This window comes from Perognathus longimembris, chromosome 18 (assembly GCF_023159225.1).
Source record: "Perognathus longimembris pacificus isolate PPM17 chromosome 18, ASM2315922v1, whole genome shotgun sequence".
In the NCBI taxonomy this organism is placed as follows: domain Eukaryota; kingdom Metazoa; phylum Chordata; class Mammalia; order Rodentia; family Heteromyidae; genus Perognathus; species Perognathus longimembris.
The window spans coordinates 31,779,532-31,840,479 of record NC_063178.1 but is presented as its reverse complement, the minus strand read 5'-3'; the positions used below and the strand labels follow the sequence as shown (position 1 = coordinate 31,840,479).

The 60,948-nt window shown below is 40.5% G+C and overlaps 4 pseudogenes; 2 read left to right on the top strand and 2 right to left on the bottom strand.

Annotated features, from left to right (window-relative positions):
• Positions 1-228: 228 nt before the first annotated feature.
• On the top strand, positions 229-1,495 carry LOC125367178 (annotated as a pseudogene).
• A 13,756-nt stretch (positions 1,496-15,251) lies between these two features.
• LOC125366909 lies at positions 15,252-26,626 on the top strand (annotated as a pseudogene).
• Positions 26,627-30,745: 4,119 nt separating this feature from the next.
• Positions 30,746-46,038, bottom strand: LOC125366908 (annotated as a pseudogene).
• A 10,341-nt stretch (positions 46,039-56,379) lies between these two features.
• LOC125367116 lies at positions 56,380-59,644 on the bottom strand (annotated as a pseudogene).
• Positions 59,645-60,948: the final 1,304 nt, after the last annotated feature.

Here is a 60,948-nt window from a genome sequence, read left to right as displayed (position 1 = left end):
ACAGGCATCATCACCCCAGCTCGCCCCGCCCACCCAAGAGTGCTTAACCACTCTTGGCAATGTGCGGAGACCGGCATTGATTCCCTTGGCTTGGCGCACAACTCACCGAAGTTCTCAGCAGCAGTTCCAGGTTCCAAGAGGCCGCCTAAGCAGGGTAGATACTTCCCTTCTTCCCTCGGCATATTTTTCTTTTTTTTAATTTGGAAGTTGGACTGAAAGCGTTCTGAAATGGCGAACCATACTGTGAAGGATGCTCATAGCATCCATGGCACCAACCCTCAGTATCTGGTGGAGAAGATCATTCGGACATGAATCTACGCATCTAAGTACTGGAAAGAAGAGTGCTTTGGGCTTACAGCTGAACTTGTAGTGGATAAAGCCATGGAGTTGAGGTTTGTCGGTGGCGTCTATAGTGGAAACATAAAACCAACTCCCTTTCTGTGTTTAACCTTGAAGATGCTTCAGATTCAACCTGAGAAGGATATCATTATTGAATTTATTAAAAATGAAGATTTCAAGTATGTTCGTATGTTGGGGGCACTTTACATGAGGCTGATAGGTACAGCAATTGATTGCTACAAGTATTTGGAGCTTTTGTACAATGACTATCAAAAAATCAAGAGCCAGAACCGAAATGGAGAATTTGAACTAATGCATGTAGATGAGTTCATTGATGAACTACTGCACAGTGAGAGAGTCTGTGATATTCTTCCTCGGCTACAGAAACGCTATGTGCTTGAGGAGGCTGAGCAGCTGGAACCTCGAGAGTGTTCTAGAAGACATGGATGATGTGCAATCCAGTGAAGAGGAGGAAGAAGAGGATGAGAAGCTGGAAAGAGTGCCATCCCCTGATCACCATCGGAGAAGTTACCGAGACCTAGACAAGCCCCAGCGAGCTCCTACACTGTGCTACAGGAGGAGCAGGAGTTGGTCACCCAGAAGGCGGAATTCATCACCCAAAAGAAGAAGTCCCTCTCCTCCCCGAGAAAGAGTCCAAGACGTCACCAAAGCAGGTCCCGAGATTGTAGGCACAGATCTTGCTCCAAATCTCCAGGTCATCACCATAGTCACAGACATAGGAGCCACTCAAAGTCTCCAGAAAGGTCCAAGAAGAGCCATAAGAAGAGCAGGAGAGGGAATGAGTAATAGACTCAGTTTGGTTTTAATCCAATGGGCTCCTGTGGATATGAGTTGATCTGTGAAAATGGAAAGATCAAGATCTACTCTCCAGGCAGCTATGAGAATTTTAGTTTTCTCTTACCAAGTTTTTGGTTTTTGTCATTTTCTTAAATGTAAGAGGTGCTGAGTTTTATTATCTCTTTTTCAACAGTAATCAGTCTTTGAGGGATGTTTCCTTAAGGTCAGTCTTTGACCAATCCAACTAGGACTATATTCAAGCTTGGGATAATAGGAAGGATTTGGAAATTGGAGGTATGAATGAGAAGTAACGGATGTGGCCAACCAGTGCTCCTTTCCCTGTTTGCTATTAAACTATTTGCCATTTTGCAGTAACAAAAACTGGAATGTGCTCTCAGTTAAACCCAAAATTGGGAATCACTACCAGCTTTACTGCTGTACACCTGCTTGCTTTCATGTACATTGCTGTCTGCATGTGGTTTTTGTCTTTTCAGCCCTGCTAAAACTCACATTTCTCCACAATCCTGATGGTGGGGATCAGACACTGTGCAGCTAAATAAAGACTCCTAGTCTGATTGTTAGTAACTTTGTCATGGGCTCAAGTTCCACCTGGTGGCTGGCATACTGCACCTGAAGAGCCAGACTTTGAAGTCAGGGCCCACTTTACCATGCCAACCCCACTTTACCACGTGAACCTGAGATAAGCAGGCCCTGTGGTCAAACCCAGGACAAGCTTATTAGGGCCCAGCCAGTAAAGAACTCTAACTGCTGGGAATGCTTAAGTCTAACTGCCTCCAGAATGCCTCGAGCCCTGTGCCAATCAGATTTGTACCTGTGTCCTAATCTTGCTTGCTTGAACACCTGATGGCTGTAACTGTTTTTTGCTGTAACTGTTTTTTGCCTTTATAAGCCCAGTGCAATCACAGCTCGGGGCTTCCTCCTAACCTCCGCTGTGTCGGTGGGTAGGACAAGGCCCGAGTTGCAGCTTGCCTGAATAAAGACTTGCCTTGCTTTTGCATTTTGGAACGTCTGAATTTCGGTGGCCTTCTTGGTGGTCTTCTTGTGAGTTGGCATAACACATCTTCCCCTGTTCAGTTTCAGCCACGATTTCCTGGAAACTCAAACTGATCAGAAGAAGCATGATCTCAGAAGAAGCATGGAGGCCACATAGTACTTTGCTCCAGAGAAGCATTTCCACTGAGTCTTCAGCTACCCTGCTAGAAGGTGAACAAGGCTGAGAGTGGGTGAGCAGAGCTTGCAACAGTTTCCTGGAAACATATAAAAACTGATATAAAAAGCAACTGATTAAATTCTCCCTTATAAAAATCTGGTGTCTCCCTCTGTGGGACATGCCTGGACATGTTACTTCAGAAAGTGGAAGTCAACTAGCTGGCCCCGCCTGTTTCTCAGTCCTAGGGCCATGTGTGTCTAAGATGGTGCCTGACAGTGAACCCAGAGGCGGTTCAGAGGTGGTTCTGTGGGCTGTGACAAAAAGTCTGGCCACCTCTAGGATTGTTCCCCGGCTCTTCCGCCCTTATGAACAGCTCATGCCGCCCCTTACAGTCCCTAGATAGGTGCACACACACCCTTCCCCTTCCTGCTGGTCTCTAATCTGATTAGCTCCTGTGCCTTATAAGTTACACCTGCTCCCCTCAATAAATGAGATCTTGCACTAACTTGGCTCCCAGACGAGTTCGATTGTCCTCCAATGAGGGAGGACTGGGTGCAGGCAGTCTGTTGGCTCTTTCCTTTCTTGGCTCATCTGGTCAGGGCGTGCCTTCCCCATCTCTCCCGCAGGTCAGGGGAGTGCAGGGGGCTAATAACCCCAACATCCTTCCACTGGGACATCCTAATAGATGTCATACAAAACCCTTGATGGTAATAGTATACCAATTTTAAGCTCATTAGATCACTGTGCCTGCTTCCTGAGTTTCCTGCTGTCCAGAGAGACAAGGTGCCTTCACCCACTTCTAACCAGGTTTCAGTAGAATCCAGTTCCCTCTGCCCAGGAAAGTGAAGTCCTATAACACAGCTGAACTCCCTTAACTCTTGCTCTGTGAAAATCAATCCCCAAACAGACCACTTTGTACTAACACTCTGCTTCCAAGCAAGCCAAGATTACCAAGTCTGAACACTCAGAATTGGTGGCACCGAGCATCTCAGTGCTGGAGGTAAAGAGTGGTGATAACTCCTAGGTAGTGACATGCAGCAGCACCGTGATACCATGGTACCACTGAAGAGGAAACACTTGGGCAATGGGATACACATTCATATAATACATGAACATCCATATCCAATGGTAATCATGTTTTGTCGAGTACTTGCTATGGAAATTAGTGCTGACGTGCAGGAAAGTTTGAGTGCCAATGGACTCAAGACAACCACATTTGCCAGAAGGTCTACAAGCTAGCCTTAAGTACTAACAAGTCTTAAAGCTAAAGGGTTTTAGATTCTGGATTTCAAACATAGCAGAGCTACAATAAAAAGGCCAAATACAGTGTGAGCAGGTCTCCATGATAAAGTCAGGGACCAAATAAGGAAGGATTAATAGTCAGACAAAGTCAGAGGTAGTCTGTGCAGATGAACATACAACTCTTTTCACTAAAAGCACCTAGAAATAGCAAAAGCAAGCTCCTACCTTCTACAAATGGAGAGTCATTGCTTATTGTTTGAGGGAATGCTAAACGCTTGAGGTAGAAAATTAAGATGCTTGTCATCAACATCTTTCCTCTTTGTACTGAGGTTAAATGTCTAGGGTCCATTCCCAGTGCAGCTTGAAGAGGAAAATAGAACACCAGATTCAAAAGGCTCATTTAAGAAAAATGTCGGGCTGGGGATATGGCCTAGTGGCAAGAGTGCCTGCTTCGTATACATGAGGCCCTGGGTTCGATTCCCCAGCACCACATATATAGAAAATGGCCAGAAGGGGCGCTGTGGCTCAGGTGGCAGAGTGCTAGCCATGAGCTGGAAGAAGCCAGGGACAGTGCTCATGCCCTGAGTCCAAGGCCCAGGACTGGCCAAAAAAAAAAAAAGAAAAAAAAGAAAAATGTCATGTGACCTAACATAACTAGGGAAGGACACTTTGATGTTGAATCCCATGGTTAAGGATTTCATATTCTGGAAAAGACTCCTGGAAATGGTACACACTCTTTGAAGCTTGGCTTGCATTACATTTTCTTTAGTGAAGCATGCTCAAGTGAGTAAGGAACACTAGTGAAGCACCAGTTACAATCTCAGCATTGGCCATCCCTCTGTAGGCCAAGAATGACATTAGGAGATGCTATTGAGCCAGGCTTCCTGGTGTCCATAGCAATGAGAGATTAAGATGCCTAGGACAACTTCTAGAGGCTCGGTGAATGTTATTATCATAAGACAGTAAAACTCATGGAGCCACCAGCGTGTCTTAACCACAGGGGGCCTCTGATGGCTCATGAGCCAGTTATCTTCCTAGGGAGCTGCTAACTGTATTGGTTGACTTCTAGACTAGGGCATGTACAAAATCAAGAATGGGGAGAATGGAGACAGCACATTGATAAAAAAAAATTCTCATGTGACTTCTATATCTACACCAGATCTCAGAACGTGTAAGATCCTGTTGCTCCAAGAATCTAAACTTGGTTGAATTCTTAGGGATACTACTCACTATACACCTGGAGACAAACTCTTTATACTCCTAAGCTTCCAGGATGTCAGTGGTCATTTATTACACAAACTCATATGAAGAGACTATTAGTCCCACAGGATAAGGGGCATAAAGTCACAGTTCAAAGCTGTCATTTCAGGAGATCCAAAAGGCAGAGGTGTGATAATACCAAGAATTATCTGAACCCCGAGTTTTAAAATAATTACTGAAGACCATTGCTCTCTATGTGGTATCTCCAAAATGTAGCTGCTTTTATAGGAATCTTTAGTACCAAATACTACACATGTGCTCTGAAGAGTCAGAACATATGTTCTTTTCCATCCTCCATTATAAAATACAAAGAGTTTATATCTCCATGGAAGAGACAGTGCATCATCCCAGGTTTGCCAACGTTAAACTCTTGTTCGGGTGTTGTTTGGACTATAGAGGTTGTGGATTGCTTTCATACACCATGGAACAATACCAATCTAATTGTTTCTTACTAGTGATTCCACATTAATTGGATCTGGTGAAAAAAGTGGGGGAAGAACAGCAAGTTCTTTGGCTGTCCTAGAAAAATATCTACATGCCAATTGTAACAGGGACACCTAAATTTTCTCACACTTGCTTTATCCCAATTAACTCAATTTTATGGGACAAGCGTTGTTTTCAGTTACACTGACTTTTTAGAGGACGATTTTCCCTTTCATTATCCAAACCACCCTTCTCTATATTTCCCCACGTGAGGGAACACTGTCTTTTACATCTCATTTTGTAGGGTTATCACACTCTACAAACAGGACTAAAGGGAACTTTTCAGTACAACAAAGAACTGCTCTGGAGACTAATGCCACTACATAGGGAAGAAGTCCCAAGTCATGCCCCAGCATAGACATCTAGAAACTTCTAAAGCTGGACTTTTGTTTAAAAGTCTGTCCTGTTGAAGGATGTACTTCAAGATAGTAGCGTGCATTATTTTCCTCATTTTGTACAGCAAGATAGACTTTTCTAAAACCCTGTTCTTGTTACTCATAAATCGAGTCCAGGAGACTAAAACCCCATTAGCAAGATGGAGAGGAGAAAACCTAAGCATGCAGTGCTCTCATATGAGAATTTCTGGGTTGTAGTCTCTCACGGCAATGGGGACATCTCCAAGGCAGAAAGCAAAGTTCTGCATCTTGCTTCGCTCCTCCCCTACTATGGAAAAAGGAATATGAAATATGGTGTGGTATGTTCATTTGATGTAGACAAGACAGCTAACCCTTGAAAAAAATCATTGCTCCAGCACATCTAGGTTATGTGGAAGGCCTTCTGTATTAATGAGTCTCCTCTTAACCAAAGAAAAATAGAGCTGCAGAATACTCAGGCTGTGATATGAGACATTTCACCATAAGTCTGTGTAATTCAAGAAAATTAGTGATGTCCTGAGCCATACACAGGAGACATTAACAAGTGATGAGCAAGTCATGCTCTTTGCCTAGTTTGTGAGCTGTATGTCTGATAGACTCAGTGCCTCACTTTGGATCGCAAGTGGATATGACTAGAACTGGCCCTGAAGTGAGGGACAGAGTCGTGAAAAAAGGGTGAGCTCAGCAGTATCATTCAAAATGGACACAGTATATCCAGGATGGAGAATAAGGTAGTTCAGAGAGCAAATATAAGCAGGTGAGGGCAGATATCACCTGCCTTCTCCCATTATCACTTCATTCCTATCACCAGAGAAACACTTTTCACATTTAACCAACGAGAGAAAACAGCTCATTATCTAATTCAGAGGTTTCAGCTTAGAGACACTGTTGTGACATTACAGTCCAACAGAGAACAACCCAGAATACTGACTGCTAAGAGAAGTTAGGAAACTCTGTCCTAATGTCTAGTTGATTTTGGAAGAGATGACTCAAGTCACTTGAAAATTTGTAGGTAATTATGCCTGACAGGAAGGAGATTGATGCTTAGATGCAGAGAGATCTCTCAAGAGTCATGGGGGAGCTATATTAAGACATTACAAAAATTGGTCTGTATGCCAGGACTCAGGACACCCAAGAGCAACAGATTCTTGTCCATCTAAAGTCCAAATCTTTGGATACATAATGATTCAGATGGCTGTCAGGGTGGCACGAATGAGAGGCTACACGAACTTTCTCACCCAGACCTGTCCATCTGCCTAGTCTACATGCACCAAAATTTGTATCTTGATAATGAACTTGATTATCATTCCTTAAGATAATTTGACCAGGCGTTTTGGGGACAAGTTCAATAGCAGATTCTTGTTTACCCTGGAAGGAAGAGCTATTTGTCTGCATTAGGGATTTGTGCAGAGTACTGCCTTGGTACTCTTGCCAATAAGTTCAGCTAAAGAGCATCTTTTTAAGTTGTCTGTCTTAGACTAAGAAATCCATTTGATTGTGACGCATCAGATGGTGTTTGACTAAGGGAGCTGCTGTTCCTACCAGATTACCAGAAATAGGTAAACAAGTTGGCTAGATGCTATAATTCTCTTAAAATATACCAATGAACCAACCTTGGTAGTCCTGTGATATTGGCACAGTCCTTTAGAAAAAGGTACACATGGCTGTCATGGTGTCCAGGCCTCAAATGGTCATTGTAGAAACTGTAGATTTCATTTGTCTTCCTGGATGACCCAAAGTTCTAGTTCCTTGAAGGGGAAGAATGTCTCTACTAGGATCTGACCTTACAGTGGGAACTGCAGGCAAAGGAAGATTGGCAGGAATAACTCTTTACTATATTAGGCTTGCCACTGTATCATGGCAATACGTCAGAAAAAACACATGAAACACTTGGGGTGGGTCCTCATATTGGACAACTGGGTAGATGATCCTCATTACCTAATCAGTCAACTTTAGCACTGTGAGAAACCTGTAGCATATGCCATTGGGTTACCTCTATAGGCAAGTAACCTAGACCAACAGAACTTCTGACAGAAGATAAATGGAAAGGTAGAATAGGTTGAAAATGAGTATTAACTATCACAAGATTAAATTTCATCAGCAGGCAATGTTTATGTGTACCATTCACCCCTCTTGTGGCATGTTTTGGTTTTCCCATTTCCATGTTCTAGACTCAAGCATGTGACAGGTCATTTCAGTCTCAAACTACAGTTGTCTAGTGATACTAAGTAAGTTGAAGTCCATGGACCTTCACAACCCCATTTCCAATTTTTTAGAAAAATGAATGTCAGTCAGCTTCCTAGGTCTGTTCCCTAGGTCTATTAGGTTACAAAATGTAATACTGAAATAGAATTAAATGAAAAACAAAGCATAGGTTTTTGACGTGATGTTTAATCATTTTCACGTCAAAAGTGGAAGCATTGGTACCACCATAATGGTTTAGCAATGGGATTCTGATGACTTTAGATTTTTACTGTGCATGTATAGGGTGCTGCTTAAGTCTTTCTTTATACAACACTTTCTCTTACTTGCTTTTCCTTCAGATTGGTCTGAAGTAGAATCATCGTTGGTTCAGAGCATGTAGCACACCACCTACTGATATTTGTTTTTTTGTTTTTTTGTTTTTTTTTTGCCAGTCCTGGGCCTTGGACTCAGGGCATGAACACTGTCCCTGACTTCTTTTTGCTCAAGGCTAGCACTCTGCCACTTGAGCCACAATGCCACTTCTGGCCATTTTCTATATATGTGGTGCTGGGGAATTGAACCCAGGGCTTCATGTATACCAGACAGTCTTGCCACTAGGCCATATTCCCAGCCCAACCTACTGATATTTGGGTTTGGATCATGGAAGAGTTTCTCTGCTCTCATCAGTACAAATCTAGTTAAGAGACAAAACCATCATGAGCCAAGACTTGACTTTCCAATGTTTCCTGCAGAAGCATTAAAGCCTCTTGGTTCATATTAGAAACCTAATAGATTAAATGAGCCAAGGACAAATTCAACTTTGAGTAGAAAAACTTAACATTCTTCTATCTTTGCATCCTTATTTAGAATCTCTGAAGTCTGATTTTAATCAGCCTTCTGATACAATCACAGTCTCAAATTTACTGAACGGAATGCCCGAATCTCACCCATTAGCCCATTTTAAGCAAATAGTGCCTGCTCTAGAAAGGAATCAAGTCAAATAGGGTGCCAGAAATTCTCAAGAAGATAATGCTGATGCAGTCACCAGAACTAAGTTATCTAGGCACAGAAATAGTATCACTGACTTTTCCCACAATTAGGCACTTTAAGATGAGAAATGATACATGAAAACTTGAGATACTCCCTTCAAGCCGTATCTTTTGGTTTCCCTCTTGTAACCATGAACTAAAACCATGAACTAAAAGCAATAAAAGTCTAGACATTCTCCAAGTATGAGTCTTCAAGCACAGAACTTCATGCTTTAGAAGGTGATGCCATTATGACCATGGAGTACCAGTGTGGTTTATGAGTCTTAGCATGTTTCTCCAGTCAACACCATGTGACCACTGGGATAAAAGTTGATGGCATTTAGTTTTATTCTCTTCTGCAGAAATTTTGGTCTTCTCCTTTACCAGGGTCAAGAGACAGTCCCTTCCAACTGGAAGCTATCTTCCTGCCAAATGTTTTCTTTCTGTAAGGTCTACCTTGCTGGGAACAAGATTAATGTGACCCAGTGCTAGCCAATGTTGGCGATTTGACTCCTGTCCACACATGGCTATTAGATTGATCACGAGTGCCATTTCAAGTTCAGTTAATCTTGACATCATTTGACTTCCTGCTTGAGAGGCTGTTTAGCCCTGTGGTTCTTGCTTTCCAACTCTTTACTCAAGAAATTGACACGTCCGTAAGTCATTGTTTCCAAGTTAACCAAGAAGGTTTAAGAATATTGGGCTAGAAATTGTTTTAGATGTAGCAAGCTATAAGTGTCCAGGGGGGATTTCCCCAAAAGTCATTCTCTATAAAAAATGGAGATGTTAGGCAATGAAAGCATGGATTTATTCAAAAGTATCCATTCAGGAAATGCTGTTGGTATCTCGTAGACCCTTCCCATTGTTCCTGGAATATTTTTATCAAGTTTGTCTCATCCTAGACAGTGAATTCCAGCTGTTGTGAGAAAAGGTCTAAGATTGAAACAATACCTCAGTCCAATAGGTGAACCTATGAAGATCACCTTTTTAATCTTATTTAGAAGTATGTAAGATGATGTTATGAGGACTTAACTCATTTCTGAGTTAAGTCCCATTCTCATCTTAGATGAAAAGTTGAATGTTTTATTATTTTCTTCTGACCTAACTTCTTGGGCTAGATCTTCCAACAAACACTGTCCTTTAAGGCATTACCTTCAAGTGTTTGGATAAACCAAAACTAAGCCCAAATCAGAATTCAATAAAATGGAGTTTAATAAACAGCTTTAGTTAATCGGCTTCTACGTGTTGAGACTGAAATCAGATGCCCAGGTAAAAATGATATAATCCACAACATTCCTATCCTTAGAACTATTTGACCTCAATTCTGACTTATAAGCCCTTCAATTTACCTTAACATTTTCACCTCAGGTTCAAAACTAGCCAGGCTTCCTTCATGTAGGGTTTCCAGAAATGGAGGAAAATGTTCTACAATATTCAGACCATGATCAGTAAAGGAGACTCCCTACCTTGAAGGACAGAGTGGCAGTATTCTACCTATATCTTCTCAGATCCATCTGTCATTTCAACGTGACTCAGATTTCCATACATATCATATTCCATTAGCCTGAAAACCAGTTAACCCCAGCCCATGGAAACTTCAAAATAAATTTCAGTAAAGTCCATTGACCACACAGCTACCCCTTTCTCTTAACTTCAGTTATCTCTGGCCTCAAGAAATTGGTTGCCTTATCTGGTTGTAGGCTTTAGATTTTTTTTCCTGTGGATTGATTTAAGCTGTTAGCTTATCTGCAGAAAAAAATCAGTTCAAGCTGCTTAGTTAAGTGTCCAGAGATACCTGGATACCAATATAAGGAAGCAACTATTGTTTATTCAAGAGACTCCCAAGTCCACTGGGAGCTAACATCAACCCCAGATATCAATCAGTACATGGAAGTATTCAGGAGATCTGGATAGGAAGGAACCAACTCAAAGCACTTACTATTTAGCTATGGATGTCAAAGGAGAATTCTGGGTGTGATGGCCAACATTTGTTCACTCGAGCCATGTGTCTGCTCACTATTAATAGCTCAGTTGTTCAGCCTGGGCCATCGAATCAATCAAGTAGCATTCTGCCTGTGGGAGAAATGTCCTACTAATAGTTGCCTTGTTCCCAGGCATGCTAGAAAACTTGCTCATTCTTTTTGGCTGACCTCATTAATGGCAAGTTCATGAAGTCATTCTCTCACCCACCCTACCCAGGCCTAACAGTCCCATCATTCATAAACCACCTGTTGCAAACAGATGAAAGCATTTGTTAATATATGATACTTTTAAATGGGCTTTGGCCAATGAAATCAGAAACACCCAAATCATCCCCTGGGAATTCTACTTATAGGATTTCTATGCTGGGCTATTATTCCAAATTCACACAAAATGACAAAGCCATAAAGAATTTAAGTACTAATTTAGATACATAGAACTTACAAGTCAATTAGCTGGAGAAGTTAGATTGTAAGGCTTTGACTCAGGACATCTGAACTTGGGATTTTTAGTTGAGGCCTTAACTGCTATGGGGATATAGCATGGAGAGCCACAATTCATAGAAAGGAATAGGTCACAAGTAAGTTCATGGAGTGCTAAACAAAGCTACGCAATGAAGGATGTGGCTGAAGCCTAGAGGGAAGCAGATACTGAAGCTGACAAGGAGTGATTACCTGATACCTTGTGGTATCTTGGCCTGGTAATGGAGTCCTTCTGCTACCCAACAGCAAGCAAAAGCTTTCTTAAGCAGACCTCAGACCTGCATTAACCATTCCACCCCAAGCCCACTTCTGCTGGTTCTGAGAGCTATTCCATTTAGATGACAGCATTGCAGTCAGCCTAGGCTGGAATAATTTTTCAAAAATGCATTCAGTTATGCCAATTCTAGTGCAATAGTCTTATTAATTTCATTTTGTTGCTATCAAGTACATGCACACCCCCAGCACCACCACAGAATGCTGCTGTGTTGTAAGTCAATAGAAGATGGCATGGTTTTGACAGTGGAGCCAGTCTTGTCATAAAAATACACACTTCACAGGTTTGCCTTCATTTTCAACCCCATTCCATCTGGGAGAGATTAAAAGACCAGACAGTGTCTTATGTACCACAACCTCAAGGAATTACCATTCCAAGCTCAAAGGACATGTTGAATTCCAAGCGAAATAGCCTTAATATGCATTTCACTAAGCCTAACCTTGGAAGCACCTCTTACTTTGCATAAACTAGCCCTTCACTACAGAGCTTAAAACATTTCCTCATGAATCTTACAGCCACCCTGGTGAGAAGCTGGTCATTACTCTTGACCACATGCATATCTATAGGCTCTTTACATCAATCCTGAAAAGTTATTCCAACACTGCCACTGTGTTTGTGCCCAAAAGCTAGTGTTTGAGACCTTTCCAAAATGAATATTGAGCATGTGCCCAAGACTAAGAATTCCTTCAACTTTAGAAGATACCCAAACAGCTTGGTTGGTTGCTATCTAGTAATGGCCCCAACTTAATCTTTTGCTCAGTTGATTAGGGCTGCTTCTCTTATGGTAGTTTATATACAACGGAGCTTTCTGCATCAGAAGGTCACAGTCCTCCAGTGGGTCTTAAAAGTCCAAGGCAGCCATGGGGCTGCTCCTGTGTGCTTCTGGCAGGGATAGGGCATAGGGCAGGGATTTTCACGATTTTCTGTTCTTATGTGCATAAACTGAGCTTTTTCAGTTTCCATGACTCTCAGCTTGTTCACATTTGTTGTAGATCACTTGGGGAAAACTGTATGCTCCTGCAGAACTCTATGCTAGGGCCCCAAATTTCTACTTGGCTAGAGAAAGCTGGGGCAATTATTGTTTGGCTGCCATCTTTCTTCTTCCTCTAATATGGTTGATCATATGAACATAATATTCAAGGCAAGTATGCAATGAGCATAGAATTTCATATATACATCAAAAAAGAGGAATATTCAACCTCATTGTCACATGACAATTTATTTCCTTCCTTTGCAAATAGTGAATGATGCTTCATTGGGTATAGGTACTACATTTTGTTTAGGCTCTAATCCACTAATGGCATCTTTAAAATTTTAAAGGACATCAAGTAACCTATAATAGAAAATAGCCCTTCAAATATTTCTCCGTTTTATTTTTCTAAATCTTTTGTAATAAACTTTCCTATTATATTTTTGGGCAGATGTTTAATCTAGTATCAGAATTCCTCAAAACAAGCCCAGAAAGTGCCCTCTTTATCAGTAAGATAATATACAAACAGACATAGAAATATAAGTGGTTTGCTGCTGTAAGTAGCAGCAATGGGTCAAATTCACAAGCATTAACTCTTGGTTACAGTGATTTTTATACCATGTCCACCAGATTCCAAGTTTCTATACATTCCAAGACACCCCAGAACTCTAAAAATACCACAAAACCTCCTTGAAACCTACTTAACATGGAATAAGTAGGCATTACTACCACCTGAGTGCAAGTTAATACTACAGGCCATAGTTACTACTCAATGTCCACATAAATTTCAATAGGTGCAGTAGATTATGCTCCATACTTAGTTGCCTGGAATCTTGAGGTTTTGCTAAGATAGGCTTTTGACAGTAAGAAGCTAAAAAGCAGATCTCATTCCTCTAAGATTTTTGTCTTAGGGCTCTAAGGCTGGTAAACTAAAATCAAGAGTCACAAATTGAAGCAAATACTTAGACACTTAAAATCGGTCTGCATTCATCAAGTTAACAGAGTTTTCTTGCAACAGACATGTCATAAGTACCGGCAGCAGGCTACTAGAACTCATATAGCATTGAATACAACAATCATTTATCAATGACCTGTTTGTACAAGGAGCTGTTAGGCATGTGGAAAAGTTAAAAGTTAAAGCAAGTCATCTTAAGACTGGTCCAGGAAGGATGACAAGGCTGATGCTCCTATTCTGGTGGCAGCTAATATATAAGCATCCATTCCAGATTAACATTCTCATGTGCTTCCCCTAGGTAATGCTTCATGCAACCACAACATCTGTTCTCTACTTGCATATGTAGTTCCATAGATTTCTTTTCCTAACGTATGCCAAACCAGAAAATGGAAGACACGCAGAATGGAAGATATGCAACAGGGACAGTTCACTTGACCCACTGATCAAGTGTACTGATTTAGTAGGCCAGAAACTACACATGAAACAACTTGTATGAGTTCACACAATTACAGGCGATTTCAAACTTGTTTCATTGGTGTTGACAGTACATACATAGCTCATCCCATTACAATCATTATGGTTTGTCTGTGAAGTTTCTCTGGTTGATCTCTCAGATGAACTAAAGATGCATAAAAAGGACCTGTAATGTCCAACAATGCTCCCCCACCCTCTGACAGGAACCTATGTCCATTTCCTTGGGTGACCGCACAGCTGCAGAAGGGAATATAGACTTGTAGAGAGCCTTGACTACCGCTGTTTTTCAAGGGGATCTCAAGCTAGTAATCCCCTTGATAGAATGATGAACAAAAGGTTGTTTGTACCAAGTAATGAGGGCCCTCCTGGTGGCTCAACATTTATCTATGAAACCACTGTGGTCATTTTCCTAGTCCCCAAGTACCTGATCAGGATAAAAGTACACTTTGAGAACTTTCAAATAAAAGTCAACATGGTAGGAATACCAAGCAGAATCCCCTTAGCATTTTCGTCTTTCCTTCCAGAGCCAAGAATACATCTGATGGTATTCACATGGAATAGAGAAAATGGCCCAGGTGCCTAGTCTCTGACTTACTAGTGTGTCTCCTTCAAAAAATGAGATGAAATTTCTTCATGTGCTATAACAAACTTAAGCCAACCAGAAGTCATAGAGGCCCCTCCAACTATGGTGTCTTTTTAGTACTCAGCAGCCAAGTTAGGTACTTGGAAACTATTGGCCAGGAGAATACATTCCTCAGTCCTCATCAGGGAGACTTTAACCCATTAACCTTGGAGTAGTTTCATCACCTATCCTTGAGTTCTATAAGATGATGGCAGAGACATTAAAGCTGAGATGATTTATGGCCTTAGGATTCTCCCAACTCCCATTCTCCCAACTCCCATTCAAGTAAGTAGACTGGGTCTAAGCAATATGCCTTAGTAGAGACAATCCTTTGGTTTACAGATGTGTCTTAAGTTTCAGAGAAGTCTTCCCTTTGATAATTGGCTCTCAATTTCCCTTCACTGTGTCCACATTTGATTTTGCTTATATTAACACCATTATTCAGTGTCCTTCTGGTTCTCTGATATTTTGTTAGAATAAATTCCATATACCTGCTGTGGTGTGGGGACTATGCTTTGTGCTAGCTGCATTCAAGGCCTTAGTGACTTGTCACAGATGGGTGTAAGATTCCATTTCAACCATCCTCCTCCACCCCACCCCCACTCCTGGTGCATAATGGCCAATAGACCTCTCTCCACCTGGCTCTGGGGCTTAAATGCCAGCAGCTTACCTCTGAGCATGGCCAGTAAGTGACCTAGGGAGCCAATCTAAATGGCTGCTTAACAGTACCTTGAACCCTTCATTATTTGGGATTTGTACAATTGAGTGCTCAGAAAAACAGGGTGTATTCAGGACTTCTCTCTGCCGCTCTCACCCTCCTATCCACTCCTTGGCAAGCCTGCCCACATTCCCCTCTCCTCTATGGTGACTCCACCCACATCCCTGGCCCTTCTTCCCTCCTTTGGGAGTCCACCCACACTCCCATCCCTCTCTGGTGGCTCTGCCCACAACTCCAACCCCTTCCCTCTCCTCCCCAGCAACTGTGCCCATATCTGCCCCCTCGGCGTTTGCACCCACATCTCATGAACATCTCAACTTGCATCTGCCAGCTATTCACACAAGCACGCTGAGAACGACCACCACTGGACAAGACCATATCCAAAAAAAGACAGATTGGCTGCCCCTGGTGCTCCAGAGAGAAAAGGGCCCAGATCTTCAGGACACGTTGGACATGATCCAGTCAGGGTATACATGGAACACTTCCCAAGATACATTAGTTCTGCATTCAAGTTCATTGTAGCATGAAACGCTCACCACACAAAGATCTAGTAGTGAGGTGGTTTATAGGCAATATGCATAGGCAAGTTCAAACACCAGCCTACAGTGTCTCTACCTCAATTTCTTCACACAAAGCTTGCATGAAATGTAGAATACACATACTTCTGAGTGATAACTCATTTGAGTGGTACAAGGAAAAAAAAGAATCAAGGACCTGAAGACATGCGTCACTTCTCTATTGAACCTCAAACATGACCGAAAGTGAGCTTCAAGAGACAAGCTTACCTATGAAGGGCAAAAATCATCGCTTAAGTTTTGAAGGTTTTAGAAGCCAAGAAATACAGAGCCTAGGTAGGTGGTTACCTCTTCTGTGACTCTACATACAGAACATCCCAGAAGCCAATCTGACGGGATTGGCTCCTGGCCTATGCTACATCTTTTACATAGTATTCCTATAAATGGGAGATTTCCATTGTTAGGAAGCCAAAGTTGTCATTTTTACCTTCCAGCCTCTCTTTACTCTGAACTCTAACTTCCTTGTTTCTTCTACGCCTTGGGAAAGTGCATGGCATTCCAGCTATGACTGTCTTCGGAATAGCTGTTGGACTGGCTTTATTTTTTCCTCTTTGGATAGTTTTCAGCCAGCCCACTTTCCAAGTTCTACAGAGTAATGGTAAAAGGCATTTCTGGTCAGGAGAGGAAAGTGGATTACCCCATGAGACCCTATGGAGCAGCTTTAGGGTAGAAGCTCAGGACCAAGAGATATCTGCTCAAAATTGAAGTGCTAGTTCATAGGCCAGTTACTATCCTCCCTCTCACCACTCACTCATTCAAAACACAAGGATTGACTCAAGTGAATTTGACAGGTTGGGGAATCTTGTTCAAGATCTTCCCAGCATCTTCCTCCCTCTAATGCCTCCTCAAAAATAAAATCCCTGTATTCTCAGGCTCTGAGTTAAGACAATAGTCAGGTCATACTTCATTGTCTTTAAAAACACAATCAAGATCAGTGCAAAAAGTCTACCTATAAAGAAGCTAAGAAGCTATGTCAGCTCCCCAGAGGAGAGAAGTCTGCAGGTGACCAGGTCAAGGAATACAACTGTCTACAGACTTAAAAGCATTTTGAACTGAGAGGAAAGGAGCATTTATTTCTGATGAGAAAGTCCTAGTCACTGAAGAGGCATGCCCTCCTTACCCAGTCTACCCAGATTCTTGCAGAACTGGAGCAAAACCACTCAAGAGATTAGAAAACCAACACAAGGTGACTACTGCTCAGAAAAATACCAGAAACCATCTCTACTTTCCACATGCAACTAAGGCAGAAGTGTGAAGATCACCAGCAGACACTAGATACAGTACTGATGACCCATGAGGTCCAAAGGGAGAAGACACTTTAGCAGCCATTTACAAGAGGGTTTAGACACTCCTACAGGGCTCTGCAAACCCCAGCCCAGCTGTGCGCAATGCTCAGACAAAACAAGGCCAAATGGAGCTAATGGGCATCCTCAAGCAGGCACGCCACTGTTCTACCTTTCCCTAAGGTCATAATTTGGCTCTCTAGTTCAGCAAGATTATCTAGGGGGTTGATAGGTAAGCTGTTGGTCTACCCAATTTTATAAAAGAGCCTGGATCTATCTATCTATCCCCTACACAATAGACACATCTAAAGATTAACGTGGAGGGGGAGGTCTTAAACTAGCTTAAGTTTTTCAAATGTAGATAGATCCCCAGAGGCTGCATGTAGATAGATCCCCAGAGGCTGCATGTAGATGAGCCAGAGGCTGCATGTAGATGAGCTTATCAATGACTCAAGCATTTCTACTGGCTCACAGATTCTAGCCTTTGCTTCTAGTGCTGGCAAGCTGTGGTTCTCATACAAAGAACTACTGGACTTTTGTTTACAGGGCATATGCTACGAACCCTCCCGTTTTGAGTATCGAAGCCATCATGTTAATTCAGCTTTCCTGCTATAGGCACAGCATTTGTAAACACTGGGGAACTTCTAGGCTCTTTCTATGCAGAGAGCAGAGAGCCAAAGACTAGTTTTAACTTAAAGCCAAAAGATCGGGAGTCAGCTTCCTGGCTTCCTGAAAGCAAACAGCTTGGCTCTGGATGTGCAACCCTGCCTTATTTCTGTCTTGCTATAGGAGAAGCCAACAATGGCGCTAGCTGATCATGGACTGAAGCCTCTGAAAAGTGCCAGCGGTGAGAACAGAAGCAATCTTGGCACTGCCCAGTCATTCCAGAAGCAAATTTCAACTTTTATCTGTTAGTGGCTCAAACTCCCAACAATCTGATTTCAGAGGAGCCACCTAACATGGAAGCACTAAGTAAAAAGTGATGGGACATTATCACCATACAGCAAAGACGCTGAATAGTGGCAAAAAAATTCTCAAATATTAAGCTCATTGGAGAGCAACTGACCAGGTGTAGGCTCTTGTTGGACCTTAAAACCCAATAATGTCAACTTCATACTCGAGTTAGCACAGAACACAGTGCCACCCAGCTGAAATTGGTTCCAAACATGCAGCTTCTGAGAGGCCTTTCACATTCAGCTAATCAAGGGTGTCAGCCATTGCTAGCTGCCTCTGTCAGCTTGCCCAACTGCTTCTCCCCAGACCAAGAGATTCGAGGTTTAGAGTCATGTTCATTATGTCATGGGTGTATTCCTGCCCTTCATCATGGACTGACAGCCCCACAGTCTTGTAATAGGACCGAGTACAAAGATGCATCAAGTGGTTAACTATAGACTTAGCCACAATCATTCCTCAACTGACAGATTCAGTTTCAGTCTGTTTTTTGCCAGTCCTGGGGCTTGAACTCAAGTCAGTGCCTGAGCACTGTCCCTGGTTTCATTTTGCTCAAGGCTAGCACTCAAAGTACTTGAGCCACAGTGCCACTTGCGGCTTTTTCTATGTAAGTGGTGCTAAGGAGAATGAACCCAGAGCTTCATGTATATGAGGCAAGCACTTTACCACTAGGCCATATTCCCCATCCTCAGTTTGTCTTTAGAGGCAGCTGGGGTCCCTTTCTGCAAGATGGGCTCAGGTTCTGACCCTGTAATATTCTTTTATCATACTTTTGGGGCTCTGAACAAAAAACCTTTTCATCCATTGTTTTAGTATATTGAAGCAACTGATCAGGATATAGGCTTATAATTCTGATCGGAGTTCTATCTGAACAGGTAAGCTAGGAAGATAAAGACAAGTGAGGGACCACCCATGACTTACAAAGGAGGGCAGGATACATAAAGTTATAACATCTAGGCTCAAATTATGTACTTGTCACAACCAGAAGCTACATGCTGCAAGAGCCCAAGTGATGCATAAGACTGAAATAGAACCCAAGTTTAGGTTCTGAGTTTAGAAGTGACTCAGCCAACCACTCCTGTTCACTGAACAAGTGATGAGCAGGGCTGTATAGCCTAATGCAATCCCCAAACTCAAGGCTAAACCTGTGTCCAAGCATCACTAACTCACTCAGGCTCATAGAGTTAGTGACAGAACTGACCCAGCTGAGCTCAAGCCCATATCCCAAGCAACCTTCACATCCTAAGCATTTTCTTCCAGGTGGTTGCTATTTGATGTCATGGGGCTGTTGCTCCTACATTAAACAGCGCTCCCACCTCCTTTAGGGGGCAGAATTTGTAACTCCTGAAGCCCTGGAAGCTACCTTCACAAAGGCTAAAAGATCGTCACCAGGCTGAGAACTGCTTCATCTGGGCAGACTCTACACCATTATCCCTGCACAGTTTTCAAAGTAAGGGCAGAGCTTCTTACTCCTTTTTCCCGGTTCAGGGAGAGTCTTCAGGCCTATGGCTTTGTTGTTGGCCTAAGAGCCACCTACATGTGGGCTGTCAGCTCCCTAGAGCACCTGGATTTGGGCACACAGCCTTTTTCTAGAGCTGTGTGCTTTGTTTGAATCCAGGCTTTCGGACTAATCAGCATTTTGATTCCTTCTGTATCTGGGTTTGTCTCTACCTGCACTTCACGGTGACCTCCTGGGAATTTCCAGACAGCACCTACTCATACATCTTGAAAAGAGAAAAGCTCAATAGCCACAGGCCAAGCTTAGTCACAGTACTGAAAATGCACTAGTTGTTAACTGTGCTATAATATGAGCTTTTGGTTCCTCTTCCTTAGGTGAGAAAAGAAATGAAATCAGAGCAAAAAGAGCTTGTCAGAGCCTTGGTTTTTAATCAAAGAAGTTTCAGACAGTCCACTCTTGAGGACATGAGTTAACACACCCTTAAGAGAAAAGCACATCTGCTGCCCCAATTCAACACAGAAACTTGTATTTTCTCTCTAGAGAGACAACATATGGGTTGCTCTCATTTCCTTTCCAGAGACTTTGCTTGGTTGAGTTCACATTGCTGATGGACTTTTTCCATAGAACACCTGCTCCCGTTTTTTGTTTATTCCCAGAGGCAATGAGACTTAGGAGACAGAGAAAAGCAGCACCACCATCATGATGATGGAGTCTTAGAACCCAGAATAGTGCTTTTTTCAGTATAGGCAGTGACGAGTGAGAGCACATCTATAGATGAAGCTTATTCATGAAGAATCAGAAACTTGCAGCCTAATAGTAAGCTGGAAGACAAGAGCTATCCTCACACCCCATGAAGTCCAATTCAGGCTCATTTGTACAAGACTAGTTTTGCAGAGCTAGCCTCTCCATCACCAGCACCAATAAGGCTAGTGAACTACTACAAGACTTTGAGACAGCAGCCATTCGTGGAATGTTTTCCAAAGGACTAAAGCTTTGCTTCTTCAGAAGAGCTGTAGGCACTTTTTCTAATTAAGAGAAGAAAACAAATTCAGAGATTTTTTCTGACATAACCAAGCAAGCAGAGGAAAGGGAGGAGGACAGGACTCTAACAGGCGATTATAAAGGCCCCTACCTCAAGAATCAGCCAACTGGCTGGCTGAGACCCACTAGCCACACATATATGAGGCAAGCAGAAGGAATGTGCTTCTCAAGAGTATAACGCCTTAAGAAAGTTTACATAGGAAAAGGCTAGCTTTTAACGACGACCCCCTCTTCCTTCCCATTCTTTTCTCCCTCTATGTTTCATAGAAGTTTTGCACCCACCACCCTCCCAATTCCACCCATTTTCCTCCCTTTCCATCCTTTTCAAAGGCCACAAATGGCCTTCAGACCCCAAGAAGTAAAATGTTCTTTCTGCCTTGCTCCCTAGGTTTTATAGACTGGAGTTGAGGACACCCCCCTTCTCCTGCCACAAGGCATTCTGGGTGACCTCCTTGGCTCTCTCCTCTCCCATCAAGCACTATCTCCCACCTTCGCTAGACTTATTTCCTGGTCTGTCAACCAATGGCAGCAAAAGAAATGAAGACTTAGTGCCAGGTGTTTCTAGCTTGCCCCCCCCACCAAGCCAAAACAGGTGGCTGCTCACTGCTCACAGTGATATAATAGGAAAACAAGGGTCAGCCTGTTTATGGAAAGAATATATAACTATCTCTGTGTCCAGTTAGCTTTCTTGTAGTTAGGAATCACCTGAGGTGTCTGTAACCTCCCCTCCCTGGTCATCGGGGTTCTTCCCAGGAAATGATGACTGAGTCTTAGTCTGTGGTTTCAAGAAAGATCTTCAACACTTGTGTCTTCAGGGAGATTGGTGTAAAGCTAACATATTGAGTTTCAAAAGTTTTCATCTATGAAATCACTTTTGTTAAGCTGCTATGTGTGTCCCAACATTCTCATTCTCAGTTCTTTTCTGGATTTGAGCAGAAGCCCTCCTTTCTCATCCTCCACCCCCTTTCCCCACAAACACTATGTAGGTTCAACAGGGAGGGCTTCCTAGTCCTTATTTTCACAGCAAACTAGCAGCTGACTTCTACAGCAGAAGGAACCTCAGGTGTGCACCAGGCACTCTATCCACAGTCTCACCTGGATTATTAGCTTAGCTTGAGGTCTTAACTAGCCTGGGAAGGTGAAGGGCAGGAAACTTACAGAGCAGGGATGTGGGGTGTGAAACTTTCGGGAACTGGGAGGAAAAGGGTGACCTAGGAGTCACCACTATGGGGATACTCGAGGTAGCATGAGAGTGGCTTTTGGCGCCCCATGATCTATGGAAGGGAACCTGCTGATTTCCACCTGGAAAGTTCATGAAAGGACAAATATTAAACTTAGGGTGTTGATTGTTTTTTTCTGTGTGTGGTAGTAGTTTGAAAGTTGATTCTACAAGCATCACTTGCTTCCTAACCCAAATCACTGCCAATTAAATTATCTCTCCCGGTTTCCTTCATGTGTCTGACTTCTTGTGTTTAGTCCCCAGGTTTCCCCAACCAAAATTGTCACAGAGAATTAGTATTAGTTAGTATTTTTCTCTAACCATTACTTGAGACTCAGTTTCTGTAGAAGCCTGCTCTGATTTCTCAGTGTGATTGCTCCTGCTCACCAAGCAGGTGTGAAGCATGTTACAAACGGCAATGATTGGCCACAGGATCATCTATCACACCCTGAGAAGGAAATTGTGCTCAGCTTGCTCCGTGCACCCTCTCCTGACATCTGGTCTATCTGCCTGACAGGTAGTTGCTGTCACATTTGTCTGTGACCCTATCTTGTAAGTTTCTAGAGGGGTGGGAGGATAACTTCAACTCCAGAATGTGGTAATGTATTATAGGCTTCTAGAATCCATGGATGCTTTGATGAAAGGAGGAAGAAAAGGAAGAAGTGGTGGAGGAGGAAGAGGAAGATGGCCACAAAAAAATCAGATTCTTCTTCCTTCAGGGCTTTATCTGGAGCCTCAAGTTGCATCTGTTGATGTGGTAATAAATTCTGGAAGTCCTGAGGCTCTAAAAATGCTTCCAATTTCACAAAGCTGGCCTGAAAGATCAAGAAAAGCCAAGCGATAATGGGAAAGAGCTTTGGGGTATGAGCTAGGTCTCTTCTTGCGTGAGTGTGTGATTCCTTACCTGGCATTGTTATGTTTAAACCTTGAGTACTTGGGAGCTGGAATCGTACAGTGTCTAAACATGCTGAAAACGCAGTTCCTGTGTTTATATTAGGTCTTGTGGCCTGCTAGCTATATGATCTTATATGGCCTTGTACAAGTAATGCAGTGTCTCTAGCCTTCAGATTCTCTACAGGCCAATGGGAGCATAATTAGTGATGATAAAAGGCCTTGTCAACCACAGTTATTACCATATGGTTTAGATGAGTTAAGTCATAGAACATAGAACAGTGACTAGCACTTAGTATTAAGTTATGGTTAGCTGTCATAAACCATTCTTGGCTACACTATTCTTGATTAAATGATATGTAGCTTAATAAGGTTTCACTTAACTGTAAGTGGGAAATGTAAATTAAACACAGATGTGACCAAACTGGTAGGATGACGTTAATTTATTGGTGATGAAAAGATCTGGTAATTTTACTATGCTGTCCACTTTGGGGCAGAATTCACATCCTTTGTCCCTAACATCTTTTTTCTTCTTTGCTTCTTCTCTTCTTTACACCTCTGCTCCTCCTGGTTCCTTGTTCAGGTAGAGGTTATTTTAGCAATGGAAATTATTACTACAAGTCATAAACATTACAGTAATGTTTGAACTTGTGATCTTTTGTGGCATCATCCATTCCTAAAATAAGATGATTACACAGGCTCTCAAAAGTCACTGTTCAGATTTGCACAATTGTCACTCACTGTGTAAATAGGGTTCTGGTATAATTTAACCCTTTTCTGAGAAAATGTGGCAAGATTTCAGTAATTATGCCAGTTTCTCCTCTGCCAAATTGTTCTCAGCTTCATGTTTTGTTAAATGATGACCCTTAACCTTATCTGTAATTTTGCATAAAAAGTATATTCCTATTTTAAGGTGCATTTAGAAATACAAAATGAAACTCATCTTACTCTTATGCAAGCAACTCAAAGTGAAAGCTGAGCAAGGTTGTTTGGAAATACAAATAATGCTGAGGTCAGCAGCTTTTTCTTTTGATGAAGAAAATCCATTGTTTACATTAGAAACCAAAACCACTACAACAGAGACCATAGAATCCTGTCTTCTTTATCAGCCTGAATTTGGGGGACTCATGATTTCTTGGATTTTGCCTTACACTTGAGCCACATTTCCAGCCCTGCTCTTTGCTGCTTAACTACAGATAGAGTCTTCTAGTATATTCTGGCTAGGATGGCCTCAAACTGTGATCCTATAGCTTTCTGCCTCCTGAGTATCTAGTATTACAGATAAGTGCCACTGACTCACAGTAACAGAATTCTTTCTAAACTTATAGCATGCTTATGTGTTGATCCTTTCTGTACCCATTGGGTGGTTAATGAGTATAAATTCCCCTAATTTAGAAAGTCACTTGAACAGTGGATAACCAAGTAGAGGAAGCCCTGGTCTCTGAGTGAACAGAAAGTGAGAGTTAATTAGCATAAGAATAGTTAGAAACAGTAACTACAGAACACTCAGAGTATGACATTGCAGGAGAAGGAGAAGGAGTGTCAGGCCCAGTAGCTTTGGCCAGCTGGGCCTTTTTGCAGCAACTGGAACTTCTTGCTGCCTTCCTCATGACAGCTCTAGAGACTATTTTTCCCTTTTCTCACTTTGTGGAACCTCAAGTTTTGCCATGGAATCTCAAGCTCCAATTCCCACTGTTTCAGAGAACCTCCCAAGGCTGCAGATAGATTTCATAAAAGTTCTTAGCTCCTCTAAGGAAGCTCTCATCTATGATACAGTGTAATGCAAGGAATTCATCATTGTACCCTAAACCCTATGGTCAATTATTTGGCTTTTGGAATTGAAAATTCATTGTATCTACTAACCAGAAGTAATAACATTGACCAAAGGACCCTAAATCTTTTAACTTGTTTCAATTTTTCAGCACAAGTGGTTCAAAGGACCAAGAGGAAGTGGGAGATCCTCTGTGGGTGGAGTCAGAGACAGAGAGAAATAGAGCTCAGCTTGGTTCAGGAGCCCCACAAGGGGAGTTGGTGCAAAGAACACCAGAGAGACTGGGAGTCAGTGCCCATCACATAGAAAACCCCTGGGATTCGTTTATCCTTGTCAAGAAGTCTAGGAAGTAGATATTGGGAAGGAAGATGGACTGGGGAGGAGGGAGGCAGTCTGGCGGAGTTGGCTGCCACAGGGGCCACCGTGGCAATCCCCCTTCTCCATGTCCCTCCTCGCCACAGCCACCACCATGGCTCCCTGGGCCTCCGCCTTGCCTGCAGGGCTGTGCACCTCCACTCCACATGTCTGGTACATTATTCAACATGTTTAACAGGGCACAACTCCTAAATGTCTGCCAAAAAGTGGCACTGTGTGGGGAACACACGCCACATCTGCCTGGAGGCTTTCTACTAGTTCTATAACAGAAAGCTGGTATTACAAACAGGTAAAATACTAAGAATATCCTATATATGGACCATTAATAACTTCAGTTTTTGCCAAGAAGAAATGGGTGAATTGTAAAAATATTTCAACATTTCATCTGGTCCAAGTGAAGACATGTAATGTCAGCCACTTCAAAAGTGAAGTTCAAGGGCAATGCTAAGCAAAATGAACTCCAAGTTATGGAAATAAGTGGTTTATCATTGTTGTTGTTATTTTCAACATACCATGTGAAATTAAGCCTTTTTCTTTTGTCTTTCTTTCCCAGGGTTTTACCCCTGATATCACTGCAACTGATTATGGTACCCAGGGTATTGTATATACATTTATTGGAACTAGGGAAGGAAGGGGTATCTCAAAATGGAGAGACAATGGGTAAAAGGTGAACCAATGCAACAGCATTACTTACAAAACTATATTCTGTAAACCAACTGTACAACTCGGGGTGCAGGGGAGGGAATTGGGAAGGGGGAGAACAATGAAAGGGGAGGTAAAAAGTTTGATAAGAAATGTATTCACTGCCTTACATATGAAACTGAACCCCTCTGTACATCACTTTGTCAAAAAATTAATTAATTAATAAAATTTAAAAAGAGAAGTTCAAAAAGAATTCAAATTTTCCCTTTTGGACTCCAAGAGAGAAGAAACACAAGCATTGGAAAGCCAAAGAGCATATCTGTTTGTGCAAGGAAACAACTGGGGATGTGAAAGTTTCACTAGAAGGATTTTTTTTTTTTCTTGTGAGGGTAGTATGGTCGAAGATTCAGCAAACATATGAGGACATACTAATAGAAGACTTAGCTAATCTCTGGGAAAACACAAGATTTACAGTTTGCAGGTTTTATTTGTTTTTTGTGTGTGAGGATAAGAATTTAAAGCTCATATATCTGTGCTTGTATCTGGACCAATGGTGTTTAAAAGTATTTGAACATGAAATTGAAGAGAGTAAAAAGAATCACGTGGAAACAAGTTATCTAGATCCTGAGGCTTGAAAAAATCAAGAGATTTGTTTACATGGAAAAACACAAAATCTTGATTTTTAACAATGGCTGACAACTTGTTGGCAGGTACAAGCCACTATGCACTGCAACGGCTGAAAGTCAAGTGTGAAGAGGCTTTGTGTAGCAACCTCTCAGTAGACAATGTTGCTGATACCCTTATCCTCATGGATTTGTACAGTGTGGAACAGTTGAAAGCACAAGCCATAGACTTTATTAATACATGCAGTGTACTTTGACACCTTGGGTAAAGATGGGAAAACCTGGGACAGCAACCAAACAGCTGACACAATCGAAACACCTGGGTGGAATGTCATGCATGATTCAGTCACACCCTCACCTAGTGGCAGAAGACTTTCAAGCACTGGCATCTGCATAGTTTCCACAGTTCAGCCTTTCATGCAGATGGCTAAAGCATTTCTGAATCTTCCACAGACAGTAGACATCAAGATTGACTTTACTCCCCTGGATGCAGAAGGAGTTGTTTCTGTTTTCTTGTCCACAGCGCTGAAGGTAAAAAGTCGTATTGCTTGAACTTCAGGTGGATCATTTATGGTTTATACTTCAGCTTTATACTAGACTGATTAATTCATTTTAAGGCCTAAAATTTACCTTCTATGACTTCTCTCATTCATAGAGTAATTTTTGTTATAGTGTCTTGCATTTTGACCATGACTACGCAGGATTGCACTAGGTCCTCAAAGTTTAAAACTAGGTTCTCCTTCAAAGTACTTGTATCGGGGATGATCAGGACTGTCTCCATTCTTATTTCTTTGGAGAAGTCTCTCTTTAAGTCTTTAGCCAATTTATTAATTGGGTTGTTGTTTCTTTGAGGATTTGTTTGGAGGAGGCTTAATTTTTTGAGCTCTAACTATATTTTACATATGAGGCTCTTGTCTGTTGTATGGATAGTGAAGATCTTTCTGTTTATCTTGTTAGCTATGTCCTTTGCCACGCAGAAACTCTTCTGCTTGATGCAATCTCATTTATCCAGTTTTTCTTTGATGTGTTGTGATTCTGGATATTTCCTTAGGAAGTTTCGACCTATGCCAAAAAGCCCTAGTGTTTCCCCTGTCCATTCCTTTTATATATTCAGGATATTTGGTTTTACATAGAGGTCTCTTATCCCTTTTGAGTTGATTCAGGTGTAGGGTGATATATAAGGATCTAGCTTCAGTTTTCTGTATGTGTATAGCTAATTGTGCCAGCACCATTTGTTAAAAGATGATGTCTTTCTTCCATTCTGTATTTTTGGCTCCCTTATCAAAGATTAGGTAGCAATGGGTCTGTGGGTTCATTTCTAGGCCTTCTATTTTATTGGTCCTCAGCCCTGTTCATGTGCCAGTACCAAACTATTTTTATTACTATAGCTTTGTAATGTACTTTGATGTTCTTGACTGTTCTTGCTTTTGTTATTCTAGGTCATCTATTATTCCATATGAATTTTTGGATTGCTTCCTCTATTTCATTGAAGAATGATGTTGGGATATGATAGGTGTTCACTGAATTTGTAGGTAGCATTTGGCAGTATCAACATTTTCACGATGTTAGTCCTTCCAATCCAGAAGCATGGAAGGTTTTTCCATTTCCTTAAATCTTCTTGACTTTCCTTTTTTAGGTTTTGAAAGTTTTTATCACAGAGATCCTTCACAGCTTTGGCTGACGTAATTTCTAAGGTACTTTTTGAGGGTATTACAAATGGAGTTGCTTTCCTGATTACAGCTTGGCTCTTTATTGTTGGCCTACAGAAAAGCTACTGATTTTTGTACTGCATTTTTTACTTTGATTTTATACTCAGCTACTTTGCCAAAGAGTTGGATCAGCTCAAGCAACTTGGGAAAGGAATCTATGGAGTTCTGTAAATATAGAATCATGTCATCTCCAATGAGAGATAATTTTATTTTTTCTTTCCCTATTTGGATCCCTCTTACCTTATTGCTCTTGCAAGGAACTTCAGTATTGTATTGAAGAAGAGTGGAAAGAATGGACATCCTTGTCTTAGAGGAAATGGCCAATAGACATATACAGAGATGCTCAACACCTCTGTCCATAAAGGAAATGCCAATCAAAACAATATTGAGATTCCACCTCACCCCATTTAGAATGGCCATTATCAAGAAAATTAACAGATTCTGGCAAGAGTGTGGACAAAAGGGAACACTACTACACTGTTGGTGTGAATGTACACTTACACAATAACTCTGAAAAGTGGTTTGGAGGTTCCTTGAAAGACTAAAAATTGAGATTTGCTATGACCCAGCAATCCCACTCCTGAACATTTATCCAAGTGACGACAAACCCAGGCCTCACTAAAGTCACTAGCACAATCATATTCATTACAGCATTGATTACCATAGCTAACCCAGATGCCCCTCAGTGGAAAAATGGATCAAGAAAATGTGGCATATATACACAGTGGAATTCTATAGTTCCATCAAAAAGAATGACTTTGCCCTATTCGTAAGGAAATATAAACACTTGGGAAAAAAAACTATACCAAGTGAAGTAAAGTAGACCCAAAGAAACATAGACTCCATGGTTTCCCTCATTTGTAATAATTAGAATGTGCCGGGAACACTACTACCCTGTTGGTGTGAATGTACACTTACACAATAACTGAAAAGTGGTTTGGAGGTTCCTTGAAAGACTAAAAATTGAGATTTGCTATGACCCAGAAATCCCACTCCTGAGCATTTATCCAAGTGACGACAAACACAGGCCTCACTAAAGTCACTAGCACAATCATATTCATTACAGCATTGATTACCATAGCTAACCCAGATGCCCCTCAGTGGAAAAATGGATCAAGAAAATGTGGCATATATACACAATGGAATTCTATAGTTCCATCAAAAAGAATGACTTTGCCCTATTCGTAAGGAAATATAAACACTTGGAAAAAAAAAAACTATACCAAGTGAAGTAAAGTAGACCCAAAGAAACATAGACTCCATGGTTTCCCTCATTTGTAATAATTAGAATGTGCCTATAAAACTTCAAGTAAACCTAATGGATAGTAAAAGACAAAAATAAACAGCATTTTAAACATTCACATAGTGAGAACAAAGGAGGATATACTTTTTAACATTTTTTAATTTCTTTATTGTCATAGTGATGTGCAGAGGGTTTAGTTTCATACATAATAGAGTTATGGTTTACAGTTCAGCTTTATATTAGACTAATTAATTCACTTTAAGGCCTTAAATTTACCTTCAATGACTTGTTACCTCCTCCCCCGTTTCCCCCCATCCTCCCCATTTCCCTCTCTCCCCCATGAGTTGTACAGTGGTTTACACCATATAGTTTTGTAAATATGGTTGCTGCATTGGTTTGTCTTATTATCCTTTGTCTCTTGATTTTGGTATTCCCTTCCCCTTCCCTAGTTCCAAAACATGTGTATACAGTATCCAGGGTACTAAAATCAGTTACAGTGATATCAGGGGTAAAACCATGGGAAAGAACTACAAAAGAAAAAGGGCATAATTACACATGGCTTCTTAAAAATAACAACAATGATATACCACTTGTTTCCATAACTCAGAGTACATTTCGCTTAGCATCATCCAAAGGAGGATATTTTTTAATTAAATATTATTGACAAGATATAGAGGGGGTACAGTTACATAATAAGCCAGTGAGTACATTTCTTGTCTTATTTGTTACACCTTCTTTCATTTTTATTTCCCGTCCCTAATTCACATAAGCATATATACAATATTTAGTGTACCAAAATCATAGGCAGTGACTGTAGGGGGTATGCTAAAGGAAATTCATCTAGTACATTAAACATAATGACAACAATTAAATCCTCAAAGGAGGGTATTCTTAAGAGAGTTGCATAAGAGCTCAATAGCTATGTGCATATGATCATATAAAATGATACTTATCAAAATGAACTGAAAGAAATATAAACAGAGGTTTTCTATTGTGCTGTTTGCAGTTTTTTTTTCTTTTGTCTTTGGTTTATTCCCTTTTGTCATTGTTCTTGAGTTCTGTACACTTGGTCTTGTATGCAAGTTTTTCTGATTCGGGGAGGCGAAAGGGAAGCACAGAAATGGGAGAAAGGGTGAACAAATTCAGTAGTGATGCTCACTAGACACTATGTTGGAAATGAATTCCTTTCTCCCCCATTGTCCTAACATGTAGTATCATTTTTACAATCTCAAGAAGGATTTGTGATAGCGTAGTGTAAGGACCACACAAGAGGAACACTTCATTCAGTTCCAGATGGTTTGAAACAGGAGAACATATGTTAAACTGTGTCATTTAAAGAAATGGATAGACTATGTGACAGTTCTAGAATCCAAAAATAACATATCCAACAGACACAAGTGACATTCTTATTGTTTAGATCATCAGAGTCCTCAGCAAAACAGCTTAGGAGCATCCAAAATCTCCAAGTTGGCCCTGATGAGAATTACTTCTTCATTATAATTCACTAACTTTATAAACATAGGGTTAGGATTTTGAAACAACTTTTTATTTTCATTGAGATATTTAATTGTTACCCTATGTACTTTTTGTTTTTGATATTTTAACTCAAATTTTATTGTTATTATTAAGGAGTACAAAGGGGTTACAGGTCCATAATTCAGGTTATGAGTACAATGGTTCAGATGTTATGTCACCCCTTTCTTCATTTTCCTCCCACGTTTTTTCCTCTGGTCCCAACTCACATCATTCAGTTTTAGTATAATGTATATTAAATACAATGGCTGCATTTTGTCACCATCTCTCCATTCCTGTATTCCCTTGTTTTGAAATTTTTTTAAATATCATGATAACTTGAAAATTAAGACTCAGACAAATGAATGACCTTATTTATCATTTCCTAATACAAATCATGAGTCTACTTCATTGTGGAGCTTATCCCTTTTGCAATGGCACCAGCTACCTTATCAACAGGATTGGGCACTGTTCTAAGAAACACATCACCAATGCCATCAAAGAACCCTACACCCCATGACTTCTCTTCCTTGGTTTTTTTCAATCTCCTTTTTCAGTTGATGTATCTCTGTATTCATATCTTCATATTTCTTATTAAATCCTTCTTTAAGCATTTCTTCTTGGGCCTAATGAATGAAAAAGTAAGCCCTGAAAATAAAACTTACTGAGTATCAAAAGTTTGCTCTTAGCAATCCTAGGACCAAGCAACCCTAGGACCTAGCAACCCTAAGACCCCTCTCTCCCTCTCCCCCTCCAACAGTGCTCTTTGATACATTTGTCTAATGCTTCCTCATGATTCCTGGGTAGTAAGAACATATGTGCTCCTAACTCCATGTGATTCTCTCAGGAGGGTGGGAGGCACTGGGCAAAGGCAAGCTTGAAATTATCCTCATGATAGGTCCCACACCCCATCCAGACTCTCCTTCAGCTTGTGTTCCAGCTTCTTTTTCTGATCTCTTATCAGATTCTCTCTTTCACTTTCCATCTTTGCCTGTAGTTGGGCCACATTTTCCTTGAAGCTTTTCTCTTGGGCTTCCATCCTTTCCTGCTGCTCCTTCTGTTACTGTCTTAGCAGTTCCTGCTCCTTTTCAGCTGCCTCCTTTGCAGCCCTCTCAGCTATCTCACATTGGATTTAGAGAAGAAAAACAAGAGTCAAGCCATAACCCTAAACCATCTGGGCTCAGAGACAAAATTGTCTCTGAATTCTTCCCACGACCAAACCTAAGCAATGTCCGGATGATTTAGAAATGTGCTGCCACACTGGCTGAGTATGACGAGAACGGACTTTTTATTTTTCTGCTTTAGCATCATGTGTATTCCCAGATAGAACAGGAAGCTCCTTCCATAAAGACCTTCATGTCCATTGTTAGGGTTTTCAGAAACCAACCCCCTCTCCTGAAAGCTGTGTCATCCCCAATACCTGCTATGGCCTTCTGTGTGTCGGTGAAAGCTTTGACTGTAGGATTGATTTTTCTATAGCATCCTAGGACTGCAGGAAGTTCTGGAAGACTTCATTTGCCTAGGACACCAACAAATAAGTGGAATATGTCAATCAGCAAAAGTCAATTCCATTATTGCAGAAATTATTTCTCTCTAAATCCTGTAAAATTTCAACTGTCTTCAAGATTCCTTTGCTTTTGTTCCTTTTTAAAAAATTATTTATTTATTTTCAAAGTGATATTCAGAGGTGATACAGTTTCATATGTAAGGCAGAGAGTACATTTCTCATCAAACTTGCTACCTCCTCCCCCATTTTTCTCCTCATTTTTCTGTTCCTTCTTGAACCATAATAGCAAAACCAATCTCTCTTGGAGTACCTCAAAACTTTTTATAGCAGCCTCTGCCTAGCTCTCTAGCCTCCCCCCCCCCCCCACTTTTTATTTTTGTTTATTGCCGGTCTTGAACTAAGGGCCTGGGCGCTGTCCCTGAGCTTTTGTGCTCAAGGCTAACACTCTACTACTTTGAGCCACATTATCACTTCTGGTCTTCTGATGGTTAGTTGGAAATAAAAGTCTCATGACCTGGATTTGAACTGTGATCCTCAGATCACAGCCTCGTGAGCAACTCAGATGACAGACATGAGCCACCAGCACTCAGCTTACAGTCTTTTTTTTTTTTTTAAACAGAGAAGTTTATTTCTATTTTAGCTTATCAATGAGATTTACATGTACCTAAAACCTGTACCCTCTGGCCGGGTACTGGTGGCTCATGCCCACAAATCCTAACTACTACTGAGATACAGGGGATCCTCATTTGAAACAAGCCCTGGCAGAATCATCTGGGAGACTCTACCTCCAAAATAACCAGCACAGGGCCAAACTAGAAGCATGAGTCAAAAGGGAGTATACCAGCCAAGAAAGCAAGCTGAGCAAGTAGTAATCCCTGGGTTCAAAACCCAGTACTGCCTAAAACAAATATTATATCCCTACATTCTATTCTTCTGCTGGGATACCTGTATTCTTTTTATAACCTGCATGGAATCCTCTGGTGATTCATCCTGACCTTCCCTCTGCTCTTGAAGAAAGCTCTCTCAATCTAACTCTGGAATTGTGTATGGCTGTCCTATGCAAGTGTCCTACCAGGTTCCCCAATGACAGACTCAAGGAATTTGCAATTTGTTAGCTTCCCTGTGCCTCACATTTCTCAGCTACAAATCTTGGAAAAAATAGTACTAATTTATCACATTGTTCTTAAAATTAAATTATAATTTTCCAAGTATCACAAAAGTACTGGTTACTGAGTATTCATGATGTTAAATAGGGTGTTGAAGTTGAAGCATAGTGGTGCACAAATCTAATCATATCACTGGGGAGGCTGAAGTGGAAATAATGTGTGTTGGGAGCCTTACCTACATGAAACACCCTGACTTAAATCAAAGAAAAATAAAAACAAAATTCCAATGAAACATAAAATATGATTTTGAATATGTTTGAGCATTATTAACATTAATATTGTAACCATATTATTCCACCATTGTTTTTTACTTGATGTTCAGCCCAGGATGACCTACTTTATTTTGTGAAATTCAATTTACTACTTGTATCTCAAGCAAGACAATCAGTTTCTTGTGAACATAACAAAAGAGTGTCTTTAATTTTTAAATCTCATCAACTTCACTAAGATACAATCACATTGTTTGACCTATTAAAATTATCCTACTGTATCTGGGATTATTGCTGTTATGTCCTTTTTTTTAGGAAAGAATGTTTCATTAAGAGCAAGTCATTGTGATAATACTTAGAAAAAATTTTGTTTTTAATTTTAACATAATAAAGTATGATTATGTTTGTAAAAAGTAATTGTGGATATAGAAGGAAAATGCAGACTTTCTTTTCACAAATGATTCTGTATTCTTTAGTAGTGAGATTCTCTGTCTAACTGCAATTAATCCCCCTAGTCCTTATTCCTTAACTTTACTCCTTTCTGGGGCAGTCTCATAGTAAAGCCCAACCTTCAACTTGCTTTCTAAGTACAGACTGTGTCCTCCAGGGGCAGAGAAAGTTCCATTGGAAATGCATTTCATTAAATGCTCAGAAACTTTCTTCAGCTGGGTTTGGCAGTATTTGACAGATGCTTCTTCATTCTGCAGGATGAACTCTTCCTTCTTTCTCTCTAGGCTGCTCTGTTAAGGCCATAGGAAGACAGTACAAAGGAGGTATTAGAAAGAAAGTCTATGGTGATCTTCATGGAAAAAGTAAGGTGAAGGCTCAGAGCATACTGGGACATGGGAAGGAGCCACTGCTACTTCTGAAAACTGTCTAAGTAATATTAGAAAGTCCCTGAACATTTTGGGAACCAGGCTCATTCTCTGTAAAATGATGGAATTCAATGACAGGACCTGCACAATTCTTTCAACAGTGAAATGATTAACAACAATAAAACCACAAGATAAGCAAAATTGCAAGTGGAATGTGGCTAGGAGAGTTATCTGAGGATTTGTGTTGCAAGGATGAAAGTGCAAATGTTAAAAAAAAAGTATGCAATTAACACTGAAGTTTCTCATCTGTTCAGGTGTTTGGAACCATTAATTAATTCTTGCAATGAGCATATAAAAGCATGAAATTATATGCCCCCTCCCCCAAAAAAGTTTGGGTTGTGCTTTTATCCCAACAGCAACTTCATTGCAGAAACTAAGGTCGTGATCTCACATAGACCTTGGGCGCCCTAGGCCAAGCACTGGGGGCTCATCCAACATCATACACTACACTTTGGACATACAGAAATGACTATCCGTGTACATTTGGCTTATTTTAATTCTGGTCTTGGGGCTTGAACTCAGGGTGTAGACTCTGTTCCTAAGCTTTATGCTCAAAGCTGTTTGAGCCACAGCTCTACTTCTGGACTTTTGCTGTTTAATTGAAGATAAGAATTTCAAAGACTTTCCTGCTCAGATTGGCTTTGAACCATGATCCTCAGATCTCAGCCTTCTGAGCAGCTAAGATTACGGTATTAGCCACTGGTGCCTGGCTTTTTATACTACCAATCATATTGTAATTTATTATATAAGAATAAAGGATAAATGTCTGTTGTCCATCAGCTTGTAGGCAGAAGCTACCATGCCTAGTTACTGATTGAGTAGTTTCTTGCTAATTTTTCACCCTAGATAACCACAATTTATTACCTGGTATAAAATTTCTTTATCTTAGTTGACAAAGGCTACTTCTTCTGGTAGCACTGTCTTTTCCTATTCATTCTTTTCTTTCATGCTCTTCACTTGTACATTACAATTAAAATCACTGATAACCACCAATAGGATCAATGTTCAAATCTAACCTTTGAGAACTAATAGCCCACTCATCAAGTGGGCTATAGACCTACAAAGAGACTTCTCTGATGAGGAAGTGAGAATGGCCAAGAGACATATGAAAAAGTGCTCTACATCACTGGCCATAAAAGAAATGCAAATCAAAACAATATTGAGATTCCATCTCACCCCAGTAAGAATGTCATATATCAAGAAAACTAACAATAACAGTTGTTGGAGGGGATGTGGCCAAAAGGGAACCCTACTTCATTGTTGGTGGGAATGTAAACTGGTACAGCCACTCTGGCAAGCAGTATGGAGATTCCTCAGAAGGCTAAATATAGAACTCCCCTATGACCCAGCAACCCCACTTTTGGGTATTTATCCAAAAAACCACAAACAAAATCACAGTAAAACCACCAGCACAACAATGTTCATTGCAGCGCAATTTGTCATAGCGAGAATCTGGAACCAACCCAGATGCCCCTCCGTAGACGAATGGATCAGGAAAATGTGGTACATATACACAATGGAATTTTATGCCTCTATCAGAAAGAATGACATTGCCCCATTTGTAAGGAAATGGAAGGACTTGGAAAAAATTATACTAAGTGAAGTGAGCCAGACCCAAAGAAACATGTACTCTATGGTCTCCCTTATTGGGAATAATTAGGACAGGATTAGGCAAGCCACAGCAGAGGATCACAAGAGCCCAATAGCTATACCCTTATGATCACATAAGATGATGCTAAGTGAAATGAACTCCATTTTATGGAAATGATTGTTATATCACAGTTGTAACTACTTTCAACATCCCATGTGTATCTGTAGTTTATACTGTTGATGATGTTCTTGTATCACCTTCTTGGATTGTATCTACACTATCTCTGTAATCTTATCTGAGTATATTGGAAACCGTGTATACTGGTATTAGAACTAGGAAATTGAGAGGGAATACCAAAATTGAGAGACAAAGGGTAAATTAAGAGAAACAACAACAAAAGCAATACTTGCAAAACTGTATGCTGTAAGCAAACTGAACACCTCGGGGGGGGGGGGAAGGGGAGGGGAGAGGGGGGTATGAGGGACAAGGTAACAAACAGTACAAGAAATGTATCCAATGCCTAACGTATGAAACTGTAACCTCTCTGTACATCAGTTTTATAATAAAAAATTTTTAAAAATGAAATAACATATGCAAAAAAAACCCCAAATCTGACCTTTGAGACCCAATTATAAGTAAGAATGAAAATCTGCATATGCTGTGAACAAGAATTTCATAACAAAACTTCGCATTATCGGTACATATTGTCCATATCCTGAAGCCACTTCTATAGCTAGGATTTAATTGAATTTTTGTTTTAAATCTGGATGCACTTTTAGGAGCTTGACATCTTATTTACTTCTTAACTCATTTAAATTCACAAAACATTTTTCTATCTATATAGGAGAACACTTGCCCAACTTACTTAACCTGAAACACAGGTATTACTCCTTATGATCAGTAGGCCCTAATATCATCAGTGGAATAGTTTCTCAAGATACATTCCATCTCTATAAAGCTTCATGTAGAACGACAATAGTTAGTGGAGATGAAATTATATACATAGCATGAACTAATTTCCTATCTTCTTAATATATTCAAAAACATAATCAAAGCTTTACTTCAGGGAACTAAAAAGAGAGATAAGTCCAGAAGCTAAGAAGACTCACGTTTTCCAGTGACAATAATTCCCTCTCTCACAGTCTTGGGTTTTGCATTGGTAAAGATGGAGGAACAGATTTTTTTTGGATTGCATTTGGAAATTACAATCCAGCTGGTCTTCTGGCAAGTCTTCAATATAAACTAAGAGATCTTTTTCTTTTGTAGGTCGATCAAAGACAAAACATTTATGTTTTAGAAAGAAATACCTGATACACTCCCTAGACAAGTTGGCATTTTGGATTTTCAAACTCATGTCTATAACAATAAAAGAAAAATGTTGGTCATTGGAGGGGCATCCATCATGCCAGGGGCTCAGTATTTTCATTCCACAGATTTTATATTACTGATGTGAAATCTCCTTCAGTCTAATCACATGATACTGCATTGCAAACCAACCTTGTGCACAGAGGCAAAAGGAAAAATGTAATTTTGAAGATTAAGCAGTGTATCTGTCCATAAACGGGGGAAAATTATTAGTCTCCCTAATTCTAGTGAAACTCTCATGCATTAAGAGTTTAATACATGTTTTTTGGGTGATTAGTAGAACAAAATGGTTAGAAGCAGTTTTCTTATTTTATTGTATCTTTGTCAGAAAAGAAATGTAAAAAAGACTTAAAATAAAATTATACCAGGAAAAGATAAGATGCTACTGGAAAATTATGTTAGAAAGAGAATAGGTAACATTCAAGTCAGAACAGAAAATGTGTTACAAATATCAACCAAATAGAAACACATAGCACAAATTTCTTAAAGATTACTTCCACTGAAACTTTTGAGGAGTACAGTTAACTTAAAGGTAATGTGGATATGTCTTCATCATATCTAAATTACTTTATGAAGTTTCACAGAGACAATGTGAATAACTAGTGTGTAAGAATCAATGGATAAATAATGAAAGAGAATAAAATGGTATCTAAAATATCTATATTGTCTTTTCTTTTTTATATATTGTCTTTTCAAGTGCCCCCCAACACTTCACTTTGATAATACAGTATTTTTAACAAGTCTGAAATATTTAATTCATTAAGTATAAGGTTACAAATAAAGAAAATGATATAAAAAAAGGTAAATAAAGATTGAATCTTACTCAAAAGAAATATTAAGGTTTTTCTTAAGTATTTACTGTATATAATAGTCTTCCATTGAGGAATGTGAATGAGTTAGATATTAGTAAAATATACTGTGGAAAATAATTTAAAAATTGACTCATTTATTAAATATAATTCCATGCATACCAAATTTTAATTTTTTCACATGAAGCACTTACTTTAAAAAACTTAATATGTGGACCTTTCAATATTATAGGATGGATTATAATCAGGATAATTTTTGGCATGGTGTTAATTCATCTTAAAAATTTAATCCAGTATTTGTGCCTTTTTTAGTGATTTTAGTGATTTTTAGAAGATTTTCAAATGATAACTCTGGAATAGCATAGACGTGCCTGTGGGTTTATTAATTGTTTAGATGAAAAACCAAAACATTTTCTAAAACATACTTTGTGAAATATTTTATTTGTATATGGGTCTGTTTAAGAAATATTTTGCCAGAACATGATATTATAAATGTTCAGGAACAACACGCTGTTGTTTTTATTTTTAAGCTTGGTTTCTATGACATGCAAGCTATGAGAGTTGATACAACTCTGTAAAGCTTTTTCTTGCATGTGCTGTTTCATAAAATACTCTCAAAATGTATTTAACTTTTTTAGATATGAGAATTCTTATCATATACAATGCTAGAGTACTATAAAGAAACTGGAAATAGAGTCATTCTTTTAAAAAAAAAATCTTTGAGTAACTATTACCAGTCACCTTTCAACAATTAGTATATCATATTAAGGCACAATCCAATCTCAAGTAAACATATACATCCAATGCTGATTGAAAAGGCTTAGAATATACTACAGCTCTACTGAACCTTACCTGAAATAAGCTTTAAGGCATTCTCCAGATAGTCATCCTCTGTGATGGGCCTGTCATCCAACTTCAGCTCCAGAATGAAATCCCGAACAGTCCAGACAAAGTCTGGAAAGAAACTCACAAATTCATCAGTGTCATCGATTTCATCAGATGACTTTGTAGTGGACTTTGCCCTGATTAGCTCTGTTAGTTCAGTTACATAGCTGGGGTCTTAGCTAAAGAGTGAAAAGCACCATACACCACAAGTTTCAGATCTTGCCTATGAACCCACTGATAACCTTCCATTTTGTGCTATGTACTCTCCTCAACCAGGAGAACTGAGTCACTTAAAGAAACAGGGTCAGGGCTGGGAATATGGTCCAGTGGCAAGAAGCCCTAGTTTCAATTCCTCAGCACCACATATATAGAAAACGGCCAGAAGTGGCGCTGTGGCTTAAGGGGCAGAGTGCTACCCTTGAGCAAAAAGAAGCCAGGGACAGTGCTCAGGCCCTGAGTTCAAGGCCCAGGACTGGCAAAAGAAAAAAAAAAAAAGAAAGAAAGAAAGAAAAAAATAAAGAAAAGAAACAGGGTCAGTTGCCATCTTCCTAAACTCAATACAACATGACTATTGTTTTCCAGGAAGGATACTGCAGTTGCTCCAGGGCCTGCTGGTTGATGGTGCCTACGCTATTGTAGACAAAGGTGATACTGAGTAAAATGGACAAGGCAAAGATCTACGTGTCATTCTTAGAAAGCACATGAGAGCAAGGGACATAGAAGTCTACCTGTGACAGTCTTTCATTTATTGTTCATTTCACACTTCAGTTGAAATAAAGAAAGATCAAAGTTGTTTTGTTTTTTAACTATCTTGTTTACACTTCCTTTCATTATTATTATTTTTTTTTGGCCAGTCCTGGGGCTTGGACTCAGGGCCTGAGCACTGTCCCTGGCTTCTTCTTGCTCAGGGCTAGCACTCTGCCACTTGAGCCACAGCGCCACTTCTGGCCATTTTCTGTATATGTGGTGCTGGGGAATCGAACCCAGGGCCTCATGTATACGAGGCAAGCACTCTTGCCACTAGGCCATATCCCCAGCCCCTCTTCCTTTCATTATTAACAGTGATCTTCTTTGGGCTTTGGTTTCCTTAGTCAGAATGAATGATGATATAGTTAAATGTGTATACAATACTTTCTACAGCAACTATATACAGTAGGTGACAGAAATATTAAAAGTAACCATCATAGGGCTGGGGATATGGCCTATGGCCCAGGACTGGCCAAAAAATGTCATAAGTATTGTATATAAGTAAATGCTATATGAATGTATATCCAAGATTATCATCCCTGCCAATAATACACTAAAATTTTATTGTGTGAGGGAAATCAACAATTTTAATAAATAGGAACAAATACTTTACAGCTTTAAACATGTAAGTGTGTCACTGGGATGGTAGTTGTTTCAAAGTGCCTCATTTACTTAAAAATGATAGAATGCATAATTAGAGACTAAAAGATCATATACATGGTAGCAGTGAGCATGTGTAACAGGCTGAAAGGTAAAGCCAGAAACAAGATTCAGGATAAGATGAGATGGGCCATGAAGTATAGGAAAATAGAATTAAGTGCTCAATTCCCGCAAGTTATAGAGGCAATGAGTAATTCTAAACAAAAGCAATTTATACTGTGTCATTAGACTCAAAGTCCTATTGGCCTCATAGGTAACCACTGAGATGTCCTTACCTCTAGGAAATGTTCTCTGACCCATATACATAGCTTATATGGTCACTCTGGGCATCTGTAGCACCTTGTGCTGCTTATACAAAATGTATGTTGGCTCCTGAAGTAGGCTCCTGTGTTAGGCCCTTACCTTTTACTGCTGGATCCATAGAATATAGGATAGGGACTTAGAATTGATCTCTTTAATGAATATTTACTAAATTGTATCATACTCCCAGTTGCAAAGAATATTTTACCATAACAGAGATAACAAACTGAAAGAACTCACAATATCTAAACATGGAACAAAGCAAAAGCAAAGTATAAGGGGCCAGAGTCTAGCTCAGTGGTAAGTACAAAAACTAGTATGCAACACTCTTTTTTGTTCAGTCCCCAATATTTTCTACAAAAGCATAAATCAAAGCATAAAATCAAAGCATAAAACTTTCTTTGTGCTGATATGAATGACTTAATAAGTGAACAGTTGACAGAGTAGAGGAAACCTCTTCCTTACAGAAGAATCTCCAATAATATCTATGCTATCTCTGTTAGGGGTAGAGTTTAATGTTACTACCATCTTACATTAAGATCTCTATACTAGACTGAGGTGGTAGCACAGTGGTAGAGCATTGTCTAGGATGCACAAAACCCTGACTTGGATGCCCAGGAGTAATAAAAGAACAAAGAATGAGTTTACCTAGTGATTCACTTGCAAAAAAGCAGAGTAAGAGAAAGGGGGAAAGGTTTTCATGTTGGTTTTTTTTGAAGGATGATAATACATCAAAATATTTTGGTTTATCAGAGTAGTATCAACAAACAAATTTAGCTTCCATTCATAACTAGATTTATAGTTTTCAGGAACTGAATTAAGCAGTGGAAATTTAGAGAGATAAATGGTAAGTTAAGGAACACAACCAAGGGAGACTCCTCCATGATTTTGATTTACCTTCTCCACATCACCCAGGCCTTCAGTGTCCAGAGGACCCAGGTGAAATTTGGTTGAGTGGGATGAGTCACATGCCACATCCAGATGCCCTTTGTTTCAGACCTCACTGAACTGCCCAGATTGAAACCTGCAACCAAAGAGAAGAAAGTTATATAGACGTGTTTAAGTTCTGAGAATATAGTAGTGTGAGGTTCTGTTCTTTAAGATAATGAGCTAGTAGGAAAGATGAAAATGTGAGGAAGGGAGCCTTCATAGGCAGAGGATTGATAGAGCTCGGGACAGATTCTCTGGAAATCAAGAAGGAACAAATAAAATGATCTTATTCAAGAAAATCACCCACACAGATCAAGACACACTGCGTTTATAAACTGCTTTGTTGAGTGGCAACTTCTTTTTACAACAACTTAGAGATAGGAAAAATTAAAAACAAAACCAAAAATTACCTGCATTTAACAAAATATGGAATACAAATGACAATATTTGAAGCAAGTTTTCTACCTTCTTTATACGGCCTATGGTTTACTATTATAGACATACAATTATAAAGCATAATTTTTAAGAAAATGAATTTTTATTGCTTTCCTTTCATCTTACAACCTCCTTTTATTCCACTTCTATTAACAAAATGTACTGGGTAAAATTTGCACTGGTTCTACGGTCTTAACAGAATTATGTGGGAGGGAGGAAGAGAATAATCACAGGAACTGAGTAGCTAAGATGGATTACACCAGAATACGCTTCCTGCAAATCACTAAACAGAATTGGAAGATTCTTGCTTTTCACTTGAACAGAGTGAGAACTTATGCCTATATGGATATAAAATTACAAGCTTTTATGATGATTTTTTTTTTTTGTCTGTTGTGGGGCTTGAACTCTGTTCCTGGGTGCTGTCCCTGAGCTCTTCAGCTGAAGGCTAGCGCTCTACCACTTGAACCATAGAGCCACTTCTGGTTTTCTGGTGATTAGTGGGAGATAAGAGGATCATGAACTTTCCTGCCCCAGCTGGCTTTGAGCCGTGATCCTCAGATCTCAGCCTCCTGAGTAGGAAGTATTACAGGCACGAGCCTCCAGTGTCAGGCTCATGACAATCTTAAAAACAAACATCAAACATCACACGTTTTGCCCTCAGGGAGAGTCAGATTCTTTCCAATGATATAACAGGCATGATTACCTTGCATTAACAATGATTCCAGCAAGTGGCTCCTGGTTAAGAAAACTCACCATGGTTCTGTCCAGCCAGGTGATTCATCAGGTAGGATTTTCCTGTATGATACATTCCTACAATGACCACCACTACCACAGGCTGTGTAATCTTTTCAAGAATCTTGAAGAATCTTGCTTCAGGGTTCACCATCAGCTGCTCTTTCTCATTTTCCACTAAGCAAATGGAAGTCATCATGTTGGATCCTGATGCCATATTAACCTGCATCCCCCCGCAAAAAATAGAAGAAAGAATAAAAGTGTGATAGAACACAAGGTCTAACGGGAACTCCAGGAACATGTACAATAACCTTCTCATTTGCAAAATGTGTGTGTTAGGTTCTTTTTAAAAAAGCAGTTTAGTTTTTTAATACTATTTTTGTTAACTTTTAGTAGTTGTACAAAGGGGTTTCAATTGAACATGTCAGTTTGTGAGTACAATGCATCTTGACTAATGTCACCCATTCCATCATTCTTCCCCATGTCTCCCAACTCCACCCATCCCCTCAATTTTGAACATGACATCTCCTGGTCAAAATAGCTCATGGCCATAGGTACCTTCCCATCGGTAAGGGAAAGACTAGGCTATCTCCTTTTTAAGGACATCTTTTGGATGATTGATTATTGCATAATAAATCTGCTCACACTCCACTTGATAAAATTGTTTCTCCTATTCAGCCTATTCACAAAGAAGGCTGATAACATTTAGTCTCTCTAGTAGGCTGTTATTTGTCTAGATGAATACAAGTGTTTTAATACAGTAGAAAAAAAGAAGAACAGAAATTGATAGATAAAATGTGCTGAGTAATCCAGAGGATCTCAAAATCTTATAGTATGCTGGTATAAATAGACAACATATCATTATGGCAGCCTAAGAATGGAAGTACCGTGATAGTTATATGAACAAGACAATGCTATAACAAAACTAGGGTGACCTGATATAGAACGCAAAATGTGCCTGCAGAATTCTAATAACATGATGCTCATTCTAATAAAATGATGAAAGTATGAGTGCCAGCATTTCACACAGTGAAGGATTTTATGTAGTGTATCACACTCATTACTACCTCTTGTCACTAGAAATGCTACAGATGGTTCAAGCCCCATGACTAACAAAAAAGGAAAAGAAAGGAAGGAAGGAAGGAAGGAAGGAAGGAAGGAAGGAAGGAAGGAAGGAAGGAAGGAGAGAGGGAGGGAGAGAGAGGAAGGAAGGGAGAGAGGGAGGGAGGGAGGGAGGGAGGAAGGAAGGAAGGATGGAAGGAAGGAAGGAAGGAAGGAAGGAAGGAAGGAAGGAAGGAAGGAAGGAAGAAAGGAAGGAAGGGAGGAAGGGAGGGAGGGAGGGAGGGAGGGAGGGAGGAAGGAAGGAAGGAAGGAAGGAAGGAAGGAAGGAAGGAAGGAAGGAGGAAGGAAGGAAGGGAAGGAGGGAGGGATGGAGGGAGGGAGGGAGGAAGAAAGGAAAAGAAACAAGAAAGAAAAGAAAGCACTAGGAAAAGGGTCATAAATTTTATATTTATGTTTTATTCCTTGCCTTCTCTTTCTTTTTTCTCTTTCCTTTTTCCTATCCTTTATTCTTTCTTTCCCTTCCTTCCTTCCTTTCCTCCCTCTCTCCCTCTCTCCCTTTCCTCCTTCCTTTTCTCTCCCCTCCTTCCCCTCTCTCCTTTCTTTCTCTTCTCTTCTCCTTCTTCTCCTTTCTTCTACTCCCTTTTTCTCTCTTCTCTCTTCTTGTTGATCCTCTTCCTCCTCCTCCTTCTCTTCCTTTTTCCTCTTTCCCTGCCTTGCCCCTGTCTTCCCTTCTCTTCCTCTCCCCCTTTTCCTCTCTCTCCTCCCTCTCTGTCACTCTCCTCCTCTTTCTGCCCTTCTTTCTCACTTCTCCTATCCCTTATCCTCCTCTCTTCTCTTCTTCCTCTCCCTCCTTCTCCTTCCTCCTCATCTCTGGTAGCAGTGCAGGACTAATATATTGAACATAGAAGCTTTCAACTCCAAGTTAAATGGGAGAAGAAGAAGGTCATGTACAGGACCTTCCATGTACAGGACTGCCTATGAGTTAGACCTAGATACAATTAAATTAAAACTACCTCAAACTGACTTTCCCTAAATAACACAAGCATACTGAAGTCCTTCTTGGATATCTTACACATTTAAAAGAGATTGCCTCTAACAAGTTCATAAAAGAGTTTCAATTTAATGTCAATCTGTAAATACAATCTACCCTCATCCAATGACACCTTTCATGGTTCTCCTCAACCCACCCATCTCCTCAGTTACACAGTGCCATTTTCACATATGTATATTGAATATTATGACTGCATTTATCCACTCTTCCTCTCTTCATCTACCTCACCTTGCACCCCTTGATATCACCCTGCCTAACATATTCCAGCTTCTACAAATTAAGTTAGTTGTTCAAAGGAGTTAAACCATTCAGGATATACACTAGGCTGAGACCTTACTGCTGTTTGTAACATTTGACTGGTGAGAGGGAGAAAATCAAGTAGTCCAAGTGGCTCAGCTGCAAGGAAACCATGAACCAGTGTGCATGGGCACCAGAAAGTTGGGAAGCTAGGCATTTAGGATGCAAATGGACTAGTGAAGACTCCTTTTGCTCTCAGCTTTTCCAATTCCAGGTAGCTACTGTCAGGGAAACATCTGATGACTGAGGATAATGGTGTAATTGGGGCAAGAGAGGGCTGGAAGAAGCAATCCTCCAGCAGTGACTCTGCTCGGGTTTGGACTAGGGTTTGGTTCCTCAGTGCCAGGAGGGAATTAAGGCCACATGGAGCTGCAACCTGTTCTGGACACCTGAGGAAAAGCAGCTCTTCCTGCATATGCTTTGCTAGGGTTACCACCCCACAGCTGCCTCAGGACTGAAGGGGCCTTAGGAGCTGAAATGCCAGAAACAATCTGGAGGGTCACAAATCCTGGGGCCTCCCATGTCCTCACAACCACTGCTGCCTTAACTCCTTACCACTCCAGGAGCCCCAGCTAGCAAAATTGCTGGGGACCTAGCTCCTTGTTGCTGATCCTGAAGGGAAATAGCACACGAAAGACCACACAGAACTTACCTGGTGTGGATTCTGTAGTCAGGAGACAAATTCTCAGCTGCCTTTGCTCTGAGTTCTTCCCTCTGGCTAGTCAGGAAAGCACTGCTTTTACAGGCTGAGCATCAAGCCACATATGGCAGGCCACCCAGTATGTGTTGTGCAAAAGGAACAGTGAAACTGAAACTGTCTTCATGTCTTGATCAACAGCTTTAGCAGAGAGATTTTCCCTGGAAATAGTAATGAGAAATGTCCAGAAGTTAGCTGTTTTCCTCCTAACTAACAAAGCCATTTTTTTCTATCAAAACATTATTCCAAGGAATTCTTTTGTGAAATTACACAAAAATGGAATTTCTGCCTACTCAAGATGCTTTCCAAAGTAAATTTATTGTCTGAAGATAAATTTGGAGACATTCATTGGCCATGAATTAATTTTACTTAGTGTGATTTCATTTATGAAAAATGCCTTTAAACCCAATGATTAAATCACAAAGGTATGTACTATAAATTTCACAATATTGCTAGCTCATTGAAAGAATTAATGTTTCTTTTTATTTTACTGGTTTTGCATGTTATAACTATTTTCTTTTTTTCTTTTTTTGCCAGTCCTGAGGCTTGAACTCAGGGCCTGGGCACTGCCCCTGGATTATTTTTGCTCAAGGCTAGCATTTTGCCACTTGAGCCACAGTGCCACTTCTGGCCATTTTCTATATAGGTGGTGCCAGGGAATTGAACCCAGGGCTTCATATATACCAGACAAACACTCTTGCCACTAGGCCATATTCCCAGCCCCATTATAACTATTTTCTATGAAGAAATTTAGTCATAAAAATAAATCTTCCTTCATTTTCAAAAAGGCAGTGATTAGCAGGGTGCCCATGGCTCATGCCTGTATTCTTAGCAACTCAGGTGGCTGAGATCTGAGGATCACAGTTCAAAGCCAGCCCAGGCAGGAAGGTCCCCAAGAGACTCTTATCTCCAATTAACCACTCAAAAACCAGAAGTGATACTGTGGCTCAACTGATAGAAGGCTAGACTTGGATACAAAGGCTCAGAGACTGCTAGCATCCAGGGCCTGGGTTCAAGCACTGCAACTGACAAAAAAGAAAAAAGAAAAAAAAAGCAGTGATTGATTTTAAGAAACAATTTCTTGATAACTTCTATGTATTGAAAATTGCTGTGTGTGAATGTGTGTGTGTATGTTTTGTGTGTTAGGACTAGGGATCTTCTCTTTCCAGGAAGGCACTTTTACCACAAAAGCTATGCTTCCATCTTGATTTTTTTCTTCTTATTTTTTGAATATTTTTATCACCTTTACATAGTTGTATAAAGATGTTGCCATTCACTGAAGCGGTTCATGAATACAATGCATCTGTATCAATAGGACCCCTTTCAACATTCTCTCCCATGCCTGCCACCTCACCCCCTCCACTTACTCATCTCGTCCCTTATATTTCTCATTTCCACGGAGTTTCTTCTTTCCACCCTCCCAGCTCCCAGGGCCAGACTGAATAACAATCCTACCTAACTGAACACCTACTTGGAACCACAGCTTTGCCACCATGCGCAGTTTATTGTTGAAGATGGTATCTGTTCACTAGCATTTTGCTCAGAATGAAGGAACTAGAATCTTTTCTGTCAGAGTGGTTTCTTGACATAAGCACTGTCTCCATCTTACAAAGAAGCTACAGTCCTGGATTTAAACCTATTGTCAGGGAAATTTTATTTTGAATATGATCATGGTAGAGTGGCAGTTCATTAGTCTGTGTGGACTAATTAAGCATCTAATTAGTTTCTTGCAAAGAAATACCTTCTTGTGGATTAAGAGTCTGAAGTGACTCAGCACGCTTGTAATTTGATTATCAGGATCTCAAAATCTCATAAAAATAATGATGTACAGGGAAGGAGTTTGGTCTTGAAATACCTTTTGAACTTTTATTTTAAAGATATTTTTATTGAAGTAGAACCATGACACGAAACTCCACACAAACTGTAAATTTACAAGTTTGCACACGTTGATACAGCTGGATGATCAGGGACCAATACCTGACGCTTCTGTCTTCCTTCTTTTCAAGCATTGTCATCTGACTTATCACACTGCTGATGGGGTTCATCTGGTCCTGAACATTTTAGAAAGTTGAATTCCACAGCAGGAAATGTGTTATGCCCATTCAACATTGTGTTCATATAGTTCATCAATGTTTGGAGAGTTAGGCGACCATCTGCTCCTTCTGTTTGCCTAGAATGAATTCACCATGATGGCTCCATCCATTTTTCTTTATGGACATTTGCCTCAGGTCTTGGCTAATATTTTGAAGGACACATGAACGCACACGTAGGTATGAACTGATTGTGAAGCTGTGTGAAGTCTTAGTTGATGACGCCTGACTATTTTTCTAAAGCGGTTGTAAGTTTTCCATCCTAATAGCAATGCACGCTTGCTTATTTCCTTGACTACTTTGCCCATATTTCCAAGTCTTCGTCATGGTAGCTGCACTTGTGAAGAGAGTGGTATCTCATAGTCACTTCCGTGTGTATCATTTCACCAGTGATTCATGACCTTGTACATTTTCAGATGTTTCGAGGCCATCTGGATATCTTCCTTTGTAAAATACCTAACCAGGTCTTTCACCCATTCTTCTATTAGAATGCCTGTCCTTTTATTAAAAATATGATTATAGGACATATTTTATATCTCACTTTGAGTCTTTAATGCATATTACATGTATCTTCTCCCACTTTACTTCCAGCCATAGCATTCAATGTTAATTAATTAATCCTGTGGTAAAGAGCTGCTCTGGGAACTGTGAAATGCTCCGCACACTTGTGGCCTTTATTAAGGAATAAATTGCAATAGCAAAACTTGCTCCTTTTTCTAACAGTTGTGGGCACCAAAAAATCTCTTCAGATTTTGCCAAATTTCCCCTGGGCAGCAAAATTGACTTTGGTTGAAAATAACTGGTTTATAGTACCAAGGAATGTTATAGAATAATTACTAGTCACAACTATTCGTACCACTGTGCATGGCTGAAGACCTATAAAGTGAATCAAAGAAAAATTGCACTATATAGAGTTAAACAGCTAAAAAAAACCTTAATCAGCAGTGTGTAGATGGGGGAGAGAGATTAAGAAATAAAAAGCAGAGGAGTTTATAAACATTGGATTCAGCTAGTGGAAAAGTGCTGAGGCTGTACTATACAAGATTGATCCAAGTACTGTGGCTTTCTGTGTTGAAAAGTGTAGAGTATAGAAGTTGGGCTCTTCCGTTCTCAGAGACTGGGAGATAGGGATTGTCCATCCGGCTTTCCCTTTCCCTCCCTCCCTCCCTCCCTCCCTCCCTCCCTCCCTCCCTCCCTCCCTCCCTCCCTTCCTTCCTTTTTCTCTCTCTCTCTCACTCTTTCCTTCTTTCTTGTTTTCCTTCCTTTTTTGTGTGTCAGTCTTGGGGGTTGAACTCAGGGCCTGGACACTTTCCCTGAGCTTCTTTTGCTCAATGCCAACACTCTACCACTTAAGCCACAGCGTCACTTCCAGCCTTTTCTGAGTAGTTTATTGGAGATAGGTGTCTCAGGAACTTTCCTGCTTGGACTGGCTTTGAACCTGGATCCTCAGATCTCAGCCTCCTGAGTAGCTAGGATTACAGGCATGAGGCACCAGTGCCTGGCTAAGGATGGTCTTTTTTGATAACTACGTATCAAAGGAATGGTCACAGATCCTAAGAAAGATATTCAGGTTGATAAAACCAGAAAAGGCCAAGGCCTTACATTTCAAAATGGCAGCTAAAGAATTTGCAGTGCGAATGTTTCCAGAGAAGACGTTCTCCCAGTAATGTGCAACCCTAAAGCCAGGAAGGAGCCTGCTCGAGCATGGCCTATCTGAGGGCGTTCAGCCCTCCTTGGGCTACTGTGGTACTTGTATGTTTAGACGGGGTCTGGGAAATGCTATTATGAAACCAGCTGGTTCTATTTGGATGTACGCAACCAGCACACACACACTCAGCCATAGGTATCCATGAAGGATCTGGCGTTGCTGCCAGAGCCTGTCTTAATGCCCTCAAATTGCACCCACTTCTGTTTCTGTATCTTCTTGTGCAGAGAGCGAGGCTCCATGCGGAATGCTTCCAAGGCTGGGTTAAATGGCAGGTGCTGTCAGCCAGTGGAAACCCCCTTGCTCTCCCCCTCTGAGATCTGCGTCCTGGAGGTCAGGGAAGAGCTGTGCCACAATTTCTCCTACCTGGAAGTTGACACACGCAGCAGCTTCATGGTTGTCTGCATCAAGCACAGCGGCTGCGGCCTCTCCACGTCCCTAGAATTCAATGAATCAGATGTCTTCACTCTTGTACTAGGTCATCAGGAGATTAGCGGCCGCATTCCACTGCGTATGGGGTGTCGTCTGGATTTCCTTCCTGGAAGCACCCTGTACCACATGGGGTAACAAGGTCCTGGAGACAATGACTGATTTCCTGCACAGATCCACTTCCCAGGAATGTATTGAGCCAGCACTCAGCCTTTTGCATGAGTGGGAGGCTGTGCCCTAATCTCTTAGAATAAAAGACAAACGAGGCATGAATGTCTTACAGGATCTCCTTGCTTCTGGGGAGATTGATTGCCCTGTGGGGTACAATGTGGTTTGATTACTTGGGGTTAAGGTCTTTGGAAACACAAAAGAAAAGATCCATTTACACAGAGACATAGGAGAGGCATTATGGAAGCGGGTTTAACAAAGATATGAGTAGAACACTGGGAAGAATTTCCAGAGGAACAATGTGGACAATGTCAGATAAAGCAGAGGAGAAAGGGTAGCATAGGTAGGAAGGAACAGACAGGAAACAGGCTTCTCCTTTCTCTACCTTGCCCTTGAACAGGCTGATCTCTCAGATCAACCTTGGCTTTTTCAGAAGTACTGTCAGAACAAGACTTGGGCATGAGGACTGTAATTGTTTAGTGTCACAGCACAGCATAACTTTGCCTTCTTCCATTGGAAGCGTCTGTCTCTCCATCCGTCTGACTCAGGCATGACCTGTGGGGTGGGAAGAGGGATACTTTTTGTGGTTTGTCTGTTCCTTTACGTTTCTCTCACATCCTTTTCCCTCAAGGCCTTGAGCCAGAGCAGAAGATAAGGGACAAGTCGCTCAGCTGGCTCTCTAGTAATCTGACACATTGTCCTGTTTCCCAGATACCCAGTAGCTGGTTTTTCTCTCACGTGGGCTGATTCTTGAACACAGTGTGAAAAGCCTCACCTTCCTCTTCCAGATTAGCCAACGTTCTAGAAAGTTCCCTTGCCAACTTCACGTTGTACGCGCTGCATCTTCGCTGGCACTGGGGAAGCAGCCGAGGTGAGGACCTGCTTGGATTTGTGTGCGCAGGGCTGGATTGGACGTCTGGCGCCTCTTTGTGGAATGTATGGACATTCCTTCCATTTTAGGACCTTAGCCAAGACTCCCAGGCTACAGAAGCTTCTTACATTACATAGCCTGGTATGTTTATATGTAAAGAATAATTTCAGTGTTCGGAACATTACATATATTGGCTATATTAGAAGAAACCTGTATTTTAGGAGTAGACATATCTAACAATCCAAATGTACTTTGATATTGCTTACACTATATTAATTTCTTTATTTCAAGTGAGACACAAATGTGGTTCCGTTTTCTTCTAGTCATAGATGCTGTCACCTTTCTACTTTTGGTTAAGCCTATAATTGAGGTGGCGTTTGTTTTTTGTATTTGATGTTTGTATTTTTCAACATATTCATTTGAAAGCTAGGACTTTTTATACGTAGTAAGATCCATTTTGAGTATTTTTTCTCACATCACTGATCATTATTTTGATACCCAAACATACTAATCAGTAATGACACATTAGCCTTATACCATGTTAAGCCCCTGATATTTTTCTACATGGCTATTGTTGGGCAGCAGGTTTTATTATAAGTCCCCAATGACTCTATTTAATTCTGATGAAAGTTCCGTTAAGATTTTATTTTTAATTCTATTAATCATATGTTCTTATTTGAGGGAAAATAATATATTTTATGGTACCATTTCTTTGCATTTAAGGACCTTCTTATTTTGGTTCAGATCTTATTTGATAACTTTCCATACAATTGTTTGGGTTTCCTTACATTTAACATATCCATACAACTGGAAATCTACATATTTCATTACACTTAAACAAGCACTGTTGAAGAAGATAAACACAACTTTATATCTGTATCTTGTTTCATACTAATTTTCTATATTATACTTTTTCTCTGTTACTTTTTGCGTCTCTGTGTTCGTAGCCTGGTGCATGTGATTCAACTATCTATCCCACCTTCCTTCCTCCCTCCCTCTTTTCCTTCCTTTCTTTTACTTTCTGTACTAGAGAGGCAAGCCTTCTACCCTTGAGACAAGCTTCTAGCCCTTTGCATTTTATTGTATCTTTCAGATAGGATCTCATTCTTTTTGCCCAGGGATGGTCTCAGACCATTGTGATTATATCACTTCCTCTTGCATAACTGGATTTATAGGCTTGTATCATCATGTCTGCCCTTGCTTATTTCTTAAACAGTTCTCAGTTTCATCCCACTGTGTTATATTTAAGTGATTCATATATCATATAAAAATTCCTATCTGACTTGTTTTTCTCTTAGGTAATTTTTTTGGGGATGTGCTTTCAGACTTTGTGTTCACCTATGGAATACCTATGCTGTATATCCAGAGTTCTTTCTAGAGCCAGGAAGGTGTCTGTGCCCAAGCGCCTCATAAGTATTCCCGTCAAAGTCTTGTGATGGACTTAGGGAGCTTTGGTCAGATTATAAAAATGAGATGGGGGAGGAAAAAGTAAGATCGAGGAGGTTGTGGATTACTCTTTCAAATTATAATGGGACTGAAGTAATTCCTGCAAACCTGGGAAGTTTAATCTTTTTATAAATTGGTTAAAAGGAAGGACACCTGAGAACTATTGAATTGGGAATTGGTATCTTTCAGCAATTCTGATGCCTATGAGTCGATGGATACCATTTTCTGGGAAAAATCTGATTCCATTTGCATACTTAGTCACATACTTCGTTTCCTGGTGAAAGGAATTTATATCTCTGCTTAGGATGTTTTAGACAAAAGGTAAATAAAAATCTTGAAAGCAAAATTATTCCATAATCTGAATGGCATCAAGAAATCTTAGTTGATCTTTATTAGCTCTCCTAAAAGCAAACTGTAGGTTATATATGCATTTAAGTCAAGGAAGTTATAATATATTCTAGTTTCTATTATACTATTTTGAGTTTCTTTTTTTTTAATTAAGGAGGATATGGTAACTAATTCCTTGTCCTTGACTATTTGGTTCTCATTGCTTAAACTGTATAAGGTTTCAGTTACATATTTTTCTATCTCTAAATTTGGATTACTTCCTTAGAAGTCAAGCAAACAACCCAAGTTGCTTCCCAGTGGAATTAAGCCTCTCTTCTGTCTCCCTAGACATACTGGATTTTTTAAATGGAATTGATGTTTTATCTTTATTCTTGAAGGCTGAAGGCAGATCACATGCCTAATGGAATATTTTCTGCTTTATCCAACTTCAAAGATCTTGATAACAGTCTTCACAAAGAGAAAAAGTCTTTCCAAGTAACTTCTGGAAATGCCTTTCACATTGTGGGAAATTGAAATCATCTCTTAAAATGTATGGCAGACATTTACTGCCATACAATTTTCCTCTGTAGGTGACAACTCTAACTCAGAATTGTGCCTTCTAATAATCAAACAAATTTATAAAGATTATCTTCTAATCTAAACTAACTATTCCTTACATGAAACTTTTTTCATAGAGAGGTTCTTGATAATGACAGATGATGTTTCAGGCAAAATCACAGTCATCTTCAACTTTTACAGTGGTTATAATTCTCTCAGCTTTCTTCACTGTCGTGGTACCCTGTGGGAAGGGGTGTTTACCTATCAGATAAGGTATGGGATTGGTAGATGTGGGTACACCTGAGCCTGTGTGTTGCTTTGGTTGGCATTTTGACTTACTATCCTTAATGATTTCAAGAGAAATTAGTACACCGATGAAATACAAGTTACAAGATAAAACTATATAATGCACTGTGACTTCAAATTCTTTTAAAGGTCTGTAAAAATACCTAATTTTTTTTGTGCACAATCTGAGCTCTGAATGTAGTTTTTTTCTTTCTGTTTGTCAAGACCTTGCTCATTTTTTGTGCCCCACAGGGCACAGATCACACAACTGTGAGTAATCATCTGCTTAGGCATTTCTCAAGACTTTTTTCTGCATTGCAGACGGGTTATGGGTAGACACATTAATGACAGTTAAGCCATTCATCTTTGTGCTTGACATTGCTGAAGGCTTTCAGTGTGATGTTAGAAACTATAGAGCTACTAAAGAATGAAGTTTCCTACTGAGAAATAGAACTGTGTTAGGATGATGGTGAGAAAGCCAATGAAGTTCAAAACACACCAAGAATTCAGACAAGGTTTTATTTCACTGATTTAATTATTTATCATGTTGACTAACCCGTGTTTAGTCAGTAAGGCATTTGCCTTATGGGTAGGGAAAGGTTAAATGCTATGAAACATTTTATGGATTTATGAGTCTACTTGGAAGTCTTAAAGGATATTATTTGTTCTGCATAAAATTGGTCTTGTAATCATTGACTGATGTCATATTTCTTGTCTCACACTTTTGTTTCTGATGAGTTTCCCAGTGATGGGAACATATTAGGCAGAAATTGGATTTTATTAAGTGCAAAAACAAGCATAACTTGGTCCTATTACATTGCTGGTTGGTTTGATGTTATGGGCTTCTTGTGGTTACAGTGATGTTAGGAGAGCTGGAGCTTACTGATGATTATCATCTCATAAAATGTCTGGCATGGCTAATGTACTCGGGAAAAGGCTAAGTTTATGTGGCACAGAGTGAAGCCCAGTTGTTAGATAGTCAGATACACACCATGGCAGGCAAGTGTTCATGAGGGGCAAATTCAGGGAAAAGGCCAAACAACTAAGACTTTCCCCCAAATCACTTTATCATCTTACCTGATTCTAGATCTACATTACTCTGATTATATAGCTAAGATCTTCTTTTTTCTATTTTTCAGTTTGTAATTCTGTGTCCCCCAGGAGTGACTTAACCTACATTCTTTTTTCTTTTTTTTTTTTTTAGTGCAAATAGTTTAATCTGTACTCCAGAAATTCTATTGTACTTTATATCTTTACAAAATAGATTTCAAACAATTATTTACTTTAAAAAATGTAATTTTGAAGTTAAGCATTTCAGAACAATATTTGCAATAACCTATATACAAGAGGTACTGGGTACCACTGGCATATTAGCATTCTGTGGTGTAGTGGCTTCCTGCAACAGAAAATGATGAAATCAACTATATGACAGTATTTTCTATAAGTCATTTGTGACTAATTCCTCCATAAACCTAGTGTTTCTCCCAACAGCAATCCCAAGTTGCTTAAAAACATAACTTTTAAAATATAAACAATGACTGGCAAACATCACAAGGCAAATTATACCCTAAACTCCCATTTCATCATCTGCCTAGATCTATGTATTTCCACAGAACATTGAATCCAAATCACTGACTTTCCCCCCCAGTCTTTACCGATGCCTTAGGACATTCTTTGACCTAAATAAAGTTTACTGACATAACTATGGTGCTGCACATAACCATAGCTAAGCTTTCACTTCTGTGTTTTAAAATTTATAATATCAAGCAGTGTTTAGGTGCTTCACTGTGATTGGAATACTACCAATCTTGGGAACAGTGCTTCTAATTAACATAAAGTCCCAATTAACAAGAACAAAAGAAAATAACCATTTGTATACCTGACAAGAAATCTGTGGGTAGGTAACAAGAGCTCACCTTGATGTGAATTAGTTCAGAAACATCATAACCAAATTAAGTCAATAAAAGCTTATCTAAAAAGATATAATTCTTTCTTCAATTAAACATGCTTGGAGGAAAAGATGACAGGAAAAAAATCATGCTTTCTAAAATGTTGTATATGAGAAAGTAACTTGGCTTTTAAAGAAAATATCTCTTTAAATACATGAGGTTTAATAAATTACATTCCAATTGACTCAACAGTTTGGTTGACTGCACTGAAACTGTGTAATTACTGTTTTTGCTCCCAAAATACTTCAGTTCGCTCAAGAAAATACACACTCTCATGGAAAGTTTTTCTAAGTTGATGTCCTCTACATCTTCAAGTCACATTAAGGCTGTACAAATGTGCACATATTCCCCAAATTATCACTATAACAGATTATCCAAATGTATTTTTCCTTAAAAAAAATCACACAAATAGTTGTCTCTAAATCTTGTTCCCAATAGCTCAGTGCTTTTATAACAAGTAAAAATGGCATAAATATGTAAAAAATATATCTATATATATGTGTATACATTTCAAACTGATAGGCACTGAACACACAGGGCCTCTCTTCCCATGTATATGTTGCTTGTTTGGTTTGGGTAGTTATCAAATCGGAAAAATGAATTATCTGGCCATCAGAATTCAGAGTAAAATACCCATAAATTTAATGGTATAAATAATTTGGTGTACCAAGAAGCCTACTTTAGGCCACCATAATATTCAGAATCTCAACATACTAATTTAAAAATTACATGAAAAATTGCAAGCAAATTATTGCTTTCAGTAGAATAAAGTCACACTTTTATATCCTCTCTATAGGCAGATACATTTTATATAATTTAAAGCAATGACCCTATAGCTGTATTCTTGCACTTTGCTGATTTAAGAGGTAAAAAGGAAGAAAATGGTTCTGTTTGTCTCCAGCATGAGTGTGATGCCAGCTTCTAGAGGGAGGGCGGTGTACAGACTCAAGGAACACTCTCACAGAGAAGCTCTGGCCAGACCTGGCACATACAGCAGAATGGCTGTCACCGCAACCAGGGCAGCCAACATGGGCATCCAGGGCCAGGGTTTCTTTCTCTACCACAATGGACCGAAACACCAAAACAGGAAAGCCAGGAATAGGCCGATGAATACGGCTGGGATGGGTTGTAAAATGGAAGGATTATTTCCTTTCTCTCGGAGCAGCTTCAGGTTGTCTTTACATTGTTTGAGCTCATCTGTGATTGATTGCTTTTCCTGCTCAGTCATTTCAAACTTCAACTTCAGTTCTGAGAGTACAGTCTGTGTCTTTTCATACTCTTTCTGTACATCCTTTGCTTGGTTTTCAGCCTTACAGAGAAGTCTTAAATCAACCGAGTCTCGAAGATGTTGTTCTTTCAAGGATCCCACTTGGTTCTCAAGCTCTTTCCTGGTCATCTGAAGGATGCTGAGATCACTTGTGAGCTCTAAACTCTGCTTTTGAGAATTGTGCAATTCTTTTTCTTGACGCTGCAGTTCTGATGACAGCAAAACATTTTGCTCTTTTAGAGAATGGCATTCGGTTTCCAATACATTCCATTCCTCTCTCAGCTTCTCTAGTTCACCTTGCAACTTTGTGGCTTCCTCTCTCCGCTGGTCCTCACACTGTTGACATTTGACTTGAAAACTGTTTTGCAGACTGGCGATTTCTTTCTCATATTCAGATGCTGCTTTCCGCCACTGCTCAAGTTCATTTCACACCTTCTTAAGTTCTTCTTGTAAAGAAACAATGTCATTGTCTCTGTCAGAAGCAGCCTTTGCTGCTGCTTGATGAAGGAGCAAAATTTCATCTTGTGCACTCAGCAATTCATCTCTAGTGCTTGTGATTTCACCATCCTTCTCCTCTTGGAGATTCTCAATATTGATGTGTAACCTCTGCAGTTGGGCTTGAAGAACCTGTATTTGTTTAGCGGATTCCTCAACTTGATTTCCATAGGCTTTTCTTTCTTCATCCAAAAGAGCTTGAATTTCAAAGCATTTTTGTTTACTTGTTCTAGATAGCTCCTGGGCTTCAATCAATTCCTTGCGAAGATGCTGAATTTCTTGTTTTGCCTCAATTTCTGACTGTGCCCCCTGTAAGTCATCTTTTAGTAGAGACACTTTAGCAAGAGGTTCATTTAGATCTTGCTCATCCATCTGGGCATCCGTTGTGTCCTTACTGCTCTTTTCCTTGCTTGGACTCAGAGTATCTGATAAGTCTGATTCCTGTGCTCTTGCCTGGTTTTCTTTTGAAAGCTTTGTTTCTTCTACCACTTTGGTTAGATGCCCCTCGATGATCAGCTTCTCTTTTTCTGTGCTCCCATTTATTTTAGGTAAGAAGTCATCAACTTGTATCCCTTGTAAAGCTGTGAGCCTTTCATTGGTGAAATCATTATCAGCATGTAAAGCTTCTATTTTGGCCTGGAGCTCCTGTTCTTTTTCTTCCATTTCATCTATTTTATGTTGCAGTTCTTTCTTCTCAGCTTGTCCTTTCTGTTGGATTTCTTCTTGTTTTCCTTCTGCCACCTTTAATTTATCAGATAAATCTTTAATCTCATTAACTGCTCCATTATATTTATTGGCTAACTCTCTTAATTCTTCCTGAGTCTGTTCATTCATTTCTTTTAGGTGGGTACATTACTCAGACTTCACTCAACTTCTGAAAGTTTTCTAACGACTTCAATTTTCTCCTGAAGAACCCGCCTCAGGGACTCTTTTGCTGTTGTCTCATAGTTGTGTTTATCTTCTTGTAATGCTATTAAGTTCCTCCCGTAAACTATCTTCTGTTTGATTTTTGGAGCATTTCTGTAATTGGTTTCCCATAACTTCTAACCGTGATAAGAGTCTATCTTCATCTATTAAAGCCTGCCAACTGGTATCTGAAGCCTCTTGGGTTATGGCTAGTAGCCACTGAAGCATGGCTAACTTCTGTTCCAACATCTGTTCCCGATGTAAGGCCTCCTGTAGACACTGAGAAAGTTGGAATAGTTCCTGAGAGTATATACTGGGAGTGTTAGCAGCAACATTGTCAACAGGACTTGGTAATGGGGCATGGATGACATCTGACCGGAGCCGGGCTTCCATGCCATCTGGTAGAAAAAGTTTTATCATGGAAACAATACACCCATGAGTAACTTTCCGTGTGTTTTCTGTCACATCTACCCCAAACTGGATAATGTCACAGGAAAGAATTTCACATGGTGGACTTTCTTCAAAGCCTCGACTCAATCTCTGGCTATTTATAAAAGTACCATTACTACTTTTAGTGTCTTGGAGATAAAACTTGTTGGTCTTGTGATCAAACCAGACGAGAGCATGGTCCCTTGACAGCACTTTGCAATCGAAGGTGGCATTATTCTGCGCCTGTCGACAACATGCCACCGAGCGACCAATTTTGATGGGCTCGTCCAGGTAGACACGGCGCTCCTGAAATGGGTGCGAGTTCGGGCGGCAAGTGAAGATGGCCAAGGCTGATGGCATCGAGGACAGACTGGGGGTGTCTCTCCTACCAGGAACAATGAGGAGTTCCTCCAGGTTCGGATTGCTCTTCCCAAGCCTAGACCCCTAAGCCCCCCCCCCCAAATTTGAAATTAAAACAAACTGTACATTGTCTAGGCATCACCAGGGAACATCAACAAATCTTCACTCGGGTGGGAAGACAAGCCAGCGCAAGCCCCATCACCTCCTCTCAAACACGGCGGCGGTAGCAGCAGCAGCACCCTGGCCCCCAAAAGTCCCCAAGTGGCAGCTTTCAGTCCATCATCCGCGGGAAGAAAAGGCTCACACATGGGGCGGCTCGGGCCACCAAAACTCCTGGAAGACAGTTTGAGGACTGGAGGGATCCGGGCAGATGAGTCACACCCCTACTCTCGGGTTTTGCAGGAGCTCCAGGCCGCTTCTCCCCCCCTGGGTGGCGGAAACGTCGCAGTACTGCAGCATGAAGAGGGTGGTCGGCTCGGTGCGGCCGGCAGGGTCCTTCGGGGGCCCGAGGATGGGGGTCGCCGCGCGCCTCCGGGCAGCCACCGCCGATCCTCGCGGGTCCCCGGGGATGGGGGGCGGAGAGGCGTCAGGCCGTGGGGGGAACCTAAGGGGTCCGCGGGGCAGTCTGCATGGCCCCGCAGCTCGGAGACTGCCCTGGAGTGAACCGCGGATCCCCGGCCGGGCACGAGGGCGTGGGGGTCGGCAGCGGCGCGAGCGAGCGACGACTCCCGGGCACCTGGTGGGTGTCCCCGCGACCAGAGTGGGGACCCAGCTGGACGAGCCGGTGAAGACCGAGCGAGGCGCGGCTGCAGCCGGGCCGGCGGAAAGTTGGCTCCTGGACGCCGGGGCTCCGCGGCTCAGCACGCGGACCGCCCCCCCTCAGCGACGGCCCCAGGCGGGTCGCATCTCAGGGTAGATGAGCCGCGGCTCCCGGAGGACAGGGAGGTGGGGGAGGAGCCGTCCCGGAGGGCGAGGGAGGGCGAGGCCTGGAGGCCCCGGGTGGCCTCCGCCACTCGCGGCCAGCGCGACGAGCTCAGGCTGTGCCCGGCGAGGCAGGAAACTTTCCGACCTTGCCAGTGCCGGCCGCCATAGTGACTCTGACTCTTAATCTACATTCTTTCTAATTTGCTTTATAAATATCAGTGATAGAAAAGTGATATTTCACATCATTACATTGAGAACTGACAGGTAAATCTGCTGTAAGGAATTCATTGCTGTGATAAAGTTAAGGCTTAATTATCTACTTTAATAGCCTGAAGCAGAGATGTGAATAATTCAAACTATGAGTCATTCAAAGTCATTCACACATTTGACATAGCTAGACTTAAAAAGAAAATAAAAAGAACAGAGTACAGGAGAATATATTTGCTGCAAAGGCAAAAATATAATATCTATTTCATTAAGGAACTATCTGAGACAAGAGGAAAATCATACTCTAATAAAGAAATGAAGGTTTATACATTTGTTCTGGGTACTTATGGCTTAAGTGAATAATCCTAGCTTAGGGAGCTAAGACCTGCAAGATCTTATTTTGAAAGCAAGTCAGGCAGTAAATTCTGTAAGACTCCATCTCCAATTAACAAGTAAGATGCTGGAGTAGAGCTGTGGTGTAAACTGTCCGGAGCCAGCCAGGGGTAAGAAAGCCAAGTTAAATGTATGGCCCTGGGCCTTCCATCCTGAGATCAATGTATACACAC